This window comes from Neoarius graeffei, chromosome 11 (assembly GCF_027579695.1).
Source record: "Neoarius graeffei isolate fNeoGra1 chromosome 11, fNeoGra1.pri, whole genome shotgun sequence".
NCBI classification, from domain to species: Eukaryota; Metazoa; Chordata; class Actinopteri; order Siluriformes; family Ariidae; genus Neoarius; species Neoarius graeffei.
The window spans coordinates 67,368,143-67,440,231 of NC_083579.1; the positions used below are offsets into that span (position 1 = coordinate 67,368,143).

General features: G+C 41.0%; 2 protein-coding genes across 2 annotated transcripts; both read left to right on the forward strand.

Annotated features, from left to right (window-relative positions):
• Window positions 1-985: 985 nt before the first annotated feature.
• On the forward strand, window positions 986-35,492 carry ndc80 (NDC80 kinetochore complex component). The gene is made up of 17 exons (XM_060934629.1): window positions 986-1,064; window positions 9,023-9,116; window positions 9,277-9,354; window positions 14,985-15,117; window positions 15,331-15,503; window positions 15,633-15,735; window positions 16,033-16,122; window positions 22,345-22,438; window positions 22,630-22,730; window positions 22,819-22,963; window positions 26,420-26,625; window positions 27,360-27,512; window positions 29,206-29,295; window positions 29,496-29,588; window positions 33,652-33,782; window positions 34,275-34,377; window positions 35,093-35,492. The coding sequence occupies exons 2-17, from the start codon at window positions 9,028-9,030 to the stop codon at window positions 35,216-35,218; spliced, it is 1,908 nt and encodes a 635-aa protein (XP_060790612.1). The 5' UTR covers window positions 986-1,064; window positions 9,023-9,027; the 3' UTR covers window positions 35,219-35,492.
• Window positions 35,493-44,634: 9,142 nt separating this feature from the next.
• On the forward strand, window positions 44,635-70,084 carry LOC132894591 (serine/threonine-protein kinase Nek9). Its single transcript, XM_060934630.1, has 25 exons — window positions 44,635-44,732; window positions 45,181-45,383; window positions 55,034-55,211; window positions 55,327-55,382; window positions 55,469-55,539; window positions 55,639-55,744; window positions 55,933-56,064; window positions 56,837-56,947; window positions 57,166-57,230; window positions 61,174-61,224; window positions 61,321-61,513; window positions 63,478-63,622; window positions 63,779-63,979; window positions 64,064-64,110; window positions 64,498-64,659; window positions 64,771-64,879; window positions 65,045-65,206; window positions 65,323-65,490; window positions 65,641-65,700; window positions 65,874-66,061; window positions 66,158-66,319; window positions 66,455-66,577; window positions 67,710-67,763; window positions 68,190-68,305; window positions 69,173-70,084. The coding sequence occupies exons 1-25, from the start codon at window positions 44,666-44,668 to the stop codon at window positions 69,177-69,179; spliced, it is 2,937 nt and encodes a 978-aa protein (XP_060790613.1). The 5' UTR covers window positions 44,635-44,665; the 3' UTR covers window positions 69,180-70,084.
• Window positions 70,085-72,089: the final 2,005 nt, after the last annotated feature.

The window sequence follows — 72,089 nt, forward strand, 5'->3', positions numbered from 1 at the left end:
CTGTGGCTAGATCTCAAAAGAGCAGTGCATGCAAGACAGCCCAATAAACTTGAAAAACTGGAAGCCTTTTGCATGGACAAATGTGTGAAAATCCCCCAGGTAAGAACTGAAAGATTATTAGCTGGCTACAAAAGTGTTCACAAGCTGTGATACTTGCCAAAGGGGGTGTTACTAGGTACTAACCATGCAGGGTGCCCAAACTTTTGCTTCGGGCCCTTTTCCTTTTTTGTCATTTTGAAAACGTCTCATCTCATCTCATTATCTCTAGCCGCTTTATCCTTCTACAGGGTCGCAGGCAAGCTGGAGCCTATCCCAGCTGACTATGGGCGAAAGGCGGGGTACACCCTGGACAAGTCGCCAGGTCATCACAGGGCTGACACATAGACACAGACAACCATTCACACTCACATTCACACCTACGGTCAATTTAGAGTCACCAGTTAACCTAACCTGCATGTCTTTGGACTGTGGGGGAAACCGGAGCACCCGGAGGAAACCCACGTGGACACGGGGAGAACATGCAAACTCCGCACAGAAAGGCCCTCGCCGGCCCCGGGGCTCGAACCCAGGACCTTCTTGCTGTGAGGTGACAGCGCTAACCACTACACCACCGTGCCGCCCATTTTGAAAACGTAAAAGATGAACAAATTTTTTGCTTAAAATATAAAGGGAATGAGTCATCTTTAACTTTATGCCTTTTGGAGATCATTTCATCTTCAACTTGCTTAACTGTTCACAGTAACAGCAATTTTGACCGGGGTGCCCAAACTTTTGCATACCACTGTAGCTCTTTAATATTCAGTAATAATATAAAATAATCCAGACAGAAAATAAATGTTCATATTTTGTTTATTTTCAAAAAGAGAATCAAACACTGAGTTGGATATTGCATGATGCGTTTTGAGAAAACACGTAAAATATTCCAGTGCAAAAACACTGAGAAACACATGAACGCCTCGAGCATTTGAATGTCGCGTGTATTTGACGTCATCCGTGTGGTCCGTTGAAGCTGTTGGCGGAAATTTTTGAAAAACAGCAAAGTCGAAATAGGATCCATATCTCAGGTATGTTGTTTTTAATCGTGCCGATAAACCGCATTTAATCGTTTTACACAGAGTTATATGTACAATTAAATCTTTTAATCCATGCAGTTAGTTAATGTTTGTCTTTTTTTTTCTATTCAGCTAATTATTGATAGTTAGCTCAGAATGCTAATCTGCCCTCCTGTTATGTTATGTATGGGTACAGTATGATACTGTTAGCGCTAGCGTGGCTAGCTACTATTAAAGCTTTTGTTTTTGTTCAGAAAGTCTTCATTTTGGTTTCTACATTTATTTAGTTTCTTCAGTACTGTGCACATTTAATTTAGCTAGATAGTAATGTCCTCATTTGGGTCATTCCATATCAAATGTCCGAATGTTCCCACTCGACCATCTCAGATTTGGCTGAAGGGTTGGTTTACAATCAGGGTACGCAAGCTAAAAATCACATTTAACACTTATTATCTTCAATATCAAAAGGCTTAACTAAATAAACTTGGTTGTTTATTGTAGCCCTGTGATAGCTCTATTTACCATGCAAAAAAAAAATTGGTGATTAACGTTATTTTTGGTGAATGTATGGCAATATATGTCATATTTAGCAAAATTACTCGTGTCATTTAGAAAAAGTGCTTTTTTGACCACAGGTAGCTCCAAAAGGGATGCACTTAAATCATTCTTTATACCATAAAACAAATATTTGGTTCCATATCATTGGAAACATAGTTAAGTTTTAATGTTGAATGCCAGTAAGTTTTCAGACTCATCTCATTATCTCTAGCCGCTTTATCCTGTTCTACAGGGTCGCAGGCAAGCTGGAGCCTATCCCAGCTGACTACGGGCGAAAGGCGGGGTACACCCTGGACAAGTCGCCAGGTCATCACAGGGCTGACACGTAGACACAGACAACCATTCACACTCACATTCACACCTACGGTCAATTTAGAGTCACCAGTTAACCTAACCTGCATGTCTTTGGACTGTGGGGGAAACCGGAGCACCCGGAGGAAACCCATGCGGACACGGGGAGAACATGCAAACTCCGCACAGAAAGGCCCTCGCTGGCCACGTGGCTCGAACCCGGACCTTCTTGCTGTGAGGCGACAGTGCTAACCACTACACCACCATGCCGCCCCGTGGTCAAGATATTGGGACATAAATATTAGAGACAACTAACACAAAGCTTACAGTACAGCCTTGTATTTAAAAGCACTATGGAAGTAGCTTCAGAGTGTGAGCAATCATCTTGCAATCTTCATGCACCGAGCTGCCATTTTCAAAATCGACATCTCATCTCTCTCTGCTACACCATCACTTATAATCTGTCCCTGAATGCTTTCAGCTCGTAGTTTTTCCAGCTTGAGGTCCTTCTCTTCGAGTAACGTCATGGTGCGCGCCCTCTGCTTGTGCAGCTCTTCCTCAAGATGCAAGAAGTTCTCTCTGTGCTGAGCCTGTATCTTCTCTAGGTCGTGCTTATGAGCCTGATGAAGGGCTGCCAGTGCTTGTTGGTGCTCCTTAATCTGCTGTTTGTGTATCACTTTGGCTTCGTCTGACTGGACACGCAAGTTGATGTACTTTTCTTTCAGTTCATCCAGCTGATCCCGAGCTTCCTCAAGCTCCTTGGTCTGAGCAGTGTCTTTGCCATTCTTGTTCTTTAGGACCACCTGTGCTCGCACTTTGTAGCGTTCAAACTCCTCCTTTAGCTGCCGCAGCTCTTGCTGATAGTACTGTACTGAAGCCTTCTCCACGTCCTGGCCTCCTGCTTCCTCCAGTATTTTCTCAATTTCCAAACTTTGTTCTGGAGATTTCTGTGCAACCAGCTAAGGACTTTTTTTTTGACACAATTACATACTAATTTGATCAAAACTGTCTGAAAAAAAAAATTATTTTTATAGTGGATTCTGAATTGTCAAAAAAAAGTCCTCTCCGAGAATCACTTCATTTGTTTCTCCCAGCCCTGCTTAAAGCTACACTTAATCTTGTTATAATACAAACTATTACACGTGTATTAATTTCCAAAAGTGCAGATTTGGTAGTTTTTTTTTTTAAACCAGTTTGAATCAATTTGAATTTTGGACCCCTGTGACACAAACTTTGTACCCTGATTGTAAAACAACCCTGAAACAATTCCAGGAGGTTCACACACTTCCCAATAGGAAAAGTCCCACATTTTAGCTCCCAACTCCTTATAGTTTTGTCATAAAAAAATATTTTTGCAACTAACCTCGGACCCGTTTTGAGCAGAGTTTTTTTTTTTTTTTTTCTTTCACAAAATGCCCTGAATTTATGACACACAGCTTAAACTCAACAAAATGCTTCATTTGGTTCATGGTAAACTAATCATAAATTCAATAAATGTCATAAATAATAAATTCTACTGGACTGTCAAAGACTTTTTATCATGGATAAATACTAACTGAAGCATACAGGTTGCTTTTTCTTCTAAATTATGGTCCAACAGGAATGTTGTAATGAAAACAAGTTTCAGTGTTCACCCATATTGGAGCTCCAATATTTCAGTATCTAAAGGTTGCATATAGGTTATCCTTCAGGTATAGTTTACCATGAACCAAATGAAGCATTTTGTTGAGTTTAAGCTGTGTGTCATAAATTCAGGGCATTTTGTTAGCATTTGAAAATGCTTTCATAGGCCATGAATGCTGTACGTGTATGCGAACACAACGTTTTCAAAAAATTATTTTGCAAAAATAAGGCAGAACACCATCACAAATTTTGGTTAAAAACAGACGTCTAATCTTTCTAAAACAGTCAATTTTATGTTGGTGGATCGATGCTGTCATTTTTTTGCTATAACATGCCAAAAACGTCACCAAATTAATTTTTTCCATTTTTAAACTTGAATATCTTCCAAACCGCTCATCACAGAGGGGCAGTTTTAGAATACAAAGTACACAGTATATATGGGAAGGTGTATGTGCAATATCAAGCCTCTGTCTTTGAAATTGCACTTTCCACAGTCCTTCAGATATGCTGCCACAGAGCGTAGTGTAGAATTTCCGAGCAAATTCAAGCCCCCAGAATTCTATGATAAACTAAAAGCACACATGTAAAAGTCCATATTCTACAAGTACTGGTGCCAGATTTTGACCCTTGAAAATTTGAAGGACCTGGCTTAAATACTTTTCTAGATACAGCAATCTCAAAGTGGCTCCCCAATAAACTCTGCTCAAAACGGGTCCGAGGTTAGTTGCAAAAATATTTTTTTTATGACAAAACTATAAGGAGTTGGGAGTTAAAATGTGGGACTTTTCCTATTGGGAAGTGTGTGAACCTCCTGGAATTTTTTTCAGCCAAATCTGAGATGGTCGAGTGGGAGCATTCGGAGATTTGACATGGAATGACCCAACTGCTAGTTGGAGAACTTGGCTAGTCCTGCAGATGGAGTTGGACTGGGACAAAGCAGCTGGGCTAAAGTACTGAGTTTAAAAGCTAATATTCTATTTCCGCACAGTAATATTAGTCTTTTGGAAATTTGACAACACTGAAAGGATTATAGGATATCGTGCTAACCTGCATTAAAGCAAATACATTTGACAGGGTTTCCCATACATAGACCATTGTGTGGTGCAGCGCCACACAATGGATTCCTATCGCCACACAATCAGACTCACGATTTTGGGGAAAAAAAAATTCCGTTGCGTATCGTTCCGTTCATTCATAGTGCTCTTTCTTCTCGTTCACGCGCTTGCACAGACAGAGAGAGAGACGGAGAGGCGTGTACACAGGCCTGCTGGTAGGCCTGTTAGGCTAATTAAAAATAATGCAGCCTTCCTGATTCGCCTTCCGACCCCTTATTTTAAAAGGTAGCCTACGTCGTGCTCGTGATGAGCTTTATCATAGCCTTCTTGGCTTACATGAAACGGACATCCCTGAGTCAGGCTATAAACCAATTTTGATGCATACAGTAGCAGCTTGACGCGAGGAACCGGCCTTATTGCATTATCCCGTTTATCCCGCTTAAGTTATTAATAATGGCTTGACATTCACAATAAATAAGGATTTCCCACTAGCCTAAATAGTGTTATACTCGTGGGGATGCCTAGTTGATGCTATCTGAAGCATAAAATCTGAATCAGAGATGCACCGATTGACCGGCTGCCGATCGGAATCGGCCGATTTTCACGTGATCGGCCATGACTGGCGACCGGCCGGGCAAATTTAAAATATGCCGATTTTCTGCTGATCAAAACTTGTGTATCGCAGAGAGATGAAAGTGGAAATACTTGCAATTCGCAACTAAAAAGACCGCAGCTACACTGGCAGCTTGAACATGCTTTCTAGTGCGATTGTGTTGCGCTTGCGCAGAACAGTGTCAGTCCTGCGCGCCTAACGAGCTCTGGCGCGCGCGCCATTAACAACAACAACAAAAAAAATTCACTATATTTGGATATCCAAATATAGTAATTTTTTTTTTTGTGTGCCAGATATTAGATGTGAAAAGAAGAAAATGTTTGTGGTTGTGTGAATTTCCCATTATGGAATTAATACTATTAGATTTGTACAAAGAGAGAGAAAAATGTCTTTTTGTTTGTTTTACAACCTTGGTTACACTTGATTCCATTGGAAATTACTCTACAAATACACATTTGACAAAGATGATAGAATGGCTATGGTATAAGTACGACTGGAAATTATTTTTGTATTTTGATACTGAATGGAGAAATGGGTTGTTCCATAAGGCATAAGTTTTCAGATCTAAATAGGCTTATGAAAGTGTGTTCCATAGCAGTAGGCAAATAATATATGAGGGGGAAGTTGTTTTTGTGCCAGATATTGGATGGGAAAAGAAAAAATGTTTGTGTGAATTTCCTATTTCAGGAATTAATATGTTAATACCAAACATGAAGAAAGATTTTACAAAGAACAATGTCTTTTTGTTTGCTTTCAACCTTTGAGGTGTTTGAAAATTTATTACTGAAAATCTGGCAGAATGTTCTATTAAAGAAAAGATAAAAAGAAAATAGTCTTTGTGTGTGCTGTGAAGTGGTTTGAAAAAATGAAATCGGAATCGGCCGAAATCGGTATCGGCAGGTCACACTCCGTGGAAAATCGGAATCGGCCCAAAAAATTGCAATCGGTGCAGCTCTAATCTGAATATGTTAAGAAACATCTTTATTAACTTTATTGGGAAAGTAGATAAACCATCACTGATACGCACACACACTGGCAGCTGAATTAAATGTTCTGATAGGGCATGCAGGCTTTGCACCAATTAGGGTAATGCTTTTTCATTATTGTTAGTTGCCTTGGTGTTACCTTAAGTGGTTTCTTACATCTAATTATGATATTTTATTATTATCTTGTTACATTATACTATTTATTTCATTTTAGTATTGGTTGAGGTAAGTGTTAAGTTCAATATTTAAAATAAAAACCCTGTTTTTTGCAATTTATTCCTTGAATGTCAACTAAAGAATGATTGAAAGATTGCCACCAAAAAGGCAAAAAACTAAGGTAAAAACTAAACTTCAATTTTGGTGAGTAATTTTCATAAATTTAAAAGACAGGCTTTCCACCAACATCAAGCCCAGCAAACTACCTAATGGCCTGCCCTGTAATGTAAAGTTGGGTCGAGGAATGAAACCAGGCAGGGTTCTGGTAAAAATTGTTTTAGCTGTCTTCTCTTAAAGAACTTAAAAGAATTTAGATTATTCAGTTCAATCTCAAATGCTTCTTGTAGCTTTAAAATAGTCCCAGCAGGTGACTCTGAAGAAAAATACTGTGTATTTGAACACCGCCCGCTGTAAACACTTTGCATACACCCCAATGACCGACTGCCACGACACCACCGCGCACGATTCCCTCATCGGCACAGTGGAGCACCACAAATAGAGGACAACATGCAAACTCCGCACAGAAAAGCCCTCGCCGGCCACGGGGCTCAAACCCAGACCTTCTTATTGTGAGGCGACAGCGCTAACCACTACACCACCGTGCCACCCCTAGATATAAACATCTCATGCCAAATTATTATGGCATGTTACAAAAAATAAAGGAAAAATTCAAGTCCTTGTTTCCAATTTATGAGTCCGAATGCAGTTAATACACAAGTCCGAGTCATCAGCGCTCAAGTCTAAGTCAAGTCACAAGTCGGACTCGAGTACTACAAGCCTGCTTCCAACTTATGGTGTTTTTCCTGCTCGAACACACCGTCTGCTTCATCAGGTGTTTAACAGCTCTTATGCAAAGTCAGTTTTAGGAAAACGCCAAAATGTTCAGGGCAGGTTCGAAATAAATATTTACGAACATAACAGGTCATTGCTTTCCAAAAGAAATAGCATGAACAACAACAACAAAAAAAAGTAATGCGTGTAGATTCTGGATTTCCACATAGGTTTTTAATGCTGGAGCAAATGAGACAGGGTTTGTTAGCTGCAGAAATCGTGTCATTTTAATCTGTCATGTATGCAAATATTTCTTGCAGGTCTGTGTTTATATATTGATGCTCTGAATCACACTCACTTCAGCGGTCTCAAAAGTAGCCGGTCACCGGCGGCAAATCGCCGGCTATGGCTTGTTATGCCGCTGGCTATTGTCAGTCGAGTCACAAAATTTAATATTAAATATTTCTGACAGCAAAAAAAGTTGTGAACGTAAATTACATCCACTATGTCATGTATGTCCGTTGCCGCGTCAACTGTGTTTACATCCTCGACACGAGTGCAGCCATTACTGCCGCCTGTGTTGCCAGATTGCGTGTTTTCCCGCCCAATTTGGGCGGTTTTAAGTGCATTTTGGCGGGTTTTGAACATATTTTGGGCTGTAAAACGTCAGCAGTATCTGGCAACATATTTTTTTTACTTAATACAAGAAATTAATGGATGCCAACGTTTTTGCCAAAATGGTATTTTATTTTCCATTGTTTAGGCAGCTTCAGCATCATACTCTGAGATTCTGTTCAAATTGTTTGTTTTTTTTTCTTCTATGAAGCCTGAGCCATTTATTTTATTAGTTTATAATTATTGTTTAATTTAGTCTTCAGGAGAGACTGCCTGCACACAGCACTAGTATTAATAGTTTTTTTTTTTTCTTACATGAAAGCTGAGGCATTTATATTATATTTGAAGGTAACTTCATGTTGTGCTGTGAGGTTCTCTGCACTTTAACTTTTGAACCAACAGGTGCATTTTGGATAAGTAAAGCCTATTTTTCTGCATTTTTGTAGTCCTGGTAATCTTTTATATTGGTAAAGTTGTTTATAGGACCATTTCTCAGTGTCTGTTTTTTTAATCAATATTTTTTCAGTAATAACTTAATATTTAACATATCACTCAATTTTAAACAACCCCGCGCCTCCCCCATGGCTTGCCCCCATAGTCTCCAAAATTTCTGTGGGAAACACTGGCGTGCGTAACAACGCTAATCAAGCTTAAGCTAGACGACCCGCCTCAAATGCCCGTCCCGGGTAAATGTTATCCCAATTTTAGATGGCCTGTTCCAAACCATCCCGCCCCATGAAAAATTCGTACTTGCACATCCATCCATCCATCCATCCATCCATCCATGCTTTGCGTGCATTGTCTGCCACTGGCAGACATTTTACCATTTTGCACCCTGCTGTAAATTATTTGTACCCTGCTGTTCTCCCAAACTTTGAAGCCCCTGTCACTTGTTTGATTTTGATTTAACTGCGGTCCATATTGGAGTTGTAATACTGAATTCAGGTCGTATAATTTGGAAATGCTCATGTTAATATGATAAATGTGGCGCATAACTGGATCATGACTCTCTGGGGCTGGATTTGGAGCACTTACACTTTATATTAAAAGTGTATAGCTTCTAAATTATTAAAAGGCACAATGTTTCTGTTCTGATTAAAAAGACTGCTCCGTTGAAGCTTCTTGAGCTTTATTGATGGGCATGCTGAGAGTGTTGCGTTAATACTGTGTCATGTTTGTAGCTTGATATGCTGTGATTTTAATAAATATATGCTCAAATGAGTTCTCGCTTTTGCATTAAAGTCAACATGAGCCGAAGACCAAGCAGCAGACATTCCGAGATGCAGCTGCGCGTGGCTGATGGCAGGATGAGTATGGCGAATGCCACACCACAGAGGTATACATACTCGTGTGTTGGGGACTTTACTACTGTATTTAGAACATATTGCTTTTCACGTACTTACACTGCAACACCCCAGTGGTGGTTGACGGTTGATAGACTATAAATACGATGTGTATATGTGCTTATGTGACACTTTTTTTTGCTCTTTTGATAGCAACAATGTATTTGGGAAGCTGAACATCCCAAAGCCTCTGTCTTGCACATCAGAGAGGAAGACTAGCTTTTTTGGAAAGTAAGTACTGTATGGTGATGCATTGTGCAACATTAAATGTAACTATAAATGGATAAAAATAATGACTTCCTTGTAAATTCAATAATAAATTAATAATTGTAATCATTGACCAATTGCTGTGGTAGAAGAGGAATAAACCACTTTGGTATGTGCTGTTATAAGAAAACTCCAGGATGGGAACAGTAACTCCTATTTATTCCTTACCTCCTTATAATCCTGAAGCCAAATTGTTATAATCCTTTTATAAATGCATCCTAAGTATTATCCTAAGTCAGTTGTTTTTCGTTGCTGTTAAAAGGATAGTTCTGGATTTTTGACATGAATCTGTATGGCATCCCCATCAACAGTGTCGTGCAAACACACTGACTTACCCCTGACAGCATCCTGTGAGTCCAGTTCTTGTCCAGTTTTGGTCCAGACGAAAGTAGTCCAGCAAGTTTGTTGGGGTCACGAAAGTAAAACGTTTTTCGTCTCAAAACAGTATGTGTTCAAAAGAGTGATATATTTGCATCACAAAACCGTTGCCAAATAAAAAGTCAGACCTCGAAATCGCTTGGCACTATTTTCTCTCCCTTCTTATCACTGCGCGCTGCCACCAGGTGACAGCCACGGCTGTTTCATTCATTGTTTTATGGCCCTTTTCCACTACCCTTTTTCAGCTCGCTTCAGCTCACTTCAGCCCGACACGGCTCGCGTTTCGACTACCAAAGAACAGCACGACTCAGCTCGCTTCAGCCCTGCTTAGCCCCTAAAACTCGCACGGTTTTGGAGTGGGGCTGAAGCGAGCTGAGTGAGGCTGGGGGCGTGAGCAGACACTCCCCTGTGCACTGATTGGTGAGGAGGAGTGTCCTCACATGCCCACACACGCCCCGCGAGCACGCTGAGATCTGTAAACACCGTAAACCCGGAAGAAGGAGAATTACGAATTACGAGAATTTCTGAAGCCTTATGCGCCTCGCCTCATCTATACGCTCTTGCCAGTATCTGTTGGCGTTGTCGGTGACAACAAGCCACAGCACCAAGACCAGCAACACTAACGACTCCATGTCCTCCATGTTTATTGTTTACTATTCGCGTCGTGAGACTACCACTTAAAAGGTCACTGATGTCACTGTTTGCGCCGCTTAACGACATCACGTGACGTCCACCCGCTTTTGCTAACTCCACCCAATGTGTCCACCCACTTCCAGCCAGCACGGTTCAGCGCAGTTGTAGTCGAAATGCAACTTCAATAGCCCCGCTCAGCTCGACTCAGCCCAACTCGGCACGGCACGGCTCAGCCCGACTCAGCCGCGTTTGTAGTGGAAAAGCGGCATTAGTGATGGGAATTTTGGCTCTTTTTCGGGAGCCGGCTCTTTTGGCTCTTCTTACTATAAGGAGCCGGCTCTTTCGGCTCCCAAACGGCTCCTGAGATTTTATTTTTGATTTAATTGCTGCAATTAACTAGTTAATTAATTACATTATTATTTATATTTTATCAATAGGATGTTTTCCATTTTATTTTTTAGTTTTTGTAGCCATTGTAAAGCTTTGTAAAGTATAGCAGTGTAACAATGTTCTAGCTATAGAAATAAAACTTGCTTACCAATTAATAAATTATTTTCTCACAAACATAATGCAAAACTGTGTTATATTACCAATATAAAATACACAGAAGACATCAACTGTTTATCCTTTATGGCTTTATTTCACACTTGACCTTGAACAAAATGCCACAAAATAAATTATGAAGTATAAATCAGGCCTAAGAAACTATGAAGCAAAGTTGGAAATTATTTTAACAAACACAGAACAATGTGCAACAAAATATGTGGCACCTTGAGCGCATGTAAAAAGAGAAAAAAGTGCCGCACTCTGCTCCACCAGTAATGAGAAGCCGCTGGAACAGCAAATATGCTCCTGTTATAATGACTGCTGTCTCGTTGTATACCGCAGATTAATCTGGCCATGCCAAGGCGGTTGCCGACCGAACCTGTCAATTTATGAGCGACAATTTATATCATGAGCTTTAAGAATTCACAGCAACAAAACAATGATCATGGTTGTCAAATAGACAATCATCCTTCAGCTGAGCTGAACTCTCTCTTTTGCCGCTTTTCCACTACAAACGCGGCTGAGCCGTGCCGTGCCGAGTCGAGCTGAGTCGGGCTGAGCGGGGCTGTTGGAGTTGCATTTCGACTACAACCGCGCTGAACCGTGCTGGCTGGAAGTGGGTGGACACATTGGGTGGAGTTAGCGAAAGTGGGTGGACGTCACGTGATGTCGTTAAGCAGCGCAAACAGTGACATCAGTGACAGTGGCGGAACAAGTCAGAGCCGGGCCGGGGGCGGGGCAAATGACCGGGCCCTTTATTAAAGCTCATCATAACATCATTTTAGGCTACAAAATGTCTGCAACTGCGGTGTTTACCAATTTCAACACTACCGGGTGCAACTATGTTATTTAGTACATCAAGTCCTTCAAACGAACATGTAACTCAGAAACAAAAAACATTAGGATACTGTACATGGCTCATAATAAAACATCAATAGCCTATACTGCGCACATTATTTGAAGGGCATACGAATGAGCGCTCAGAGGTTGCAACGGTGACAGGAAGAGTCAGAAATAAAAGGAGGGCGGTGCAAACCTCACTGAATGCACTGTGTTTACCAATTTCAACACTACGGGGTGCAACTATGTTATTTTGTACATTAAGTCCTTCAAACGAACATGTAACTCAGAAACAAAAAAACATTAGGCGACATACTGTACATGGCTCATAATAAAACATCAATAGCCTACTGAGCGCATTATTTGAAGGGCATACGACGAGCCTTGCGCTCCGCGAACTCGTCCACGATGCTCTGTATGTCACTGATTCAGTGAGCTTTTAAGCGGTAGTCTCACGACCCGGAGAGTAAACAATAAACATGGAGGACATGGAGTCGTTAGTGTTGCTGGTCTTGGTGCTGTGGCTTGTTGTCACCGACAACGCCAACAGATACTGGCAAGAGCGTATAGATGAGGCGAGGCGCATAAGGCTTCAGAAATTCTCGTAATTCGTAATTATTCTCCTTCCGGGTTTGCGGTGTTTACAGATCCCAGCGCGCTCGCGGGGCGTGTGTGGGCATGTGAGGACACTCCTCCTCACCAATCAGTGCACAGGGGAGTGTCTGCTCACGCCCCCAACCTCACTCGGCACGGCTTGGCTCGCTTCAGCCCCACTCCAAAACCGTGCGAGTTTTAGGGGCTAAGCAGGGCTGAAACGAGCTGAGTCGTGCTGGGTTTTGGTAGTCGAAACGCGAGCCGTGTCGGGCTGAAGCGAGCTGAAGTGAGCTGAAAAAGGGTAGTGGAAAAGGGCCATTTGTCTCTCTCTCTCTCTCTCTCTCTCTCTCTCTCTCTCTCTGAGGCACCTAAGGACAAAAAACTAATTCGGCTCCCCAACTCGGCTCCCACTGAAGAGCCGGCTCCCGTCGTTCACTTCAAAGAGCCGGCTCTTTGAACCGGATCGTTCGCGACCGACACATCACTACATTGTTTACTGCTAGCAAAGTTAGCGACAACATGTCTGACTACGACGGTGAAATGTGTGCGGAGATTCAGCCACATCTTTGTTGCTACAGCCTGGATAGTCGCAAGTGCGCACCATTTTCACAAATATATTATTGTATAGGTTATCAGGGTTCCTACAGATATTTTATGTTGAATTTACTACCTTTTTACTACCTTCACAATTTTTTTTACTACCACAGCGACAATTTGGATTTGGACATTTTCTCACAATTTAACAAGGTAATCTTTGAGTGTATGTGTTAGTCCAAGTGAATGTGCTACATACAAGTTAGTGACAACTCTACCCAAAGAGTTGGATTGATGAGACAAGATAGAAAGAAAATCTGAACGTACCGGTAGTGTAACTCTTTCCCTTTGGACGCATAATAGAACCTCCCATTGCTAGGGCTACACATGGAGTCATGCATATTTGCATAAAAGAAAACAAACTTCCACATATAAGTTATAATTTTATTGAACTGTGAAACTGTGGCCCATAACCTCTTAACGGGTACACAGATTTGCACTAAACCTTGTGTCAACACTTCACATTAGGTACAAGATCTGATTACATTTTGTCGGCCAACACTTTCAAGATGGCCAACCTTTTGTTTGTGGAATAATCTTTTGAACAGGTGAACAGATTTGCACAAAAAATCTTATGTGCTTAGGTACATCAACTCATTACATTTAAATCAGATCAAATGGCAAACACGAACCCACACACACACACAAAGCGCACGCACACATGGGTGCACACACACATGACAAAGACAAGACACACACCCTAAAGATACAAAACACACATAACCCAAGCCCTATTTTGGCAGTCTCTCAACACATTGCCAAGTTTGCTTAAGATTGTCATTTGCACCAGTCCTGTAGTCGTGAAGGCCCGTGGGCAGAGTCAACACCTTCCTCCCAGAGATCAGTGTTTTAGAGGGTTAATCTTAATCATTTGAACAGTTCAACAGATTTGCTCATCACATTTTGGATGCCTCAAATGGCGCGCGCGCACAACGCACCAGGCGCGCGCGCACACACAACGCACCAGGCACACACACAGACACACACAACGCATTACATGTGCCTCAGTTGTTTGACCTTTTCTTCGATCAACTTTTCAATGAACGCCTCTCGCCGATTGCCATCTACCGCCTTTAGCCAGTCTTTAAAATCAGGTTCCTCCAGCCAGAGGTCTGAAAATTTGCATTTCCCCATTGTTTAATTCTCGTGCAGATGTTGCCAGTCGGGTTAACAGATAGATTCGACTAGAGCCGTATAAACAAAGTCAGTCTCGTACTAAACAATCTCTGGTATAAATTTATACTGGATTCGACCGTTATTGGAATTCAATGCGCATGCGCCACCAACTCCTCACTGCGGTCCTCCTCGATACATAAAAATAAATTCGCCCAAATGTAGTAATTTATGGATATTATGGCATGCAGGTTAATTAAACGAATTAGAAAACACACAGGCCCAGTTGGATGGGGGTCAAAAAAAATTTACTACCACGTCAGATTACGTTTACTACTTTTTACTGGCCATAATTTAGCCTATTTTAATTAACTACCTTTTACTACCTTTTAAAACCCCGCGGGAACCCTGGTTATAGAAGGTGATAAATTTGTCGCTGTTCTTGCTCTCAAATTAGCTTGTTAGTGCCGCTGATCTGAACTCCTAATCACTGCCAAACAATGGGAAAGGTGTTGATTCCTGCGCAGATGTCAACATGACAGCGCGCAGTGATACCGAGGGAGAGAAAATAGTGCCAAGCGATTTCGAGGTCTGACTTTTTATATTTGGCAATGGTTTTGTGATGCAAATATATCACTCTTTTGAACACATACTGTTTTAAGACGAAAAATGTTTTACTTTCGTGACCCCAACAAACTTGCGGGACTACTTTCGTCTGGACCAAAACTGGACAAGAACTGGACTCACAGGATGCTGTCAGGGGTAAGTCAGTGTGTTTGCACGACACTATTGATGGGGATGCCATACAGATTCATGTCAAAAATCCCGAACTATCCCTTTAATTTCCCCCACATTTTCAGTCCCAGTGACAACGGGTCACTCTTATTTATCCACAGAGGAGCTGGTGCAGGTGTGGGTGGACAGAGAAACAGCATGTTCGGGAATTATGGCGGTCCAGAGAAGATGAAAGACCCCCGACCTCTTCATGACAAATCATTTGTTCAGCAGTGTATCAAACAGCTTTGTGAGGTTTGCTCCTTTTTTTTTTAAATTCAACACCTTCATTCTAATAAAGTGGGTATTATTGGGCCGTTGTCTCTAAACAGTCATTGTTTCTCCTTATTGTTGTTAATTCAACAACGTTTAGACACTGTCCTCCAATAATGCAAGGATTTAGTCATAAATGTCTCATAACTCGTATTTTATTCAATAGGCTCACTGGATTTTTCTGTTTCTTCACAGTTCCTTGGAGATAATGGCTTCCCGGCTACAATCACAGTCAAATCTCTCCAGTCACCTTCCACTAAAGAGTTCGTGAAGATCTTTGAATTTATCTACAGTTTGTTGGACCCCACCATTCAAATGCCCACAGCTAAGGGTGAAGAGGAAATCCCTAGGATGTTGAGAGATTTGGGGTAGAGTGAAAACTTGTGGTTTCAAAACGATGGCCAAGATAATCTTCTCCAAAGAAATATTCTTTTCCAGAGATAATTTAGCTGTTACCAGTGAATCTCTTTGCTGAAACGTGTGCATTTGTTTATCAGGTACCCATTTCCAATATCAAAAACCTCCATGTCCTCTATTGGGGCACCACATACGTGGCCTCAGGCTCTGGGAGCGCTCATCTGGCTCACTGACACAGTCAGGGTAAGTTTGGTCTGTGGATGGATCTTTTTCAGATGAATAAGTCAAAATTTGGGAGTCAGGTGCATGTATTATACCCAGTGACGATAATTTTAAAGAATAAGACTTTGTGCAGAAGGGATGATTACGATATGTGATTTTTCACACGTTTATGAATATCGTACAGTACTTATAAATATCAAAAACTTTCATTATCTTCATTAACAGAACACTGGTGAGAATGGTAAAATAATACCATTAGTTTTGAGAATGAGTGTGTTCAGTGCCACAGAATACCAACTATGGTAAGTGTCATTGCAGAGCTTTAACAGCATGAAAGGTCAGGACATGCTGTTTGGGGACTTTTCAGATGGCTTCACTGAGTTGGAGGATGGAATGGAGTACAATAAGGTACCATGCAGACTCCTTCAGTAAATACCCTTAAAGCAGCACCGCATGCCAAATTCTTAGCCAAAAGATTTCATCTTCTAGTAATTCTCAACAGCAAAATTATCCTCTTTTAAAGTATTAAAGTAGACGTGAACTTCAAGCAGATACGCAGAGCCTTTATTTTTAAATACATTTCTGAGTGGATAGTATCTCCATCCTTGACTCTTGTATGCTGCATAAATGGGAATAAAAAATGTATATTTTTGAGAGTTAAAATCGACCACAAAGTTGGCATTCGAGCTGCCCCGCTGAGCCAGCCAGCCCTGAGCGCGTGACGTCACTGCGGTAACCGGTTTTAAGGCCGAGGCCTTTGACAGCTACAGACCAAAGTCATATAAATAAAAATTTATGGTGAAAGTAAGAAATACCGTTACCGACTTGCTCAACTAAGACGGATTTGACTTCATGGATTGTGGGTTGACTCTCATTAAAACAGGATAGGTGTTATAACTTATGCAACATACATGTGAATGCATGCATTTTCACTGATAAAACGTAAAAGGCTAATTAAATAATCAGATGAACTGAGACAATCACATTCTGAAGCAAATTAAATAATCTTATACCAGTAACTTAAACACACAATACAAGTTACATGTATTAATCTAAACGCGGGTAAACAATTTTTTTTTTTTTTTTAATCCAAATGAGAGTCGGAGCTTACCCGTGTGTGTTCTCGCTTCTTGAAGGCCGATCTTGTGGCCGATCGTTTGGAAACAATCTGACTTTCAGTTGTTCGTTCAGTTCTCCGTTCATTCACTTCTTCCACGTAAGGGCGAGATGGCAGCAATATCCAGTTTAGAAATAAGACGGCTGGTCCATTCATTCTCTCCATACTGTGTACTCCGCCATTACTGCTTGGCTCAGGCAATTACTAAAACCCAGGATGGAACGGGATATCACTGGTTGTAGCAACAACCGCAAGGAGGTCACTGCCCGAACGATGATGTTCCGTCCCGGGTTTTATCAACAACCCTCGGCTCACACTCCAGGAGGACTGGTGCAACTGAACTCACTTAAAAAATAAATAAATACTTTCCTTTTCTTGTTTTCTTTTTCTTTAATTGTTGATACTGCACCCTCTTTCAATTAGGGTTGGGCGGTATCCAAATTTTGATACCTTTAAACCGTCTCTGTGTTTTCCCGGGGTATACGGTATTACCGAGAAAAAAATAATATTTTGTTTCGGCCTACTGTGTAACGTGCGCCTATACCGGCGGACCTTGTCCAGACCTGCGCCTATGCCTCAAATGTACTATTTAAAAGCAGCATAGCGAATTGTGTGCATTGTGGTATGGATTAAGCAGCAAAGCGAATTTTGTGCATTGATGAATGGATTAAGAGATATTTCAAAGCATCACGCAACTCTTCCTTCATCTTGAAAATAGCATTCAACTGTCGTTTACACACGTCTGCGTTGAAACGCCATTTGCAGCACTATTTCACCTACTCCATCAAAAAAAAGTACACGATGAGCAGGATCATACCCTTTCAAGCATGGGAAATAAAAAAAAGAAAAAGAATCAACCAACACCCAAGTCCGTTTAGACTGCGCGATAAACCATATTCTTCAGCGCAAATGAGGCGAACCTAATTCAAATGCGTGATAGCTGCACAAGGCAAAATCATATGGGCCCACGTCATGCCATGGCGGGGAAATTAATAATCAAATGGCCTTACCTTGCTTAAAACGTTGTCTTGATCACATAACTCCTTACAATTATTCCACTTAAATCCATACGGTTTAACACACCCAACAAAGATAGCAAGCGCATTGCTAATTCCCACCAGAAACCGAACAGTTTACGCTACGATGTTTTCTTCCGTTTCTTCAGTAGATGACATTTCAAACGTTTATTACCCACATCCCAAATGTCATACGTTATATTATTTTACCTTGTTGTTACTCATGTAACCTACTCAAAACACAACTCATTGGAGAGATCTCGTGGAAGTGGAGTACCCCAGGCTATGGTGTGCCTTAGGGGACATTAGATTTTTCGTTTGGTTTGAAACCAAAATACTGCCACACTGCCGATGTTGTATTTTTTTTTTTGCCACTAACTCGTTATCTTGACTTGCCATCTTTCAACCGCGGTCTCAGTCTCTTTTTTTTTTTTTTTTTTTTTTAGATAGGACAGTATAGAGAGACAGGAAATGAGCGGGGGAGAGAGAGACGGGATCGGGAAATAACCTCGGGTCGGAATCGAACCCGGGTCCCCGGATTTATGGTACGGTGCCTTAGCCATCTGAGCCATGACACCCCCGGTCTCAGTCTCTTGCGAAGCTTTCTGTCAGACTCCAAATGTCACGCAGGGTTGCCATGGTAACGACATAAACAACCCTGCACGCGATGAGAACTTCTTTATGAAATTGATAGAATTAGTGAAAATACGATCACACAGTTATTCGGGATGATCTTCAATTTATTATTTTATATTATGACCTCATGTACTCCATATTTATTTAGATATTATATATTTTTTTAAAATGACGGTAATGAGACCGATACCGTTGGTACTTTTGGATACCTCGGGATACCTTCTTACCGTAATACCGCCCAACCCTACTTTCAATACGGGCTTATCGCCAACACTCCTCAACAGATCAGAGGTTTCGTACGAGTCTTCAGTAAAATGAACAGAGCAGAGGAGAGACCACTTCATAGCCGCCCAATGTATCTGTGAATTTCTCGCAAAATGCGTCCAAGTCTTTGCAGTTTGAACATTCTTGGGCCGTGAATGCAACGTAAATCCACCTTCTGTCGTTTTGCTGCATTGGCCAAAAACGCATCTACAGTGCCTTGCAAAAGTATTCATACCCCTTGAACTTTTTCACATTACAACCACGAGCTTAAAAGTTTTTTTTTTTTTAATTGAGATTTTATGTGATAGACCAACACAGAGTAGCACATAATTGTGAAGTGAAACGAAAATGATAAATGGTCTTCAAAATTTTAAACAAATAAAAATCTGAAAAATGTGATGTGCATTAGTATTCAGCCCCCCTGCGTCAATACTTTGTAGAGCCACCTTTTGCTGCAATTACAGCTGCGAGTCTTTTGTGGTATGTCTCTACCAGCTTTGCACATCTAGACACTGAAATTTTTGCCCATTTTTCTTTGCAAAATGGCTCAAGCTCAGCCAGATTGGATGGAGAGCGTTTGTGAACAGCAATTTTCAAGTCTTGCCACAGATGCTCAATGGGATTTAGGTCTGGACTTTGACTGGGCCATTTTAACACATGAATATTCTTTGATCTAAACTATTCCATTGTAGCTCTGGCTGTATGTTTAGGGTCATTGTCTTGCTGGAAGGTGAATCTCCTTCCCAGTCTCGAGTCTTTTACAGCCTCCAACAGGTTTTCTTCCAGGATTGCCCTGTATTTACAGTAGCTCCATCCATCTTCCCATCAACTCTGACCAGCTTCCCTGTCCCTGCTGAAGAAAAGCATCCCCATAGCACGATGCTGCCACCACCATGTTTCACAGTGGGGATGGTGTGTGCAGGGTGATGAGCAGTGTTAGTTTTCCGCCACACATAGGCCTTTGCATTTAGGCCAAAAAGTTCAACTTTGGTCTCATCTGACCAAAGCACCTTCTTCCAACATGTTTTCTGTGTCCCCTACATGGCTTCTTATGCCTGTCTTTCAACAATGGCTTTCTTCTTGCCACTCTTCCAAAAAGGCCAGATTTGTGGAGTGTACGACTTATAGTTGTCCTGTGCACAGATTCTTCCACCTGAGCTGTGGATTTCTGCAGCTCCTCCAGAGTGATCATGGGCCTCTTGGCTGCTTCTCTGACCAGTGCTCTCCTTGCTTGCTCTGTCAGTTTAGGTGGACGGCCATGTCTTGGTAGGTCTGCAGTTGTGCCATACTTTTTCCATTTTTGAATGATGGATTGAACAGTGCTTCTTGAGATGTTCAGAGCTTGGGATATTTTTTTATAACCTAACCCTGCTTTAAACTTCTCCAGAACTTTATCCCTGACCTGTCTGGTGAGTTCTTTGGTCTTCATGATGCTGTTTGTTCTTCAGTGTTCTCTAACAAACCACTGAGGCCTTTACAGAACAAGTGTATTTATGCTGAGAGTAAATTACACACAGTAGGACTCTAGCTAATTAGATGACTTCTGAAGGCAATTGATTGCACTGGATTGTATTTGGAGGTATCGGAGTACAGGGGGCTGAATACTAATGCACACCACATTTTTCAGATTTTTATTTGTTTAAAATTCAGTGATTCATTTTGCTCCTAATGACTGAGTCAAACTGATTCACCACATATTAAATCAGTGAGTCAAAAATTTCCAAAGTGAGTCAAAATTACAATACACACTTTGAAAACAAAAAACACAATAGTTATCACTGTTCACACTTAAATCATTTAATTCCAACATGTGAACAATTGTGTGAGCTATTCATCTAAGCAAACAATAACAATTTTCAGAATAAAAAAAAGAAAAAAGTATGGAATTAAACAGAATAGTTATTATGGCTGTTTTGACTAGAATTCAAATAAAACATAAAAAAAACCTGTCAATATCTTTGGCACTTGACTTTTGTGACATCAGACAAGATTAACTTTTTCACAGTAATGACATTTATCATGTTTATGGTTTAGCTACTGTAACATTTCTTCACTGAGAAAATTCTTCTTTGCTTGTTTTTTTTCAAGTGGTCCAGACTCATCTCAATCATGTGCCACGTGTAGGTTGCCATCCATTTCCTGTTGAATTTACGTTTTATTTTCAACTTTGTTACCCCAGGTTTCCCAGCATCACTTTGAGTCTCACTCTCTGTTTCAGTCTTGTCCGCTGTATCATCGTCAATCGTACTCGAGTCTGTGCTTGACGTACTTGCTCCCGGACCCCACAAAGAAATCAATTTGCTTTGCACTTTCATGCGTTTATTTGGCATGATTTTCACATTAAATGCGTTTTCAAATGTACTGCAGTAGCGTTGTTAATGTAAACACTCCTTATCGTTGACCGATGCTACTTCCGCCTAGTGTTTCTGTTAACTCGATCTCGATTGGTCAGTCTTTTTATATCATCCAATGAAAAATTTTCTACTATTAATTCATATTTCCTAAATTTCTAAACCTTTTTACTGAATACCATAGCAAAACTTTAACTGAATTTCCCATTTGATAGGCGCTATTCATATGTTTGGTAAGTAGAAACAAATTTAGATCGATCTTTTATTACCGCAAAGAAATGCTTTGGCAAACATATAAATTTTATCGATTAGTACGAGAGAGCTATTTTCACTTGCTTCAAATCGAGGCTGGAAAGGATTTGCATATGCCGAAGCTTTCCAGCCAATGAAATTGCCGACACGTTGCTGACGGAATTAAACGAAGCTAAATATAGGCCCGCCAAGTAAAAAAGACTATAGTAGTCGATAAATGAAGCATTATAACAACAGGTCAGTCATGTTGAACGAGAAAAATATAGCGTCGTTAGGACCTTGCCACTCGGAACAACCTCGAGCTACATCCCTTCGCTCTATATCCTGAATGAAGAGAAGTAACTCGAGGATGTTCCGAGTGCGACCTTGCGTCAAAAATACGCACCACAAGCAAAACATCTGCGTCATTTATTTTAAAATTGCGTAAAATACGCATGACGCAGGACAAAATGAATCACTGAAAATTTTGAAGACCATTTATCATTTTCGTTTCACTTCACAATTATGTGCTACTCTGTGTTGGTCTATCACATAAAATCTCAATTAAAAAAAAACTTTTAAGCTCGTGGTTGTAAGGTGGAAAAATGTGAAAAAGTTCAAGGGGTATGAATACTTTTGCAAGGCACTGTATGTGGCATGGCGATTAAATTAAATTAGCTCAAAATGGAGGATCGGAGTTGCAGTCAGCTCTGTGTTTTAGTATAGCGGAAATGGCGATGAGACTGATGGACTTCCTGCTGTGACGTTACGGACGTCAAGGTCGTTCACTCAGACCGCTATCTATATGAATCACTTCAATCGTAAAAATTACTATATTAGATATATTGTTAGCGCTTAAAACTATTCCTGTGCCATTCTTGAGGTCTCAAGGCATTTATAAACGAAAGGGAGGCCATGGCTCTGCGTATCTGCTTTAAACGGCTCTTAATAAATTCTCTAATTTATATGATTAAAGTACTGTATTTTGAGGTGCGTATCATGCCTGTCTGTCCAGCTTTTTACAGAATACTGCTCTAAGACTTACAATAAGTTCATGCAAGGAGCAGATACCTTTGAGGACGAGGATGCAGACTACCTCGGTCATCTGAGTAAGTTGAACCTACGAACCTACTTAACAGTATGAGTGGGACAGGGTCATGATTAATGTCAAAGTAAGACATTTGGGATAAAATCAAAAAGAATATAAATGTTTACATCTTCAAATTTTAATAGTTTGACCAAAAAAATAACTCTGAAACAGCAGTTCAGAAAATATAATCTGTCAAATGTCTTCCCACAGAGAGGCTGTATAATGTCGATGAGGCTCTACTGGAGTCACAGCAGGAGAAATACAGTGTGTTGATGTCTGAGGTGGAAAGACTGGAGAAAGAAAGCCATGCTGTAAGTGTACGCGTTTATTTACATCGAAGCGCTGATCAGGATTCACGCAGTATATCCGCTCACGTAACTGGTTTGTATGTTTGTGTAGGATCGTTTGATGGGACAGAGGACTGAGAAACTGAAGTTACAGACTGACCTCCAGAAGCTGCAGAGCTACCGTACTTCAATGGAGTCTTTTAAAGCCCACCAGGAGAATAAGGCTACAGTGCTGTCTGAGGAGCTGGAAGCAGCAAGTATGTCTCATGCCAAGGTTTGAGATTACAAGTCTTGTTCTGTTCCCCCCCCCTTCAGGGAACATTTATTAGTTAGGGTGGATGAGTATGTAAGGAATAAAATGACATCATATTGATCCATTTATAGTTTTGTACAATGTTGTGGAACATTCAGGAATAATCCAGGTTCCCATTATCACTTGGCATTATAGCAGCTATTAACAGTGGTTCCCTCACTTTCTCTTGAGCTTATAAAGGCTTTCCTTTGGCAGAAAACAAACGATTTTATTAAAGAGCCTCACCCCTAATTGTTACAAAGGACTGACACTGAAGACTCCTTCCACAAATGCTACAGTGGTGCTTGAAAGTTTGCGAACCCTTTAGAATTTTCTATATTTCTGCATAAATATGACCTAAAACATCATCAGATTTTCACACAAGTCCTAAAAGTAGATAAAGAGAACCCAGTTAAACAAATTAAACAAATATATTATACTTGGTCGTTTTATTTATTGAGGAAAATGATCCAATATTACATATCTGTGAGTGGCAAAAGTATGTGAACCTTTGCTTTCAGTATCTGGTGTGACCCCCTTGTGCAGCAATAACTGCAACTAAACGTTTCCGGTAACCGTTGATCAGTCCTGCACACCGGCTTGGAGGAATTTTAGCCCGTTCCTCCGTACAGAACAGCTTCAACTCTGGGATGTTGGTGGGTTTCCTCAGATGAACTGAAGCGAGCAGTTCCTTCCACGACATTTCGATTGGATTAAGGTCAGGACTTTGACTTGGCCATTCCAAAACATTAACTTTACTCTTCTTTAACCATTCTTTGGTAGAACGACTTGTGTGCTTAGGGTCGTTGCCTTGCTGCATGACCCACCTTCTCTTGAGATTCAGTTCATGGACAGATGTCCTGACATTTACCTGTAGAATTCGCTGGTATAATTCAGAATTCATTGTTCCATCAATGATGGCAAGCCGTCCTGGCCCAGATGCAGCAAAACAGGCCCAGACCATGATACTACCACCACCATGTTTCACAGATGGGATAAGGTTCTTCTGCTGGAATGCAGTGTTTTCCTTTCTCCAAACATAACGCTTCTCATTTAAACCAAAAAGTTCTATTTTGGTCTCATCTGTCCACAAAACATTTTTCCAATAGCCCTCTGGCTTGTCCACGTGATCTTTAGCAAACTGCAGACGAGCAGCAATCTCATCTCATTATCTGTAGCCGCTTTATCCTGTTCTACAGGGTCGCAGGCAAGCTGGAGCCTATCCCAGCTGACTACGGGTGAAAGGCGGGGTACACCCTGGACAAGTCGCCAGGTCATCACAGGGCTGACACATAGACACAGACAACCATTCACACTCACATTCACACCTACGCTCAATTTAGAGTCACCAGTTAACCTAACCTGCATGTCTTTGGACTGTGGGGGAAACCGGAGCACCCGGAGGAAACCCACGCGGACACGGGGAGAACATGCAAACTCCACACAGAAAGGCCCTCGCCGGCCCCGGGGCTCGAACCCAGGACCTTCTTGCTGTGAGGCGACAGCGCTAACCACTACACCACCGTGCTGCCACGAGCAGCAATGTTGGGAAAAAAAAAAAAAAAGCAGTGGCTTTCTCCTTGCAACCCTGCCATGCACACCATTGTTGTTCAGTGTTCTCCTGAAAATGGACTCATGAACATTAGCCAATGTGAGAGAGGCCTTCAGTTGCTTAGAAGTTACCCTGGGGTCCTTTGTGACCTCGCCGACTATTACACGCCTTGCTCTTGGAGTGTTCTTTGTTGGTCGACCACTCCTGGGGTCGGTAACAATGGTCTTGAATTTCCTCCATTTGTATACAATCTGTCTGGCTGTGGATTGGTGGAGTCCAAACTCTTTAGAGATGGTTTTGTAACCTTTTCCAGCCTGATGAGCATCAACAACGCTTTTTCTGAGATCCTCAGAAATCTCCTTTGTTCGTGCCATGATACACTTCCACAAACATGTGTTGTGAAGATCAGACTTTGATAGATCCCTGTTCTTTAAATAAAACAGGGTGCCCACTCACACCTGATTGTCATCCCACTGATTGAAAAACACCTGACTCTAATTTCACCTTCAAATTAACTGCTAATCCTAGAGGTTCACATACTTTTGCCACTCACAGATATGTAATATTGGATCATTTTCCTCAATAAATAGCATGTTGAATAAAGTATGTCACAAAGAAAAGGAGGGAACATGAAATGACTGGTTCAAAAATAGTTTTAATGTCCATTGAGTAGGGCTGCTCGATTATGGAAAAAAATAATAATCACGATTATTTCAGTCAATATTGAAATCATGATTATTCAAACGATTTTTTGAAACAATGCATTTATTCAGCATTTCTCTTTAAAACAAAAAAAACCTCTTTGTTATTGATCATTTACGTTCACCTTTCTTTCAAACTGAAAATAAATATAGTCTAGAAAAACTTAAGTTTGCGATGTATGTATAAAACAAAATAAAAATATTCTTTTGACATAAGACAGAGAAAAACAAATGTACACAGGCTGCATGTCTTTGGCTAAATAATATCCGATGGATGCTGTGAGTGCGTTGTGCCTCTCCGAACTCGTGGCATTGTAGAGAGTGGCTGAAATGGATGACTGCATTGTCTTGCTGGTTGTGGCGGCATCGGCTTTATCTTTTTGTTTTTTATTGTTTCGTCGTGAATAACTTTTATGGCTCAGTTTCAGGTGGTTGAAGAGGTTTGTAGTGTTGCCAAGAGGCACAGATACTACCTTATTGCAAATCTTACACACGATGCGCTTCTGTTCCACGTCGGATTCTTCGAATCCAAAGTGATCCCATATTACAGACGTTTTTCGTCCCTTTTTGTCGACCAACCGATTCTGCCCTCCTTCTGTCATCTTGCGAGCCTACCTCGTGCCAAACCATTCACAATCTCTCCTCCTTTCAGCTGCGTGAGTGGAGAGCCATAGAGACACACACACTGCTTCCGCCGCGTGAGTGTTGTCGGCAAGTCCGCGCATGGGCCCGCGGGAAGGAAATGTATTGCGTGTGCGCGTCCCCGACAAATGGCAAAATAATCGTTTCAACTCGATTATATGAATTTTGAGATCGTTTAACACAAAAATCGAAATCGTGATCAAAATTCGATTAATTGCACAGCCCTACCATTGAGGAACAAAGAAATTTATAAAAGCTCTGACACTTCATTATAATGACAATTAGATGTATAATATATCAGCGTATCAATATAACATTGGCCAGTCCAGTTTAATTAATCATGGGTATATTAACACGTTTTTGTTAGTCGCAGTAAGCTCAGGTTCCCTCTTATCAAAGACAGTTATGTGTGGAAAAATAAACAAAGCTGAGTAATGTACCCAGTCCCATCTTAGCTCTTTGTCATTGAAATTCTGTAGAAGCTTTTCATTTACCACAAAAAGGATATAACTGTCTGTGTATGTAGACCTTCAACTAGAGAGTCTGAAGAGGGAGCAGGCTAGACTGCAGCACATCCTGGAGAATCAGAAGTTCACTCCAGCTGATATTGAGCGCATCAACAGAGAGAGGAACGAGCTGCAACAGAATGTGAACACCCTGAGCCGCAGTCTTGAGGAGGCCCAGCAGCTTGCCTGGAATGAGGAGCTCACCCTGGTCAAAACCAAAGAGAGGGTGGGTAGCGGATATATGTACACACAGAGACCTAACCTGAAAAACAAATGCTAGTAATTTTGACAAAATGAATGGTTTGGCAGTGTACACTATATGGCCAAAAGTATGTGGACACCTGACCATCATGCCCATATGTGCGTTTGTTAAACATGCCGTTTCAGATTTAGTCCCCCTTTGCCGCCATAACAGCCTCCACTCTGTTGGAAAGGCTTTCTACTAGATTTCGAAGCATGGCTGTGGGAATTTCTTCTCAGTCAGGTACAAGAGCACGAGTGAGGTCGGGCAAAGAGCCCTGGGGTGCAGTCATCGTTCCAGTTCATCTGAAGGTGTTCGGTGGCGTTGAGGTCTTGGCTCCGTGCAGTCCACTGACGTTATTTCACACCAACCTTGGAAAACCATATCTTCATGGATTTTGCTTTGTGTACAGGGACACGCTGTCAAGTTTGGGCCCCTTAGTTCCTGTGAAAGTAAACTTGTAATGCTGTGTCATACAAAGGCATTCTTAGTTTGCAATTGTGTGCTTTTCATGTTTGTGGGAAGGTCTACATATGGCCAAGTACTGAAAGAGATCCAGAAGTTAAACGTACAGAATGCAGAATTTGCTTAATGGCCAACTATGAGCTATTTTGTCTCTGTTGATGAGAAACATCATTTCATTTGTACTTTCTTTACAGACCAGGAATCCACTGTTCTGACTGTTTTTCTTATTAATACGGTTGAATTTTTTCATTTAGACTGAAGTAAAGTTGGCAGAGTACCACAAGCTGGCACGTATGCTCAAGCTCATCCCCCAGTCTGCTGAGAACGCCTGTGGCCATGACTTTGAGATCAAAATAGTCAGTGACTACGGCCCAACCATTGCCACTCAAATCAGGACTCAGATACAGGTACGGCCAAATTCACCACTACAGATAATCCACACTCGGATCACCACATTACAGTGGTGCTTGAAAGTTTGTGAACCCTTTAGAATTTTCTATATTTCTGCACAAGTATGACCTAAAGCATCATCAGATTTTCACACAAGTCCTAAAAGTAGATAAAGAGAACCCAGTTAAACAAATGAGACAAAAATATTATACTTGGTCATTTATTTATTGAGGAAAAGGATCCAATATTACATATTTGTGAGTGGCAAAAGTATGTGAACCTCTAGGATTAGCAGTTAATTTGAAGGTGAAATTAGAGTCAGGTGATTTCAATCAACGGGATGACAATCAGGTGTGAGTGGGCACCCTGTTTTATTTAAAGAACAGGGATCTATCAAAGTCTGATCTTCACAACAAATGTTTGTGGAAGTGGATCATGACACGAACAAAGGAGATTTCTGAGGATCTCAGAAAAAGTGTTGTTGATGCTCATCAGGCTGGAAAAGGTTACAAAACCATCTCTAAAGGGTTTGGACTCCACCAATCCACAGTCAGACAGATTGTGTACAAATGGAGGAAATTCAAGACCATTGTTACCCTCCCCAGGAGTGGTCGACCAACAAAGATCACTCCAAGAGCAAGGTGTGTAATAGTTGGCAAGGTCACAAAGGACCCCAGGGTAACTTCTAAGCAACTGAAGGCCTCTCTCACATTGGCTAATGTTCATGAGTCCACCATCAGGAGAACACTGAACAACAATGGTGTGCATGTCAGGGTTGCAAAGAGAAAGCCACTGCTCTCCAAAAAGAACATTGCTGCTCATCTGCAGTTTGCTAAAGATCATGTGGACAAGCCAGAAGGCTATTGGAAAAATGTTTTGTGGACGGATGAGACCAAAATAGAACTTTTTGGTTTAAATGAGAAGCGTTATGTTTGGAGAAAGGAGAACACTGCATTCCAGCATAAGAACCTTATCCCATCTATGAAACATGGTGGTGGTAGTATCATGGTTTGGGCCTGTTTTGCTGCATCTGGGCCAGGACGGCTTGCCATCGTTGATAGAACAATGAATTCTGAATTATACCAACGAATTCTAAAGGAAAATGTCAGGACATCTGTCCATGAACTGAATCTCAAGAGAAGGTGGGTCATGCAGCAAGACAACGACCCTAAGCACACAAGTTGTTCTACCAAAGAAGTGTTAAAGAAGAATAAAGTTAATGTTTTCTAATGGCCAAGTCAAAGTCCTGACCTTAATCCAATCGAAATGTTGTGGAAGGACCTGAAGTGAGCAGTTCATGTGAGGAAACCCACCAACATCCCAGAGTTGAAGCTGTTCTGTACGGAGGAACGGGCTAAAATTCCTCCAAGCCGGTGTGCAGGACTGATCAACAGTTACCGGAAATGTTTAGTTGCAGTTACTGCTGCACAAGGGGGTCACACCAGATACTGAAAGCAAAGGTTCACATACTTTTGCCACTCACAGATGTGTAATATTGGATCATTTTCCTCAATAAATCAATGACCAAGTATAATATTTTTGTCTCATTTGTTTAACTGGGCTCTCTTTATCTACTTTTAGGACTTGTGTGAAAATCTGATGATGTTTTAGGTCATATTTATGCAGAAATATAGAAAATTCTAAAGGGTTCACAAACTTTCAAGCACCACTGTATGATGTTCTTATTAATGCCCTTCAAACTCCTTCTAGAATCCTCTTAAGAGCATGCTGGTGGATGTAGAGGAGGAATTCAGCAATATGACCAATATGAAGTTGAGCCTGGATGAGACAGTGGAACAGGTAGGAAAGGAAAGTGAACATCTTATCGTTCAAGGTATTCTCATATATTTAAATATCTTAGGTTTTTGTTTCATATGAATAATTTCATTATTATTGCATTCGACACCCATTAGCTGACCTGGAGGCTGATGTTTACAGTATGAAACATGAACGTGCTAGCTGAGTAATAAGCTTGTCCTTGTCCTCTTACTGATTGCTAGATAAAGTCCAACATTTCTGAGAAGTTAAATGATATAAAGCAGCTAAAGGAGCAGATTCGCAGACTGGATGAGCAGTTGGAGCGTGATATGCAGGTACGTGTTATCTAGGCCAGAAAAGTTTTATTGCTGTTCCAACACTCCAATACCTTAAACACTCTAAGAAAGTATAAATATTCTAAACTACTTACTTATCAAGAAGGTGATTGAATTTTCAAACTCATTTTATTCTCTGCAAAACATACTGATTGCGACATAATAAAAGCTTTGGCTTAGAAATAAGTGGAGAAATTGCGTTGCTTAAAGGAGATACGCAGAACCTTTATTTTTAAATAAATTTGAGTGGATAGCATCTCCATCCTTGACTCTTGTATGCTGCATAATTGGGAATAAAAGAAATATATTTCCGAGAGTTAAAATCGACTGCAAATTTGGCATTCGAGCTGCCCCGCTGAGCCAGCCAGACCTGAGTGTGTGATGTCACAGCGGGAACCGGTGCTATAGACCAAAGCCAGACTCGGCAGGCGAGACTGGTTGCAGTGGCCTCTTCATTGGGATTTATTGGAGATTCTTCGGATTCCTCAGATAGTAATAGATCTGACTGTGATGGTCCTGAAATTGGAGTGTTTCGAACCATCGGAAAGTGAATCCTATAGTAACACGTCGGCCACGGAGGCCCCCACCTTACGAAATAAAGCCAGAGAACAAAGCTGTCTAGAGAATTGGATGGAATTGAACTGACCGTCTCATGTGACTCTCATTAAAACAGGATAGGTCTTCTAACTTATGCAACATACATGTACATGCATGCATTTTCACTGATAAAAACATAAAAGGCTCATTAAATAATCAGATGAACTGAGACAATCGCATTCGGAAGCAAATTAAATCATCTTATACCGGTAACTTAAACACACAATACAAGTTACATGTATTAATCTAAATGCAGGTAAACAACGAGTGGTATTTTTTGTTATGTAACCAAATGAGAGTCGGATCTTACCTGTCTGTGGTGTTGCTTCTTGAAGGCCGATCTTGTGGCCGATTTGTTTTGAAAAAATCTGATTTTCAGTTATTCGTTCATTCGCTTCTTCCACGTAAGGGTGAGATATTGCTGCTGAGGCAAGCAAATCCAGCAGAGAAATCTGACAAAATAATATAATAATAATTTCAATTTATATAGCGCCTTTCTCAAAAAATTTTAGACTTTTTTCAAGCTTGTGTCTAGTGTATAAGATGGTCTGGCCCCAGCTTGTCTATTAGGGGTGTGCAAAAATATCGATACAGTGATATATCGCGATACTTTGTCTTCCGATTCAATATCGATACTCAAAATTTGAATATCGATATTTTTTTCAAATAATAAAATCATGTTTCAGACGGGTTGTAAATCCAGTATGACTTCCGCACCTCCGCTCTGCGAGGTGTCGTTGTACCGCTACCTCACTGCAAGGCACTCTTCGTTTTCTCTTTTTTTCCCTGGCGGTTGCAGTGAGGGGAAAAAAAAACAGGCAAGCATGGCTGTTAACATAAGCCTAGAGACGCCGCCGAACTTTAAGGCAGATGTTTGGAGGCACTTTGGATTCCAAAGGAAAGGAGAAAAAAAAAAAACAGTGAGCTGGACAAAGAGAATGCACTTTGCAAAACCTGTTTCGCTCCAAATAAATTAAGATGCTCCAATTAAGATGCCCACTGCACTTTTCAATGTGTTTCAGACAGTGTGTTGTTCCTGCAAAATAAGCACAAGTTAAATGTTATTAGGTATATGTTCTCAAGTTTACAAAGAACAAATTGATATTAGTGTTAGCACTGAAATGTATGTGCAGTCTGCAGTGCAAGTTTTAAGTTTTCATAAAACAATTTGATTCTGCTTGTTAAGCAGCACTGATGTGTCCATGCTTACAGAAAAGTTGAGAATACTAGCACAGAAATGGGAATTTTCTGTATGTTGTAGTGAAGCAACTCTTGGTTTTGCCAGCAGTAGAATAGAGACAAATATATGTCTGGCAAGAGTGTGTAGTTATGTATGTGAAATGTAATTTTACAGTGGTCAATAAATTCTGATTTTCTTCAGTGACACAGATATTGTGATGTGGTTGAAATTTCTTGCAATATATCGATTATCGCAGAATCGCTGTACCGTGATATTATCGTTATCGTGGGCAAAATATCGCCATAGTATCGTATCGTGAGGTATCTGGTGATACCCAGCCCTATTGTCTATTGGAGTTTGTCTGTTATCGTCCTGCTAGTTCCATACGATCCTCCAGAATAGCCTCTGTCCATGACTGTAACATACCTTTCTATCGCACAACTTTTGGACAGTCTTCTTTTTCTTTTAAAGCCACTACACAGTGGAATGCACTATCGGGGGATTTAAAGAGCTGTCTCTCCATCAGGAGCTTCAAATCACAGCTGAAATGTTTCCTAAAAAACAGTCAAAACTGTAATCACCGATTCATGGTGCTGACAGAATGTGTTTATGTTGGATGCGGGTGTTTGCGTGCGTGTGTGTGCGCGCGCGAGTTTGGGGTGTAGGGGGTTTGGACACTCGTGAGTGATTTGTTTACTATATGAGTGGAGTTTGCTATTTGGGTGAGGTAGGGGGTCTGGATATTTATTTTGTATGTTTTTATGTATTGCTGTTTTTATGTCCTGCCTGGGACTGCAAATGTAAATTAGCCTGAGGCTAACTCTGGTACGATGCATGAAATGGCAACATTTGTTTTATTTGTACATGGTCCCTTATAAAATAAACTGAAACCCAAGGTCGCTTTACAATAATAGGCAGAAAAAAGAAAAGAAAAAAGTCCACCAAATAGAGGTCAGGATATCATTCCAGTGGTGTAGCAGCCACAGTCCCACCAAAAAGCGCACAAAAACAAGTCCCACATCTCCAGCACAGCTGCCGCGACGCCGCCAGTAACATCGCTCAAACACCACGCCATGGATCTACAAAGCGAGCACAGAAGCACCGCCATGCAGAGTGCTGGTGTGTCCCAAACCGCCTGCACAGCTGCTGCGACGCCACCGAGCAACATCGCTCGGAACATCACGCCAAGCATTAAAGCACAGAGTGCTGGACAACCATGATGTTAAAATGAGCAACGAGCTCACTGCAGTCCATAGCTGGGAGCACAGACCTCACCCACAGCGAGCCAAGGGAACTGACGCCCAAAACTGGATCCAGAGCTACACCACAACCGGCGGACAAAAACACTCAAACGCAGAAAAAAGGGAAAAAATTAAAATAAAAAAAGGAGAGAAAATAAAATAAAAAAAAAGCTCCTGTGAGAAGTGGCAGCCAGAATGCACACGATGTACTCTCAACCGGAAACCAGAAACGAGAAGAAAAAAAAGTTTCTGACGACTGGTCCACTCATTCTCTGTTTTCTCCATACCGAGTACTCCGCTGTTACTGCTCGGCTCACGCTCCGGGAGAACTGGTGCAACTGAATTTACTTTCCTTTTCTTGTCGTTTTCTTTTCCTTTAATTGTTGGTACTGCAACCTCTTTCAATACGGGCTTGTAGCCAGCGCTCCTCAACAGATCAGAGGTTTCGTACGAGTCTTTAGTAAAATGTGCAGAGCAGAGAAGAGACCACTTCATAGGCGCCCAATCCATGAATTTCTCGCAAAACGCGTCCAAATCTTTGCAGTTTGAACATTCTTGGGCCATGAATGCAACGTAAATCCACCTTCTGTCATGTTGCTGCACCAGCCAGCAACACATCTACGTGGCATGGCGCTAAATTAGCTCAAAATGAAGGATCAGAGTTGCAGTCAGCTCTGTGTTTTAGTATAGCGGAAATGGCGATGAGACCGATAGACTTCCTGCTGTGACGTCATAGATGTCAAGGTCATTCATTCAGACCGCTACCTATATAAAATCACTTGTAAAAATTACTGTATTAGATTTATTAACGCTTAAAACTATTCCTATGCCATTCTTGTGGTCTCAAGGCATTTATCAACAAAAAGTGAGCCCATGGTTCTGTGTATCTCCTTTAAGGTCCAAAAAAGTGTTTTTTTGAGGGGGACAAAACACAAGACTTAAAACACCAATTAACATTCTTTCACTGTGCCAAATTTCTGTCTCATTTATATAATAATTTGATGTACTATAAGCTAAAGTAACATTTAAATCCTTGTTTAAGTAGGATATGGCTCATGAAGAGGAAAAGTGGGCAGCAGATGTGGATTCTGCTGAAAGTCACAAGAAGCTTCTAGAAAAGAAAGTCATGGATGGACATGAGGAGGCAGAAGAGCAGCTGAAAGCAGCCCAGCAACAGTGAGACAAAATGCATAACCTTGTTCGATCACCTTTATAACAATTTCTCATCTCGTTATCTCTAGCCGCTTTATCCTGTTCTACAGGGTCGCAGGCAAGCTGGAGCCTATCCCAGCTGACTACGGGCGAAAGGCAGGGTACACCCTGGACAAGTCGCCAGGTCATCACAGGGCTGACACATAGACACAGACAACCATTCACACTCACATTCACACCTACGGTCAATTTAGAGTCACCAGTTAACCTAACCTGCATGTCTTTGGACTGTGGGGGAAACCGGAGCACCCGGAGGAAACCCACGGGGAGAACATACAAACTCCACACAGAAAGGCCCTCGTCGGCCACGGGGCTCGAACCCGGACCTTCTTGCTGTGAGGCGACAGCGCTAACCACTACACCGCCGTGCCGCCCTTATAACAATTTATTATATTAATTTTTTTGTGACTCACGGGGATAAATCATGATCACTCTTACCATGCTGTCCTCTATTAGGTACCATCTTGTTCTTCAGGAAACCAAAGAAGAAAGCCGGATGGTGGCAAACAATCTGACGCATGTTTTCACTGCTGCAGTTGAACACTTGAATATAGTTGAGGTAAGGAAAAACGTTACTACTACTACTACAGCAAGCCTGCTCTGTTAACTTAGCTTTCATGAACCTAAGGAAACAATTCATACTAATGTATGTACGTGATGAGCCAATTGGAAATCCATGTTTTAGTACGAGTCAAAAGTTTGGACACACCTATTCATTCATAGGGTTTTCTGTATTTTGACTATTTTCTACATTGTAGAACGATACTGAAGACATCAAAACTATGAAATAACATCTGGAATATGTAGAATTATGTGGTAAACAAAAAAGCGCCAAAAAATGTTTCATATTTTGATTCTTCAAACTACCCACTGTTTACCTTGACGACGTTTTGTACATTTGGCATTATCTTAACCAGCTTCATGAGGTAGTCACTTGGAATGCTTTTCAGTTAACAGGTGCCTCGTCAAAAGTTAGTGCAAATTCTTGCCTTCTTCATGCATTTGAGATCAAACAGTAAATAATAAAAATACAGTAAACGGCTCTATTCCACAGCTGTAGTAATCCATATTATGTCAAGAACTGCTCAACTAAGTAAAGAGAAACGACATCTATCATTACTTTAAGACATGAATTGTACCTGTAATTAATAAAAACAAAGAAAAACCATTGGATTAGAAGGTGCGTCCAAACTTTTGACTGGTACTGAATATAAAAACTACATTTTTATGTATAGTTTGAGTGGTTTTCCATATATTGTATATTCAATTTTCAGAAACATTGTAACGACCAACTGAAAAAGATGGACAAGATGAATGACATTATCTGTGAAGACCAAGCAGATCTGCAGCAGCTGAAGGAAATGGTAGAAAACTTTGTTGCTAGAGCAAATAGTTTTTAATAACTGAATGGAAAACCAAATTGTAAATAGTGTTGTACTAATAGTTTTTTGTGCTACTGTTTAAAGGAAAGTATTGTATGTTGACCTTGGAAACCTGCAGTGTACTTTTATGTCCTGTTTTAAAAAAAAAAAAATGTTCATGTAAAATATCATGTTAATGCCAATTAAATATTCTTTGTCTAGCTAGTTAAAAGAGAAAGTACTAAAGCTCCAGAAATACAATAAAGTTATTTTTCCTTATGGATTGAACATAAAGACCATAAGTTTCATACAACTCACAAATTGTAGTCTGTTAATTAAACCCATGGTGATCTATTGTCACCACATCATGTGCATTTTTGGCAGGTTCTTTGAAATAATTATCTCATCTCTCATCTCATTATCTCTAGCCGCTTTATCCTGTTCTACAGGGTCGCAGGCAAGCTGGAGCCTATCCCAGCTGACTACGGGCGAAAGGCGGGGTACACCCTGGACAAGTATCGCAGGGCTGACACAGACAACCATTCACATTCACACCTACGGTCAATTTAGAGTCACCAGTTAACCTAACCTGCATGTCTTTGGACTGTGGGGGAAACCGGAGCACCCGGAGGAAACTCACGCGGACACGGGGAGAACATGCAAACTCCGCACAGAAAGGCCCTCGCCGGCCATGGGGCTCGAACCCGGATCTTCTTGCTGTGAGGCGACAGTGCTAACCACTACACCACCGTGCCGCCCTGAAATAATTGTGTTCATGGAATTATTAACGTAATTTAGTGATTCTGGGCACTACAGAAGATGAAGGAAACTTGAGAACCCAGAGGAAATCCAAGTGGACACGGGCAGATCATGTAAAACACTGCACAGACAGTAATCTAAGATCGGGGTCGAACCAGGGATACTCAAGCTGTGGGAGGCAACACTATCCACTGTTCCTCCCATTATAATACATAGGGCCAAATTACTCAATTCTGATTGGTCAATCAAGGAGGGCTTTTTTTTTTCCTTAACACCAAGCCGTATTTCTGAAATGCTATGGGCTAGTTTGTTGCTTGGTTACGGTTACAAAAATTAGCAAATTTTGTCAAGTTCTAATAAAATTTTGTAAACCACTTTCAAAATCCTCGTGTCGTGTCGCTGCTTTAGAAACTGATTCAAGATGCAAGATAGTCTTGCGCCGTGCAAGATAGTCTTGCGCCCTGATTGGTTCAGAAACCGTGAATGACAAATGTTGTGAACTTGAATGGCTTCCGAAGTATGAATTTGACCCTAGATATTATAAACAAGTAATCGTATGGTTCCTCGTAAAATTAAGGATCAATTTCACTCGTGATTTCAAAGTTTTGAAATTGCCCGAGTCGCGAAATCACTTGTGAAATTAATCCTTAATTTTACTCGGTCCCATACGATTACCTATACAAATAGCCACATGAATATTTTTATTTGCCATTTATACTGTATATTAAATATTTTTCCTGGTTGAGGAAAAATATAATGGGCTAAAAAAAAAAAACCTGCTAAACATTGGGAAAATCAAACTATGCTGGATTCACGCAGTTTGATTTGACTGTGTTTGAACAACTGCCTGGGTGGGAATTTAATTTATGTGGGGGGAACAGAATAATGTTTAGCTGATTACTGCAATCTGCTCTGCAATTTTATTTTATTTTTAAATAGTCAAGTCTGTTTGTATCGCGCTTTTAACAACAGACAGAATCTGAATGACCCAAGACATGAGCCAAGTTTATCCCTAATCTATCCCCAATGAGCAAGCCCGTGGTGACGGTGGCAAGGAAAAACTCCCCCAGACGATATGAGGAAGAAACCTCGAGAGGACCCAGACTCAAAAGGGAACCCATCCTCACCTGGACAACAACATGACTATAACATTAACAGTTTTAACATGAAGTCAGTTCCGTTGATGTTATAACTCTTCATTAATGGAAACTTGAGTGCAAAACTGTTCATGACGACTGCAGTCCTAAAGTTAGCAAGCCAACTGTAGTCTTCAGCCACAAAAGCATTACTGTAAGAGTCCAGAGTGTCTTCGAAGTGTGACTTTCAACTGTCCATATGGGGCCGTCCTCCATCGTCAGTGGTTAACTGACTTGTTACAAAGGTACTTGCAAAAAGTATGCAAAGAATAAAATCTTTACTGTCATTGTACAGATTTACTGAACTTGAATTGCACCTTGATTCTAGATGGGTAAGAGCTTCAGTGAATCAACACGTGAAAATACATTTGGGACTTTTATTTTAAATTGGACGTGAACTCGAAATAATATGAATTCTGTATTCACTGAATCGATTCTTTACTAGGTGTGCTCACTGAGCTCGATATAAATCTGGAGAGCTCATGGCCTTTTCCCTGCTGTAGAGACGAGTGAAGCCATCTGGCCGCCATCTTACCACTCACATCGCGTGTGTTTGGCTTATGTGTTAAACTATCATATCAGATCAAATTTGCCCCAAGAAAAGTATCTCCTGACTTTTTTCCCTTTCATTGCCTCCTCTTATTTTCTCTACATTACTCCCATTCCTTACATGTCTTCATAACACTCCCTTTCGCTGTTAGGTTTTTTTTTTCCTTTTCCAGTCTAGTCTGTGATCATTTTTTTTGAACGTCTCTTTTACTACTATAATTATTTCACCACATATTATTTCAGTTATTATCTTATACGGTGTATCTTTCTCTTTGATATATTTCTTCCCCTCAATTAATTAATGATCCATTCATTCACTCATTCTTATACCAACGCAGAGGCTGTACAATACTTCCTTTCTATTTAGGACAGTTACTGAAACAGCATTATTTTGTCATGTTATTTGCCATTTTCACTTCATTCTCATAGTCATGTCTTATTGGTCGCAAGCTGCATGAATAGTGAGACAGTGACCAATAAATACTGTTAGGCAAATAACATGAGAAAATAATCCTGTTTCAACAACTGTCCTGAACAGAAAGGAAGTATTGTACAGCCTTTGTGTTGGAAGATAGATAGATAGAAGGAAGAACTATATGAAAGAGAAAGATAGATACACTGTATAAAAGAAAAACTGAAATAATTTCCCTAAAAATATAGTCGTAAAAGAGCCATGCAAAAAAAAACAGTGAAGGGGAGTGCTATAAAGATATGTGGGTAAAGTTGAGAAAATAAGAAGAGGTAATGGGGGGGGTGTCAGGAGATCTTTTCATCCAGTCATCCATTATCTGTAGCCGCTTATCCTGTTCTACAGGGTCACAGGTAAGCTGGAGCCTATCCCACCTGACTATGGGCGAGAGGCGGGGTACACCCTGGACAAGTCGCTAGGTCATCGCAGGGCTGACACATAGAGACAAACAACCATTCACATTCACACCTACGGTCAATTTAGAGTCACCAGTTAACCTAACCTGCATGTCTTTGGACTGTGGGGGAAACCGGAGCACCCGGAGGAAACCCATGCAGACGCGGCGTGGAGAACATGGAAACTCCGCACAGAAAGTCCCCCGTCGGCCACTGGGCTCAAACCCAGGACCTTCTTGCTGTGAGGCAACAGTGCTAACCACTACACCACCGTGTCCATCCATCCATTATCTGTAGCTGCTTATCCTGTTCTACAGGGTCGCAGGCAAGCTGGAGCCTATCCCAGCTGACTATGGGCGAGAGGCGGGGTACACCCTGGACAAGTCACCAGGTCATCGCAGGGCTGACACATAGACACAGACAACGATTAACACTCACATTCACACCTACGGTCAATTTAGAGCCACCAATTAGCCTAACCTGCATGTCTTTGGACTGTGGGGGAAACCGGAACACCTGGAGGAAGCCCACACAGACATGGGGAGAACATGCAAACTCCACACAGAGAGGCCCTCGCCAGCCGCGAACCCAGGATCTTCTTGCTGTGAGGCGACAGTGCTAACCACTACACCACCGTGCCGCCCAGGGGATATTTTTCTTGGGGCAAATTTGATCAGAGATGAAGGTTTAACACATAAACTAATACACGCGATGCGAGTGGTAAGATGGCTGGCTTCACTCTGACCAGACTATGAGCTCTCCATATTTTTCTATCCAGCCCAATGGGTGTGCTTTACTGAACTTTAAAAACAAATTTAACTCATGTAATGTAGAGTGCAAAACTATAATAGATACCTGAAACCAGCATACAGAATAAATGCCCTGTATGGAAGAAAATTAAACTACATGTTGCTTAGGTATCGATTCGATTCATTATGAACCAAACGTGTCGGATTGAAGAATCATTTCGGATCCGACTCTCATTGCTTTCCATTAGTGATGCGGCTCTTTTCAGTGAGTCAGGGGAATCGGTTCAGCTCAGCAACAAGAGTCGATTCGACTCTTCGGCTCCCAAATGGCTTCACGTCATTGAAAAGTTGCAGGAATAGTTCAATAATGTCTGATTAACAACATAACATTATACCATGGGCTGTCGTTATTTCAACCAATCAATTAAAAGTCAATAAATTGTCACCATTCTTGTCTTATTATATATAAATAAAAAATTTACCGGCTGGGAGGTCCGTATCGTGAAATACCGTGACCGAAGTCTTGAAAGTACTGACCACAGCCCAGTATTTAAGGCCGAGGTCACGATATTTCACCATATGGACCAACCTTAAGCTGGTAAATAATGTATTAATTTTTTTCTTTACCAAATTCTAACAGAAAACGAGAGCACCCGAAAGGGAAAACCTAGCAGAGCTGAGCCACCATTTTGAATCCTCATTCACGGCTGTAATGCAAATGGCTTCCTCCTCAGTATACAAGTGCACTTCCATGGCAGGAAAAAAAAAAATTTGTACTGGTTTAAAGTTTTTACCTAACGTAATATTACGCATTAGGATAACATGGTTCAAAATGGGCCTCATTAACCAATGAGATCAAACTGTTAGCAAGTTAGAGGTTTTTAGCTTTCTCCTGAAATGTTTTCTTTTATTTTGTCTTCCTCAGGGTAGTAAAACTCGCTTTCGCTGTGAACACTGTCGTTATCGCTATCCATGCTGTAAAATTAATGCTATTTTGACTCCTCATTCACGGCTGTAATGCAAATTGCTTCCTCCTCGGTATACAAGGGACATTCCACCGAATGGGTGCCATTTGCTTGTTGTACCACTCCCAAATTAAACTTAATTTGTTATATCTTTTCAACACTGATTATAATAACACATATTTAACAATTCAAAATGTGTACTGGTCAACCTCAGGCTACGTTATTTATTTTTTTTTACAAGGTTTGGAAGTCAAAGATGGCTGCATACGCTTTATATGGAGTAACAGGACTGAGTTTTTAGCCTAGGATTAGCTAATACACGGAATTAAGCCACATGGCATCATTGCTAATAGCATGACCACACTTAGCACATTCTAGTGATTTACCAAAAATTTGTATTTTTAAAATAAACAAATATCATCTAAGAAATAATTTAAGTAACAGGACAGCATGTTGACATTGGCCTTATCAGTCAAAGTTGAAAAATCATCAAATATACAGAAAAATAAATGAGAGAACTAACTTTTGGTCTTCCCATGGCCTTCAGAAGACACAACTGATGTAACTTCCTGTTGAGCATGTGATTTATGGAATGTTCCAAATTTGTCAGATGGGGTAATATGTTTGGGTAACAGGACTGAGTGAAAACCCAGGGACACGACTAAAATGTGTATTTTAACTAAGCTCTTGTGGATTTCTTATGAAAAAAATATATTTTAACCATGGATAGGATATGGAGTCACACAACAGTGCAAAAGAAATACTGTTTCTGAAGGATTTTAATCATAATATTTCATAATTAAGCATAAAGTTAGAGTGTGGGGACAGGTAACACATGCTATTTTTCAGTGTTTTTGGTCATTTTTATTAATCCTTACAATTATATATCTTAAATTTGAAATCAGATCAATGTGCAGGACATTCTGTGCAATAAGGAAATGTATTTTAAAGTACATTTTTATGTGCATTTATACATATAATTTTCTAGGGACGGAAATGGCACCGATTTGGTGGAATAGCTCACAAGTGCACTTCCATGGCAGGAAAAAAACTACATTTTGCCACCTATGTAGTCCCCTATTTATACAAATAGGAGTCATTCAGGATTCAGCCATGTTTTTGCTCGGCGTTGGCAGCAGGCTAGAGGTTTTTAGCTTTCTCTTGAAATGTTTTCTTTTATTTCTTCTTCCTCAGGGTAGTAAAACTCGCTTTCGCTGTGAACACTGTCGTTATCGCTATCCATGCTGTAAAATTAATGCTATGATGCTGAGAAACGCTGGCAAAAATTTATAGATTTGATAATCTTATAAATAAATCTTATTAAAAAAAAGAAATGTAGAAAAAAAATTGCGACCATGTTTGTTGTTGTGAACGAGCAAGTCGCCGGAGTCCGTAACCGGGGTCCGTACCGTAGGATACTTACCCGCTCACCAGCCAATCAGAGCGCAGGATTTGATGGAAACCGCACCTCGAAAAAGAAATGTTATTTACCAGCTGGGAGGTCCGTATCGTGAAATACCGTGACCGAGGTCTTGAAAGTGAGGGCCCAGGTCACGGTATTTCATGATACGGACCGACTTTAAGCTGGTAAATAATATATTTTTTTTCTTTACCAAATTCTAACAGAAAACGAGAGTGCCCGAAAGGGAAAACCGAGCCGAGCCGCCATTTTGAATCCTCATTCACGGCTGTAATGCAAATTGCTTCCTCCTCGGTATACAAGTGCACTTCCATGGCAGGAAAAAAAAAACTACATTTTGCCGCCTATGTAGTCCCCTATTTATACAAAATTGAGTCATTCAGGATTCAGCCATGTTTTTGCTCGGCATTGGCAGCAGGCTAGAGGTTTTTAGCTTTCTCCTGAAATGTTTTCTTTTATTTCTTCTTCCTCAGGGTAGTAAAACTCGCTTTCGCTGTGAATACTGTCATTATCGCTATCCATGCTGTAAAATTAATGCTATTATGCTGAGAAATGCTGGCAAAAATTTATAAGATTTTTGATAATCTTAAATAAATATTGTTAAAAAAAAAGATAAATGTAGAAAAAAAATTGCGACCATGTTTGTTGTTGTGAACGAGCGAGTCGCCGGAGTCCGTAACCGGGGTCCGTATGGTAGGATACAGACCCGCTCACCAGCCAATCAGAGCGCAGAATTTGATGGAAACCGGACTGCGAAAAAGAAATGTTATTTACCAGCTGGGAGGTCCGTATCGTGAAATACCGTGACCGAGGTCTTGAAAGTGAGGGCCGAGGTCAGTATTCAAGGCCGAGGTCACGGTATTTCACGATACGGACCGACTTTAAGCTGGTAAATAATTTTTTTTTTTCTTTACCAAATTCTAACAGAAAACGAGAACGCCCGAAAGGGAAAACCGAGCCGAGCCACCATTTTGAATCCTCATTCACGGCTGTAATGCAAATGGCTTCCTCCTCGGTATACAAGTGCACTTCCATGGCAGGAAAAAAAAAAAAACTACATTTTGCCGCCTATGTAGTCCCCTATTTATACAAAATTGAGTCATTCAGGATTCAGCCATGTTTTTGCTCGGCGTTAACAGCAGTTAGAGGTTTTTAGCTTTCTCCTGAAATGTTCTCCTTTATTTCTTCTTCCTCAGGGTAGTAAAACTCACTTTCGCTGTGAATACTGTCATTATCGCTATCCATGCTGTAAAATTAATGCTATGATGCTGAGAAACGCTGGCAAAAATTTATAAGATTTGATAATCTTATAAATAAATCTTATTAAAAAAAAGAAATGTAGAAAAAAAATTGCGACCATGTTTGTTGTTGTGAACGAGCAAGTCGCCGGAGTCCGTAACCGGAGTCCGTAACCGGGGTCCGTACCGTAGGATACAGACCCGCTCACCAGCCAATCAGAGCGCAGGATTTGATGGAAACCGCACCTCGAAAAAGAAATGTTATTTACCAGCTGGGAGGTCCGTATCGTGAAATACCGTGACCGAGGTCTTGAAAGTGAGGGCCCAGGTCACGGTATTTCATGATACGGACCGACTTTAAGCTGGTAAATAATATATTTTTTTTCTTTACCAAATTCTAACAGAAAACGAGAGTGCCCGAAAGGGAAAACCGAGCCGAGCCGCCATTTTGAATCCTCATTCACGGCTGTAATGCAAATTGCTTCCTCCTCGGTATACAAGTGCACTTCCATGGCAGGAAAAAAAAAAACTACATTTTGCCGCCTATGTAGTCCCCTATTTATACAAAATTGAGTCATTCAGGATTCAGCCATGTTTTTGCTCGGCGTTAGCAGCAGTTAGAGGTTTTTAGCTTTCTCCTGAAATGTTTTTTTTTATTTCTTCTTTCTCAGGGTAGTAAAACTCACTTTCGCTGTGAATACTGTCATTATCGCTATCCATGCTGTAAAATTAATGCTATGATGCTGAGAAACGCTGGCAAAAATTTATAAGATTTGATAATCTTATAAATAAATCTTATTAAAAAAAAGAAATGTAGAAAAAAAAATTGCGACCATGTTTGTTATGAATGAGCGAGTTGCCTGAGTCCGTAACCGGGGTCCGTACCGTAGGATACAGACCCGCTCGCCAGCCAATCAGAGCGCAGGATTTGATGGAAACCGCACCGCGAGAAAGAAATGTTATTTACCAGCTGGGAGGTCCGTATCGTGAAATACCGTGACCGAGGTCTTGAAAGTGAAGGCCGAGGTCACGGTATTTCACGATACGGACCGACTTTAAGCTGGTAAATAATAATTATTTTTTTTCTTTACCAAATTCTAACAGAAAACGAGAGCGCCCGAAAGGGAAAACCGAGCCGAGCCGCCATTTTGAATCCTCATTCACGGCTGTAATGCAAATTGCTTCCACCTCGGTATACAAGTGCACTTCCATGGCAGGAAAAAAAAAAACTACATTTTGCTGCCTGTGTAGTCCCCTATTTATACAAATAGGAGTCATTCAGGATTCAGCCATGTTTTTTTGCTCGGCGTTAGCAAGTTAGAGGTTTTTAGCTTTCTCCTGAAATGTTTTATTGTCTTCCTCAGGGTAGACAAACTTGCTTTCGCTGTGAAGACTGTCATTATCGCTATCCATGCTGTAAAATTAATGCTATTCTCTTGAGAAATGTGAAAATAAATGTTGACAAAGTAGCAATTTATATGTTTGTTGTTGTGAACGAGTGAGTCGCCAGAGTCCGTAACCGGGTTCCGGAGCTCGCCAGCCAATCAGAGCGCAGGATTTGACAGAACCCGGACCGCAAAAAAAAAACAAAAAAATCATTATCTCTTGTGTCGAATAATTCGGATGTTGGTAAGACTCACTGGATGTATCTCAGAATCAAACACCTCTATTTATTCCCCCCGGTGCTAAACGAAGAACACGAGCGTGTGTTTAGCAAAAAATAAACAAATCTATGCGAGCTGACTCGAACGTTCATCCAAAAGAACCGAATCAAAGAGTCGACTCAGCCGTGAAAGAAGCATTACTATGGACTTGCCACGCCTCTTATCTGCCTCAGATTGGAGTGGGAGAAATGGGACCCGACTCACTAAAAGTGATGAACACAGGGATGTAATTGTGATTTTAGATAGAAACTTTGGTGTTGTAATGTAGTTATGTAAGAGTTATATTGGCTTAGTGTGTTAAATCAGCGACGCACCTATTTACCTACCTAGCTAGCTACCTAGCTTAGCTAACGTCAAACTTTTGAGCCTTTTTTATTTTTATTTTTTAAACGTACTAAGCGGTTCGTTATGAAAAACAAACAAAGAAATGTAATTTATAGCTAGTTGAACGTCTTAAATGTCAAATGTGTGTAGTTTTATATGGACGTCAACTGAGTAAACCTCTTTAGGATACTGAACTAGTTTAGCTAGGTGGCTAATGCTAGTCTGGAGACTGTACTTTCTAAGCAGGAGTAGTATTATTACTAGCTGGGCTGCGCGCGCTGATCATGTAGTATTGTCTCAGTATTGCCATCTTGTTTATGATCAACTAAACAGCGGTCAACAAAATGTCACTGGAAGATTATGAGCGACATTATGCGTCTCTTTCGGACTCGGGCTGTGAGTCAGTGAGCGGCGCCCCGGCCCCAGCCCCGGCCCCTGGCCTGTTCAGCGGCGAGGAGGAGAAGTTACACTACATTCCCATCAGGGTGCTGGGCAAAGGGGCTTTTGGGGAAGCCACCTTATACAGACGCACAGAGGTTGGCATCAACACTATCTTTAACTTTTATAGTCTTGCATTTCATCCTTGTTTTCTTGTCCACTAGTGTGTTACAGTCTTAAACTATTTCCACAGACTGTTATGTGCTTGAGGACTTGATTTACTCTTTGCCTCTGAGTTATTTGGTATCTTCACCTCCACCACCACCTCTGACCACCTTTAGTTTTCTCACACAAGTTACAAATGAGAACGTAGTGGTTAGCACTGTTGCATCACAGCAAGAAGGTTCTGGGTTCGAGCCCAGCAGCCGGCAGGGGATTTTCTGTCTGGAGTTTGCATGTTCTCCTCGTGTCTGTGTGGGTTTCCTCCAGGTGCTCTGGTTTCCAAAGACGTGCAGGTTAGGTTAACTATCTACTTTAAATTGTCTATGGTTGTTTCCCAAACCCAGAAATGGGAGGGTTGTGCCAGGAAGGGCATCTGGGATAAAACTACACTCCATTTAATATGACATGGATCAATAGGATTCACATGAACCCTGACCTGGCAACAGTGCTGGACAAGGGAGATGGTGTTGGTGGATTTAATTAATTTATTAGATGGAAGAAAAAAACTGTTTAGAACCGGTGACGCGGTGGTGTAGTGGTTAGCACTGTTGCCTCACAGCAAGAAGGTTCTAGGTTCGAGCCCAGCAGCCAGCAGGGGCCTTTCTGTATGGAGTTTGCATGTTCTCCTTGTGTCTGTGTGGGTTTCCTCCAGGTGCTCTGGTTTCCAAAGATGTGCAGGTTAGGTTAACAGTCTACTTTAAATTGTCTATGGTTGTTTCCCAAACCCAGAAATGGGAGGGTTGTGCCAGGAAGGGCATCTGGGATAAAACTATACTTCATTTAATATGACATGTGGATCAATAGGATCCACATGAACCCTGACCTGGCAACAGTGCTGGACAAGGGAGAAGATGATGATAATGGTGTTGGTGGATTTAATTAATTTATTAGATGGAAGAAAAAAAATATTTAGAACTGGTGACACGGTGGTGTAGTGGTTGGCACTGTCGCCTCACAGCAAGAAGGTTCTAGGTTCGAGCCCAGCAGCCGGCAGGGGATTTTCTGTATGGAGTTTGCATGTTCTCCTCATGTCTGCGTGGGTTTCCTCCAAGTGCTCTGGTTTCCAAAGACGTGCATTTAGGTTAACTATCTACTTTAAATGGTCTATAGCTGTGAATGAGCTTTTTTTGTTTTGTCTAAAAAAACAAACAAACCCTGCAACTGTCCTTTACTGTAATGTACACAAATATGACAGTATATAGTTCTGCACATTCTTGTTTTCATCACTTCTGGGGGGGGGACTTTTTGATCACTCATCCCATACTATAATGGTGCTTGAAAGTTTGCAAACCCTTTATAATTTTCTATATTTCTGCATAAATATGACCTAAACCATCATCAGATTTTCACACAAGTCATAAAAGTAGATAAAGAGAACCCAGTTAAACAAATGAGACACAAATATTATACTTGGTCATTTTATTTATTGAGGAAAATGATTCAATATTACATATCTGTGAGTAGCAAAAGTATGTGAACCTCTAGAATTAGCAGTTAATTTGAAGGTGAAATTAGAGTCAGGTGTTTTCAATCAGTGGGATGACAATCAGGTGTGAGTGGGCACCCTGTTTTATTTAAAGAACAGGGATCTATCAAAGTCTGATCTTCACAACACATGTTTGTGGAAGTGTATCATGGCACGAGCAAAGGAGATTTCGGAGGACCTCAGAAAAAGCGTTGTTGATGCTCATCAAGGTGGAAAAGGTTACAAAACCATCTCTAAAGAGTTTGGACTCCACCAATCCACAGTCAGACAGATTGTGTATAAATGGAGGAAATTCAAGACCATTGTTACCCTCCCCAGGAGTGGTCGACCAACAAAGCTCACTCCAAGAGCAAGGCGTGTAATAGTCGGCGAGGTTACAAAGGACCCCAGGGTAACTTCTAAGCAACTGAAGGCCTCTCTCACATTTGGCTAATGTTCATGAGTCCACTATCAGGAGAACACTGAACAACAATGGTGTGCATGGCACGGTTGCAAGGAGAAAGCCACTGCTCTCCAAAAAGAACATTGCTGCTCATCTGCAGTTTGCTAAAGATCACGTGGACAAGCCAGAAGGCTATTGGAAAAATGTTTTGTGGGCGGATGAGACCAAAATAGAACTTTTTGGTTTAAATGAGAAGCATTATGTTTGGAGAAAGGAAAACACTGCATTCCAGCATAAGAACCTTATCCCATCTGTGAAACATGGTGGTGGTAGTATCATGGTTTGGGCCTGTTTTGCTGCATCTGGGCCAGGACGGCTTGCCGTCATTGATGGAACAATGAATTCTGAATTATACCAGCGAATTCTACAGGAAAATGTCAGGACATCTGTCCATGAACTGAATCTCAAGAGAAGGTGGGTCATGCAGCAAGACAACGACCCTAAGCACACAAGTCGTTCTACCAAAGAATGGCTAAAGAAGAATAAAGTTAATGTTTTGGAATGGCCAAGTCAAAGTCCTGACCTTAATCCAATCAGAATGTTGTGGAAGGACCTGAAGCGAGCAGTTCATGTGAGGAAACCCACCAACATCCCAGAGCTGAAGCTGTTCTGTACGGAGGAATGGGCTAAAATTCCTCCAAGCCGGTGTGCAGGACTGATCAACAGTTACCGCAAACGTTTAGTTGCAGTTATTGCTGCACAAGGGGGTCACACCAGATACTGAAAGTAAAAGTTCACATACTTTTGCCACTCACAGATATGTAATATTGGATCATTTTCCTCAATAAATAAATGACCAAGTATAATATTTTTGTCTCATTTGTTTAACTGGGTTCTCTTTATCTACTTTTATGACTTGTGTGAAAACCTGATGATGTTTTAAGGTCATTTATGCAGAAATATATAGAAAATTCTAAAGGGTTCACAAAATTTCAAGCACCACTGTAGTTTTGTGTCTCCCCAATTAAATACTCAAAGGACTTAAGCCAAAAAAAACCCATTGATTGGATAATTATTGCAGTGATTTAATTTGTTTCAGCTCGAAGCAATTCTTTTAACCCTACCTGATGCAGTGGCTGTGTGTGAAATCACTCATTCACTACTCTCTTCTCACTGTCTAGGGAATTCTATATAAAGGATTACATAGTGAGCTCATTGGTAAAATGAAAAAAGAGAAAAAACATTTTCGGACACTACTCTGCTGCGCCGTTATTTACGTCGTTACTGTTGCACAATTAAAACGTACCAGATCAGTCGGCTGGTGGATTTTCAAAATAATAAATACATGTATGTATTTTTCTGATAAATACATATATAATAATGAACGTATTTCCCACATTAATAAATACAAAGTACTTTGTGTCTGCTGCATCTTTCAGTTCTTTTAAATCAAGGCTGAATACTTTCTTCTTTGCGCGGCCTTTTATTAAATCAAATTTGAGGCTTTTGATTAATTCCTCGCTCTGCACTGTAACTTTTTTAATACTTGTATTTTTATGTCTAATTCTGTTTTAGCTTTTTTTATTCTCTTTTTTTTTAATTGTACTTGAATATCTGTTTATAATGTGTTTCTTCCTCCGTCCATTCACCGCAATCCCCCCTGTTTCTTTCAGCGCGACTGCAATGCATGATGGTATATATTGCTTGGTTAGTAACCATCGGTTGTACACAATTTTTCACGGTGCATTGTGGGATACTATGAGTACGCTATATAGGGTGTAATAATTCTCACTATACATTTGGGCAGCACTACAAAATGGCGAACTCACTATATAGTCCACTATACAGTGAGTAGTGAGTGATTTTGGACACAGGGTGTAAGTAGCTTCTCATTTCTTGAGCAAACATATCGGAAGATGTATCCTGTGGTCATGGAAAAGCTGTTACCGTGTTACAGAAGGGTCAAATTATTGGCCTACATCAAGCAAAGAAAACAATTAAGGAGATTGCTGAAATTACTGGAGTTGGGTTAAAAACTGTTCAATGCATTTTTAGAACCTGGAACAATAGCAGTGAAAAATCTTGACTGACCATGATCAGAGAGATGCACCAATACCACATTTGTGAAAACCGATACGAGTATGAGTACTATCATTTCAGTACTTGCCGATACCGAGTACTACCGATACCGATACTGTTGATGTTATTAAAATATAATTTTTCAAGAATTGCAGCATTTGAATATTTAATAGGCCTACTTTATCAATTTCCCGTGAATGTTGTTTTCTAACTGGAGTGATCATGCACACGGGTTCACATTGACAATCTCCGCTGCTCCAGAAGCGCAGAGTAGCCTTGAGTCCACGTCACACAGCCAGACAGCGCCTCTTCACGGTAGCACTTATCTTTTGCAACATTGTTACAATAATGTTGCAAAACCTAAGCGCTGCTGCGCTCGGCCTACTAGGCCTACATAATGTTGCAAAAGAAGCGCTACCGTGAAATGAAGAGGCGCTGTCTGCTGGCAGTGTAACGTGGACTACAAGGCTATCTGCGCTTCCGTGTGCAACCTCTCTCGATTGTCGTGCAACATTCACTTTCACAGTCCAACTTTCAAAGTCAAGAAAGACTTGCACTCTTGCAACATGTAAGACCGATTGTTGATGAAGGGAGGAGAGAGCAGTGAGTTACCACATGCAGCGTGATCATTTCACTCTGCTGGTCACTTACCCCCTCTATCATCGGCCTTCCGCAACATTGCGGTCTTGGTTGACTTAAGGGTTGTTCTTGTGGTGCGCTTAAACTACTCCAATTACATTTAGCAACAAGACAAGGGCGTGAAAGGGAGGAGCAGTGACCATCGCAACATCACAGAGAGCGCACAAGATAACAGTGGCGGCCGGCGACGATGTATTATTTAATTTCCATCGCCAGTAATGCAGACTAAAATATGACCCCCCCCCCCCCCCCCCCCTCCTCTCGTGCATGTGCGCACATCCTGCTGTGTGCTGCAGAAGAGTTGAATGCCTCGAGCACGCTCTTGTTCAGTCGCAGAACTTGTTAGGCAGACGCTGTTGCTGTCCATTCGCAACATTGCGTCCCGTGCTCGTGGAGCTCCATACCTGTAGATGGGACGTCAATTTCCTTGGTCTTAGCGTTGCCCTCAACTGAAACAAGTTGGAAAACTCAATCAGCCATTTCTTAAAGCTCTCTCTCTCTCTCTCTCTCTCTCTCTCTCTCTCTCTCTCTCTCTCTCTCACTCTTAAACTCTCCCGGTTGGACTCGTACTTAAAAACTCTGCCGGTTGGATTCACCTATACAAAAATCCGATTTTCATTTGTTTGTTAGTGAGTAGCCTGTCCTACAAAACCCTTACCTAGGCGAATAGCCAACATTAAAAAAGGACAACGTTGGGGATCTTAGCGTAGGCCTATCTGCGTATGGCAGCGAAAGGGAGTGGAGTGTGGAGAGATGTTTAAAATGACAGTGTTGGGGAAAGATATTGTGACGGCACTGTTTCATGACTACGCAAACACATCTTCGTCATGGAAAAATGGGTTTTTGTCGAACAATTTTTTTTTTTGTTTTCTGACGAAATTAGCCTACGCTCAATGCTTGAGATTTACAATTTTTTTCCTGGGAGAGGCTTTTTTTTCCTCGGACGGACGCTGGCAAAAGGTGCTTCACGGAACACTATCGGCGCATGGTATAGCCTATCATATTATGCTCAAGCCTGAGCTCAACAATGCAGTTTTTTTTTTCCTCTCTCGAATGGAACAAAAAGCGCTGCGGGGAACATTGGTATCGGCGCATGGGATTGGCACTGGTATCGGTTCATGGTATCGGCAACTGTTTGACAAGTACGAGTATGAGTATATTAGTGGAGTATCGGGGCCGATGCCGATGCCGGTATCAGTGCATGCTTAGAGATCACTTAAATGCTTAAAGTCAAATCGCAAAACAAATCAACACTAGAACTCATGGCTATGGTGACTAGTGAAAGTACAAACATTTCCACGTGAACAATGTAATGAGAACTCACAGGATTGGGACTAAACAGCTGTGTGGCCAGAAGAAAACCACTTAGTGGTGAGGCTAATCTGAAGAAAAGGCTTCAGTTTGCTAAGGAGAATAAAGATTGGACTCTGGAGCAATGGAAAAAGGTTATATGGTTTGATAAGTCCAGATTTACCCGATTCCAGAAGGGTGGGTGTGTCGGGTAAGAAGGAAAGCGCATGAAGTGATGTAGCTTTTATCTCTTTTCTCGAGGACCGGAGTTTTCAGTTGATGAAATTTTAAGTATGATACCGTGTATAACTCTCCTACTTATTGCTCATTTCATAGGGGGACGGAATTGCTGGCATGTGCCGCGCGGGAGCGTCTGCCCAAACTGTAGGCTGAGATGAACTTAGTTTTTGATTTAAAAAAAAATTCCAATATGTAATGCCCATTGTACATGCCTGTTCTTTAATTCAAAATCACCATCTCGATCTTCAGATTGACCGTATGGTATCTGTATTAGATTACACAGCATCCTGTCCAGATAAAACCGAGTTAGTACACACAACAGTTGAAAGGGAAGTGATGAGTGATGTTGAATGTTGCCTGCTTAATATGCAAGACGACCTGCTACCATGATAACATCAGAAGAAAGCTTAAGAGAATTATATGATAGAACTTTTTTCTGGTTTGCACTTCATTTTAAAGGATTAGAGTATTCAAAGACATGAATAGCTAAAATGCAGAAATATAATACTGTAGAGCTCGTTTATATTAAAAGGTGCATTGATTTTTTTTTTTTTGAAATCATCAAATGTGAATTGATTAAAAACAAGTCTCTTGTACCATATTAATCATTTTCACCTGGGAGTCCACCAAGAAGGGGAATTTATTTCCAAGTTGCAAATTTTTGCTGATAAAATTAATGGCTTTGGGGTAAAAAAAAAAAAAAGCCAAAAATCATTAGCACCCTGGGCCCCGCCCCGGTTTTTTTCAGACTTTTAAGCCTCTGGAGTTGCTTCATTTGGTCAAGTCGAGGCTCAGAAACATTATGGGGCAATAAAATGAAGCCAGCTGATGACCTGAATGACCAGGTTATCCCATCTATGGATTTTTTTTTTTTTCTTCCCTGATGGCACAGACTTAAAATTAGGCCTCAGATTGTGAAAGAGTGGTTCAGGGAGCACAAGGAATTATTTTCACCCATGAATTGGCCACTACAAGATCCGAGTCCCAACCTTAACCCCTTTGAAAGTCTTTGGAGTGTGATGAAGACTTTACGGAGCGGTTCAACTCTCCCATCATCAAGAGAAGATCTTGGCAAAACATGAATGCAACTCTGGACGGAAATAAATGTTGTGATGCTGTTGTTCAAACAATGCCACGGCGAATGTATGCTGTAATCAAAGCTAAACGCAGTCCAGCAAAATATTAGCGTGTGACTTTTTTTTTTGGCCGGGCAGTGCATGTCCTGCCTGAAAGCTTCCTTTTTGCAGGGTGGCAAGAAAAACATAATGAATATTCATGAGGAAAATGCTCCCTAATTGGCTAGTGAATGCCTTTTGGTACACCACATTTTTGTCTTTAAAAAATCGGTATCAAAACTAGATAGATTTTTATTCACCCTGATCGTATTGCCAGATAGGCTTATGTTTTCTGAGACTGGGTTCCCAAACAGTGTGATCATACATTTAAAGGGGCTGACTCACCCTTTCCAGAATCCAGTTTGTTGGTTTTGTTTTGAAATCATGTGACCACTGCTCTATTAGATTTCTGTGCAGCAAAGCCTCTGCAAATTCTCCAACTTTTTTCTTCATCTACATGTCATACCTACATCTCATGCTTGTGAGACAGCCGAGGCCGGTTCTGGTCTATTACAAAGGAGTAACCATGCGAAATGGGATGGATTGATTTGAAAGTTTTTAAAATATAGCTACTTTGACAAAATATCTTCAGTTTCACATTAGTTTATTATCTATGGCTTAGCACAGACCTGGGCATTTTACGGCCCGCGGGCCGCATCCGGCCCTTTGGTTCATTCTGACCGGCCCGCGTAAGATTAATTAGAAATTACAAAATAAACGTATTTTCTAATTTTACCTCATGCATGGACTGAATGTGCATTGCTTTTATTTTGAAGTTGTGTTCAACAAAAACGCAATGCGCGCGACATGAACATGACATGAAATCCCACGAAACCTAATCCCGCGATAACTACTTCCGTAATTTGTCCAGACCAGCCACAAACTTGTACGTCATCCTTCAAACGGTCCAGCCAATCACATAGTGTGACGTCACCAGCAGGCGCCGGAGCCCGAGCCGATCTGTAGATCTGATACCTACACCGAATCAACTGATGATCAGCTGTGTTTCGCATCTCCACCTCAGACATTCAACCTGACTCTGATGCACTCGTTAAAGACCAACAGAGACTAGATTTCTCTCATTGAACAAATAAAAAACTGAAAAACACCAAATGAGGTGATTAGACTACAAATATGGGCATCATTATTATATGATGTGTCTTGCTTGATATTTGGAGTAGAAAGACAATATTGTGATGTCTTTATTGTGTTTTGGGGTGAATGTGACTGAAGAAAAACGGTACAAACGTTCACATTTTGTTAACCATTGTTTTGGGAAATTTGATTGAATAAATGACATTTTTTGTAAGGCAACCTCGTTTCTTCCATACTCTTACCAGTCTTAGCAGCTTGTAAAAACAATGTTATTTATTGCTTTATATAAAGAAATACAATTAATATTATGCAGAATTTAGTTCAGCCTTTTGGTCCGGCCCTCCACAAAATTTTCTGTTTCTCATGTGGCCCCATGGGAAAAATAATTGCCCACCCCTGGCTTAGCATGTCACTGGATTGTTGTTCAAACAGTGGAATATCCATGGATGCGAAAGTGGCGACTTGGCCTAGGGGCTTTTGGGAAGGGTGAGCTGGCCCCCCTTCAGGCATTCACCAACCAATCAGGTAACACTTTTCTCATGAATATTCATGCATTTACCCTGCCACCCTTCAAAAAGGAAATTTGTGTCTTGCCCCAAGGCCAAGTCTTTCTTTACAGTAGCAGCTTGTTAGCAGCAAACATGGTTCGTCAGTGCAATTTTGGTGGTGTGTCTTCCCACACACTATTCTCTTTTCACCCATCTCTTGGCTGCTTAGCATTGTTTGGGGCTCATTCATTTTGAAGAAGGTGGAATTTGTTTACCACTATGTGCCAGGAACAGCACAGGAATGGAGGAGTGTTTTACCAACTTGGGTCTGATCAATCCCAAGTTGGCTTGCTACTTCAGACTGATCGAGCCTCCAATTCTGTATCATGTCAGAGCTTGTCAAGCAAGTAATATTTTTGAAATGATGTAATGCGAGGCGTCGGACACATGACCACGCAGCTTTTCATCAGCATTGCTGACAGTTGACCTCAGTTCAAACTTGTACATCAAAACTCCAAAACCACATGGCATCTCGTAAGGGTCTTTGTTACAGTCAAAAGGAGTAAGTGAAGGTGGTAGTGAAAAATCTTCCACAGTTGACAAAAGGCTCTTGCTCAACTCCTGTTGTTCTCCTTATTTACTAGTTCTGCAAGTTGATGTCATGTTTGTTTTGATTCAGCAGGGGTGTGGCGTATATCAAACATGTATCTGTTGGCTGTTGTGTAAAACCGGTGAAGCACTTCAACATGCCATTACTCTGACTCTCCCTCAGGATAATTCCTTGGTGGTTTGGAAGGAGATTGAGCTGACCGGTCTCTCGGATAAAAAGCGTCGAGATGTCATGAATGAAATCAGCATTCTGTCCATTCTCCAGCATAACAATATCATAGCGTATTACAACCACTTCATGGACAAAAACACCCTGCTGATTGAGCTGGAGTACTGCAACGGTCAGAAAATGCTTTTTATATTGCGTTCCATTTTGCTGGTTGATGAACCTGTAACATTATCGAACGTAAAATCTCTAGGTGTTGAATAAAAACATCTTGCACATTGTTTTTCCAGGTGGAAATCTGTATGACAAAATTAACCAACAGAAAGGACAACTCTTTACACAGGAGGTACTATTTTAAAACAATTCATATTGGAAGATTTTTTTTTTGTTAATTTTGTCTTATTGTGACAGTCATTTTGATTATTTTCTCAGGTTGTTATATGGTATCTTTTCCAAATTGCATCAGCTGTGGCTCATATTCATAAAGCTGGTGTTCTGCATAGGTATGAATTGAATATCTGGTACGTCTAATAAAATATTCCAGCTAAAGAAAATTGAGTTGTGATGGGACCGTACGTTTTGTCTTGTTCACCTTTTTAAAGAGACATAAAAACATTAAATATCTTCCTCACCAAGACGAACTTAATAAAGCTAGGAGACTATGGTTTGGCCAAGAAGCTGGATTCAGAGTATTCGATGGCAGAGACAGTGAGTGAAATAAGCTACAATTTTATTTATTTTTTTCCTTTTGAATCTGATTGAAATAAGACATCACTAATATAATGTATAATTTAATCGATGAGCCTCAGGCATCACATCACTCACTTAATTTGCCTCACTCTTACTCTGCAGAAACTGCTATACCTTATAAAGTGTCCTGTAATTTGTGTTTCCAGTGTGTCGGCACTCCATACTACATGTCACCGGAGCTTTGTCAAGGGGTCAAGTACAACTTTAAATCAGACATCTGGGCCATGGGCTGCGTTTTATTTGAGCTTCTGACTCTCACCAGGACCTTCGATGCAACGGTATTTATCTAAGCCCATGTTTACATTAGACCGTATCAGCGGATCATCAGATTAACGTTTTTAAAACGATTAGCGTGCACACAGCAACACCAATACACGGATACGCTCGGCTCCGCAGGCATCCTGCGCTCCAAATCACTCCGCCCTGAACAGCGAGTGCCCTCTGGAGGGTGCGCACTCCGGCCCTGCGCAGCTCACAGAGCGCGCGAGTGAAGTGCACAAGCTGTGATTCGGGACTGAGCCGCTGTGTGTGTGATCCCAGCGCACATCACTTACCACTTGCAAGTGGAAGGATGGCAAGCCTAAAGACAATCATAACTACACAATGGGCAGTATTTGCATCAGTATTTGCAGTATTTTCATACTTTTATACTCTTTAATGAAAGGTGATACAAGGCGGAAGTCCGCGCCGTTTTTCAGCAGTCGCGTCACATGACCAACGCCAGCGAATCAGGAAGGTGGATGTCACAGTGACGTTGTCCAATGACGACGCCAGCTAGAGCTCAGCACAGCGTATCCGCGTATTCTCAATGTTTACACAGCACCGGACCAGACACGATCTGGATTGAATACGTGGACCCTGGCAGATTCCCGTTTCCAGGCGGTTTAATGTAAACGGACAGTGCATCCGCGAAGAAGACGAGACAGATACGGTCTAATGTAAACTTGGCCTAAAACAGCTGTGTCTTTTAAAGCTGGCTTACAATTTGTTGTTAACCCCATCACTGGCTGTTAGACCCAGCATTGTTTATTGCCCATTTTCAATCTCCAGAATCCTCTGAACCTGTGTGTGAAGATCGTCCAAGGCAACTTTACTATGGAGATGAACTCGGATGTTTATTCACCAGAGCTCAGTGAGATAGTCTATGCATGCTTAGATCAGGTGAGCAGATCTAAAGACATCAAGGTTTTTTTTTTTTTTTTTTTTAAATAAATGAAAAGCTGTGGTCATGTCATCTCATGTTTGTGTATGGAGATCGTTGCCTGTGTAGTAAGACTTACAAATAATGTGGTTTGGACAAGGACAGTACAAAATAATTAAAATGGACAGGCGAACACGAGATTGTAAATCAGCAATAATGAGTGCGTATGTTTATTTAGGATCCAGAGAAGAGACCTACAGCTGATCAGATTCTTGACTGGCCTATCATCTCCTGTGATAAACAGTGAGTATTAAGAAGGCAGTAAGAGCAAAAGCTTGGTTCATAAAGAATGATTAAAAAAAACAACAACAAGCACACAGTTTATTCAGTAGCACAGAAACATTACCTTTGTTTTTAACATTGAGTGTGTGGCACTGTGACATCTAGACGATATTTCTTTGTTGCTGAAGTTTTAGCTTTTGCTTCTGGGTTTCTTAGTCAGGCGACTCATTTTAGATTTTTCGGATCACGGATCCGCCGACGGCAGTTAAATACTACCGCTAGAAAAATAAAAAGTCTGTGCGTATTTTTATTTTAACCGCCGAAACGTACAAAAAGAGATGTTAAAAAAAAAATAGTCACACATTTTTCTTGTAACAGCACTGTATCCCTGGTACTAGGTCGTATTTCTTTTAGTAAAAAGTATTAGAATCGCAAATACAAACGACAATGTGTGTTGCATATATCCACTTCAGCCGAGTCCGAAAACGAAACTATTTACGACGTTGAGTATTCACTTGAATATTTTTATGGTATTTACGACCACTTTACGACAGTGTCAACCTCGTGCTGACCATGGCTGACGCTGACAGCATGGATTCCGAGCTATCGCCTCAACTGTACGTAAGCATAAAGTGTGGTAAAGAAAAGTCTTTTCACTGTCTCACTAACCAAAACGTGGGCGATTTCGTCTCTCAAGCGCAGAGATGCCTACTAGTACGGATTGGCCGTATTTTGTACGGAAAAGTTACGTAAATACGATGTTACGGCAAACAGTGTTATTCTGTACGGAATTATTATAAAGTCTTAAAAAATTCCAGTGAGTTGTTTATAAATGTCCAAGCGACTTTTTCAGTCCATGCGCGATTCACGGCTAGGCTATTTATTTTTACGACAACCGCACATGCTGTGTGTGACATGCGCAGATACCGCACATGCTGTGTGTGACATGCGCAGATACCGCACATGCTGTGTGTGACATGCGCAGATACCGCACATGCTGTGTGTGACATGCGCAGATACCGCACATGCTGTGTGTGACATGCGCAGATACCGCACATGCTGTGTGTGACATGCGCAGATACCGCACATGCTGTGTGTGACATGCGCAGATACCGCACATGCTGTGTGTGACATGCGCAGATACCGCACATGCTGTGTGTGACATGCGCAGATTCCGCACATGCTGTGTGTGACATGCGCAGATTCCGCACATGCTGTGTGTGACATGCGCAGATTCCGCACATGCTGTGTGTGACATGCGCAGATTCCGCACATGCTGTGTGTGACATGCGCAGATTCCGCACATGCTGTGTGTGACATGCGCAGATTCCGCACATGCTGTGTGTGACATGCGCAGATTCCGCACATGCTGTGTGTGACATGCGCAGATTCCGCACATGCTGTGTGTGACATGCGCAGATTCCGCACATGCTGTGTGTGACATGCGCAGATTCCGCACATGCTGTGTGTGACATGCGCAGATTCCGCACATGCTGTGTGTGACATGCGCAGATTCCGCACATGCTGTGTGTGACATGCGCAGATTCCGCACATGCTGTGTGTGACATGCGCAGATTCCGCACATGCTGTGTGTGACATGCGCAGATTCCGCACATGCTGTGTGTGACATGCGCAGATTCCGCACATGCTGTGTGTGACATGCGCAGATACCGCACATGCTGTGTGTGACATGCGCAGATACCGCACATGCTGTGTGTGACATGCGCAGATACCGCACATGCTGTGTGTGACATGCGCAGATACCGCACATGCTGTGTGTGACATGCGCAGATACCGCACATGCTGTGTGTGACATGCGCAGATACCGCACATGCTGTGTGTGACATGCGCAGATACCGCACATGCTGTGTGTGACATGCGCAGATACCGCACATGCTGTGTGTGACATGCGCAGATACCGCACATGCTGTGTGTGACATGCGCAGATACCGCACATGCTGTGTGTGACATGCGCAGATACCGCACATGCTGTGTGTGACATGCGCAGATACCGCACATGCTGTGTGTGACATGCGCAGATACCGCACATTTGTTCGCGCTATTTGATACAGTAGAATGGCCATGCATTACACCCAGTCAAAAGGGCAATGGATACGCGCACTGCAAACTGTGTAGAACTGACATTAACATCACTCGTGGTGGTCGCGATGACTGCACGCGGCATGTCAACTCCAAAAAACATATGGAGTATGCTGAAATGGCGAGTCAGGCGGAAAGTAAATCTGGGGGTATCCAGCAGTTTTTTACGAAATCTGTGGATGAAAAGACACGGAACGTGACACGTGCTGAAGCGGTGATGGTTGACCTATGCTTGGAGTTGAACTTGTCAGTTAGTGCCATGAAATGTGAGTTAAACTTATTCAGTTTCTTTTTACATGTCTGATTTTTATTCACTGAAATATCAAACACTGGCTGTACTTCTTTAATTCAAAGTCTTTTCAGTGTTGCAAGTGCAAATGTACATGTAGTATGATCAAAAACAGAATTTTATGATTAGTGCTGTTGGGATTGTGGCAAAAAATTGATCATTCCACTGTTTTAAATACAATTATAAATGTCATTTTATTCAATGTCTCTTCTGAAGCATTATGCTGAAGTATTTATATATTGGGACATTAAGATAACAATGTCGGACTCTCTTTGGCATGAAATAAGAGATTTTTATTTTATTTTATTAGAATCCGTTAACAGGTAGAACATTTTGCCAGGCAATATAATATAATACTTTTGAGGAGTTACATTCAATACCAATGATTGGTAGTCAACCGTAATGTCTGCAAACAGGGAACACTATTGTATTTATAAAAATGTGATATATTGTATGCTCTAGAAATTTGTTGAGTGGAAATTCAGTTGAGATGGCTGCTCGCGTTTTGTTTATTCAATTCACACAAAACAGTTCTTTTTAATAATTTAAATGTTAAACATATTGGTGTGTGTGTGTGTGTGTGTGTGTGTGTATATATATATATATGTGTGTGTGTGTGTGTGTGTGTATATATATATATATATATATATATATATATATATATATATATATATAATGGAAATGTGCATAAATTAATGTTACTGAAAGTCATTCCAAAATACTGAAAAATGTTTTCAAGAATACTGAAATTCAAAATTTGGGGTAGGCATCTCTGTCTTAATCCGACATTGAAATTTTGCCATGCAAAAAAAAAAAATTGGATGACATTTTTATTTTTATTTTGACCGACATCAAAAATATGTTGAAAAAATCCGTGAACCTAAAGATAAAAAATGGGTGGCCTTACTTTGAATTTATGCAGTACTATGCAAAAGTCTTGGGCACCCCCCTCCTCAATGTTTTATTTTATGACTTTTGCACTGTTGGATCAATAAAAACACTTTACATTTCCAAGCATTGCTTTTCCAAGCAATACTAAATTTTCCAGAAAAATATTTGTGCATCAGTAAACAAAGTAGCATTATGTATTCGTCCACTTTTCTGCAAAACAGAAGCAAAAGCTAAAGTTTCCAGAAGAACTGTGGCTGCTTGTCGAAGATGCTTAGAAAACCTCCCAGCCAAGATTTTTATAAAACTGTCTGAAGTGTCCCTGGGCAAACAAATGCGTTTTTAAAGGCAAAGCGTTGTCATGCCGAATATTGATTTTATTTAATTCAGTGTTTATTTTACTAGAACTTTTGAGAAATTAAATCGTTTTTAAGGTATTTTTGCTTTCCAGCATTAATTCACACGTACCTCAGAGTATTGCACTGTATTGTATGTCCTCCAGATTAACTATTAGTGAAGCAGTTTAACTTAACAGTTATAATAGTTGGAGTTTCAATTTGGGTTTTCTTTCTTTCTATTTACTTTTCCAAGATATAAAGTTTTACTTTCAGGACAAAAGCACAAAACATAATTGTTTTTTTGGAAAGGAAACCTAACAAAAAAAAAAACCCACCTCAATGCTTGCAGGAAGTTTGAGGGGCGTGTGGCTGCACTGAATTCAGCTTCAAAGAAGCCCAGGTATGTGTAACACTTTCTAACAGCCTTTAGCAACGCTATTTCTAATATCTGTTTTTACAAGTTTAGGATTTACTCTGTACATTTATTTTTCTTTAGGCTGAGCACCGTATCAGACACTCCAGTTGCTGTAGTAACCACCCGTTCAAGAGAGGTGCATTTCTGGGGAGGAGGGAAGTTCACCCCTCAGAAACTGGACGTGTTTAAGGGTGGCACTAGTGCTCAGCAAGTGTGTGCAGGGGAGACGCATTTCGCTGTGGTTACTGTGGAGAAAGAGCTTTACACTTGGGCTGTAAGAATCTTATTTCAAACTTTCTGCACATCAGTATAATCTTGTTTTGTCTTTAATAGTACACCTTACAAATTCTTTCATTGGAAAAATTGCTTGACCTAACCTTGCAGTATAAAGCTGCATAATGTTTCTAGTTAGTAGACAGTTGAGAGGATCCTGAATTTCGCTACGTTCACACTGCAAGGCTTAATGCTCAATTCCGATTTTTTTGTGAAATCCGATTTTTTTGTGAGGTCGTTCACATTAACAAATATATGCGACTTGTATGTGATCCTCAGTATGAACGAAAAGCGACCTAAAAGTGTTCCGCATGCGCATTGCAGGATACGACGACGTCACACGCAGTGAGCATGGCCAGTGTTTACGGAAGTAAAACCGCCCGGTTGCGGTATGACCCATCCAATCTAGCTTGAATAGCTGCATCCCCCCAAATGGAAATCAGCTCCCTAACCTCTGCGTCCTTCCATTGAGAAGATTCAGAACCTTCACAGCCCGAAGCGTCCCTCGCATTGATGTCATGCGCAGGGGCGCAGATACGTTTTTTGAACTGGGAGGGACAAAAAACTGGGGGGGGGGACAAAGCTGCCAGCAAACCAACCCCAACCCCGATATGCCTGTCAAACTTGTTGTTAGTAACCATAGCAACCAAGCTCGAGCTCGCAACCTGTGCAGTCTGCGCAGCTCAACCAACCGAATATCAGTCTTTGTTTTATGTGAGTTGTTGCAACTATGTATACACTGCTGTGCACCTCAATAAACAGAATGGTAATTAGTCTTTTGATTTTTCCGTGAGGTTTGCCTTATACAAAGAAAGACAGCATAGACGTTTTTTCCTCCCTATAAGTGGGGGGGACCGAACGAGGTGAATTTAAATCTGGGTGGGACGAGTCCCCCCCTCTATCTGCGCCCGTGATTATGCGCCATGTTGTTGTAACTTTTTTTGAGAGACCCGCCGCCTACTTCAGCACAGAATAGTGACGTTTGTGGCTTGTTGATGACGTGTAAGTCGGATGAATGCGACCTGGCGGTTCAGACTGAAGTCGCATATGAAAAGAGCGGATAGGGATCGGAATTAGGACCACATATCCAAACGGCCTGGGTCGGATTTGAAAAAATCGGATCTGTGTCGTTCATATTGTCAATAAAAGATCGGATACAGGTCACATATGGGCGAAAAGATCGGATTTGAGTCACTTCAGCCTGCAGTGTGAACGTAGCCTTTGAGAATTGTTCTAACAATAGATTTGTGTGTTCTGTTTGTTGACATGGTCATGTAAATGTTCTTTTAAAAAAAAAGTTGCCTCTTGCTTTGAGAGACAACTTAATTTTTTTTTCCAATGGACAGTTTGATCTACACTACCGTTCAAAAGTTTGGGGTCACTTTGAAATGTCCTTATTTTTGAAAGAAAAGCACTGTTCTTTTCAATGAAGATCACTTTAAACTAATCAGAAATCCACTCTATACATTGCTAATGTGGTAAATGACTATTCTAGCTGCAAATGTCTGGTTTTTGGTGCAATATCTCCATAGGTGTATAGAGGCCCATTTCCAGCACTCCAGTGTTCTAATGGTACAATGTGTTTGCTCATTGCCTCAGAAGGCTAATGGATGATTAGAAAACCCTTGTACAATCATGTTAGCACAGCTGAAAACAGTTGAGCTCTTTAGAGAAGCTATAAAACTGACCTTCCTTTGAGCAGATTGAGTTTCTGGAGCATCACATTTGTGGGGTCGATTAAATGCTCAAAATGGCCAGAAAAATGTCTTGACTATATTTTCTATTCATTTTACAACTTATGGTGGTAAATAAAAGTGTGACTTTTCATGGAAAACACACAAAATTGTCTGGGTGACCCCAAACTTTTGAACGGTAGTGTACGTTCTATTGTCCGTGTATTGTGCTGTACTTGACATCAATGCTTCAGTTGTGTTAACTAACAAGTATGATTATTTCCTCTTGTAGAGTGTGCAAGGTGGTGCTAAAATGGTAGGCCAGCTTGGGCATGGGGATCAGGCCTCATACCGACAACCTCGCAAGGTAGAACGTCTGCAGGGAAAAGCCATCAGACAGGTGTCTTGTGGGGCAGACTTTACTGCCTGTATAACTGGTAAGTAAAGTTTAAAGGCTTCTTGATTCTTTTCAAGCTGTATGAGGTTTAAGAAATCGTAATCGTTTGATTACTTCAGTAGGTTTTATTGCTCTATTAATCAAGCCGAATGCGTGTTCAGGTTTGTGACTGTATTTCTTTGATCTTTCCAACCAGACGAGGACCAAATGTACATGTTTGGCTCAGACTATTATGGCTGTATAGGTGTGGAGAATGAGATGGGTATGGAGGTTCTTGAGCCGGTTCTGCTGGAGTTCTTTCAGGAACGACCAGTGCGACAGGTGTCCTGTGGAGACAACCATGTGGTAGTGTTGACGCACGGTGGAAGCATCTATTCCTGGGGCTGCGGAGAACATGGTAAACACTGTATATGTTCCGAGTACCACCAAAGAGTATTGAGTTTAAAGTAACATTTTATTAACAAGAGATTGTTCTGCGCAGGTAGACTTGGCCTGGACTGTGAGGACGACTTTGCCTCGCCTATGCTCGTAAGTATGTAGTGCGTTTGCGTTAGCCTTGCAGGCATTTCTGGTAAATGTTTACATTGCATCCATATAATCTGTGCTGAACTGTTTGTATACAGTTCAATGGTGCAGGTACGTACTGGTACATGTATTATGCGCACTACAGTTGTATTACTAATTATTTAATATTATTGTGATGGTTCTAATACAGTACTGAGCATAGTATTTATAACATATGGAGAGCAGACAAGCTTCAGCTTGAGTTATTGATAGTGGTTTAATTGCGTGATACCGAAATTATTCCTTATATTGTCAGTATTTTTAGGTTTGCATCATCTTCCTAAATGTGCTGTGTGCAAATCAGTGTGTTATTTTCTGTATTCTGCCTCCATCATATGTGCACTAATGCAGGTGGAAGTACCAAAGGGTGCCTGTATTGACTCAGTCTGTTGTGGCAACGATGGAACGTTTTTCCTTACAGAGTCTGGAAAAGTCTTGACCTGTGGAAACAACGAGTTTAACAAGCTAGGTCTCAATCAAGGCATTACTGGTATCAAGAACCACCCTGGGGAGGTATGGACCTCACGGAGGGCGCACACTATTGAAGCAATTTCTTGTCTGTCTTACTGTTTTGTTTGTTGAACCTTCAGAATGTCTAAGAACATCTAAATTTCCAACAATTAGGGTTGTCAGGATATACCGTACACAACAACTCTGACTTTAGTAAAGCTGCTTGCCCGCTTTAAGATCCAAATCATTGCCCCTGGGAAGACCCATACAGCAGCCATCGATGGTAAACATTTATTGCTTCTTTTTTTTTTTTTCCTCAATATGTCTCTTGGATTTACATTGGAGACAAAATTACTAATCACTTTCTATACAGGACAACTTTTAGAATAACTATTGGACCCTGGATACCACATATTCAGTTTCGATTTTCTGGTCTATGTATATGCAGAACGGGGGCGTCTGATGACGTTTGGCTGTAATAAATATGGCCAGCTTGGTGTAAAGGACTTTAAGAAACATCAAGGGGTTCAGCTGCTTTTAGGACCCTTTGGGGGAAAAGTTGTCTCCAAAGTATCCTGCGGAGATGGCTTCACAATTGCTGCCACAGAGGGTGAGCAAAGAAAATATCACTGGAAAAAGGGAATGTACAAGAAGTATACTGAAATTAAGTGAAGGTGCATGAAGTATTGACAGCCGCTATTTTTATTTTTTTTTTCCCCCCTTCAGATAATCAAATCTTTGCCTGGGGAAATGCAGGAAATGGACGTTTAGGCATGCCTGCTGATCGAGGATTTGGCTCTGAGGTTTGCCCTGCTCTTCCCCGCCCCATATTTGGTTCCCTACATCATGTACCTGACTTGTCGTGCAGGGGTTGGCACACAATCATTGTCGTGGGTAATTGGCTTACTTTCTCCCCCACCAAATTTGCTCTTAAAAAAAATCAAAATTGGTTGATGGTAAAATATGATGAGTATGAATAACAAATAGGCTTCAGCGTTCGAACGTGAACCGCCTGATCCCATCCAATTTTTGTGTTTCTCACAGAAAAGCTGCTTAACTCCAAAACAATTCGTTCAAACAGTAGTGGATTGTCCATTGGAAGTGGTAAGAAAGTGTTTGGTATTTCTGTTCATATACTTGCACTTACTCTTATTGAGTGCTTAATTTACGTTGTGTAAATCTGGAGTTTGAGGGGGTTTATTTTTGGAGCATTGACCTGAATTCATTCATTCATTCATTCATTCATTCTTTTGATTTTATTTCTGTATTATTGTTAGGGATAGGTCCGAGCCCTGGCTCCTCTATGGACTTGGATATTGAGTCTGGATCAGACTCTGAGCTGCGAGAGGGCATTATGGGAGGCACTGTGGAGGTTGACCTGGAGGAGAGAGGTCCTGAGACTCCGTCAGTTGTCTTGATGGAGAGCAAGACTAATGAGAGTTCTTGTCCATCTTGGCTCCGTAAAGTATGCACAACCAGTTACCTCAATAAAGAACTACTTCTCTAGAACAGGTAGCCTCCCGTAAGGTTCCTGGATTCACTTCCAGTCTTCCCTGTTCAGGAGCTGCAGGATGCAGAATTCATTCCCATGCCTGATGGCTCTAGAGATTCCATGTCTAGCCCTCTGGCTACGCCCTTCACAGAACGTGCCACGCTCCCATATTCAGAGCTTCAAGAACTAAAGGCAGCTGCTGCAGCTGCTGCTAGTGGGAATGGCTTCATGGTAAAGGCTTTACAAACATTACAACCTTTTTGTTACACTTGGCGGTTTCTTGGGTTGTTTAATTTCAAAGTATTTAAAAAAATATTGTATTTCAGTTTTAATGTTCATGTATGATATGCGTGTGTGTGTTGTAAGCAAACAGTATGGGTAGACTATGAGAGCATAAATGGCTTGGACTCTGGAGCTTGGAAGAAAAGTAACCTGCCACAACAATGTGCACAACAGACCTGCTGCCAAGCGAGCAGTGAGCTTGCACAGGTAAGAGTTTCACTCAAACATGAGCATAAAAATAGACAACTTTGTTTTTACTGTCTCTCCCACTAGGTAATGGAGACATTTATATTTTCAGGTCGTCTGTCTGTCCAAGATTCTTGTTATTGTGATTATCTCAAGTACGAATGGTTGGTTGGTTGGTTGTAGGATTTATATCGAATTATCATGGAAACTAGGAGATCAACTGATTAGATTTTTGAATGCTTGCCATACAGGGATGTTACTTACACGGTTGGCTTCAGGAACTAAAGGCCCATTTTTGGCTAGCGACGATTTTTGCCATTATTCCATCCGTGCATGTGTCTGTCCAGAGATTTTTGCTAGTGTGATATCTGGGGGGGGGGGAGTGAGTGAATGTTTGAAGGATTTATATGGAGTTATCTTGAAAACCAGCAGATTACATGATTAGATTTCAGAATTGATCCTAACAGGGTCAAGGTCAAACGTCTGAGAGAGTTTTTCTTCAGTAGGTTCCTTCCTGGGCGGCACGGTGGTGTAGTGGTTAGCGCTGTCGCCTCACAGCAAGAAGGTCCTGGGTTCGAGCCCCGGGGCCGGCGAGGGCCTTTCTGTGTGGAGTTTGCATGTTCTCCCCGTGTCCGCGTGGGTTTCCTCCGGGTGCTCCAGTTTCCCCCACAGTCCAAAGACATGCAGGTTAGGTTAACTGGTGACTCTAAGTTGACCGTAGGTGTGAATGTGAGTGTGAATGGTTGTCTGTGTCTATGTGTCAGCCCTGTGATGACCTGGCGACTTGTCCAGGGTGTACCCCGCCTTTCGCCCGTAGTCAGCTGGGATAGGCTCCAGCTTGCCTGCGACCCTGTAGAACAGGATAAAGCGGCTAGAGATAATGAGATGAGGTTCCTTCCTGTTTGGAATGTATTTTACGGCTGTTTCTGGGATAAAACTTGGTAACAGAAAGGACAAGACTCGAGGTGGAGGCATCCCCATCAACACTGCTCATGTTGAATTGTTTGTTGTTTTTATTGAAAGAGGTCATATCAGAATAAATCCAAGAAAAGCAGCAGGAATTTGTGTAACGCCTTTAAGTAATTTCAGTTGTTTTCCACATTTATATGCTTTGGTTCACATTTAAGTGTTTTTTTTTTTTTTTCTGTTGTAGCTCAAAGAAATGGTGAAAAAGCAAGACGCAACAATCCAGCAGTTAAAGAAACAGGTGTGTAGCTGTTTGTTTCTGTGTCTGCATGACAACCATTAGGCTGAATCACATCCTCTTGAAGTGTGTTCCATGCCTGGTTTATACTTCTGTCTGTGTATTTCCAAGCACTAGGACCTCATGCCCAGGCTGTCTCGTAGGTGTCTGCTTTCATTTCGTGCATGTAATTTTAATATGTCCACTAGGTGGCAGGAAATGGAAAAATGGAGTAGTAGTAATGCTGGGGATTGCTAGTTATTTGCTTGGGTTGTTTTTTTTTTTTAAAGATTTTCTTCGAAGAAAAAGAAGAGTGTGGGTATCGCACATCAAGATCCTATATAAGGATTTGGGGATGTGCTTGTTAGCCTATCTATGCACTGGAGATTAGGTCCATTAGGATTACAGTGGAATATTGTTTTAAACACTCATCTGTTTCTCGATTTTCAGTATAATGACCAGCTCCAAGAGAACGAGAGACTGCGGAAAGTCATTAATGACCTCAAAGAAGGAGCTGATCATTGTGACAAGAGCAACCACCAAGGGTGCCTACCTGATGATGAGGAGTGAGGGACAGCTGGATAATTTTTATTTTATTTTTTTAAATTTATAACTGAGTACAGCTAAAGATCTTCTCTGAACAGAAACCTCAGTGAGTAGCTGACTGGGGAAGCTGTTTAATAAAAAAAAACGTTAGTCATTTGGACCGGAGTCTTCCTGCTTTCACAGTGTGAGAGGAAGGACTGTGCATCACAAAATCTTTTGCCTCTTGGTAATAATCAAAGATTATTCTCCTCTTGTATCAGTACAAGGATATATTAGTTGGCCACAGCATTCCTGCTGCATCATGTCTGTGTTTATGTGCATGCCAGGCACCAGTGTATACTTTCTTTTATTCTTGAACCACAATATGAATAATTTGGGTTCAGGACTACTCAAGACTTGACGGATCTTTTAATACATCTGTTTGGATTATGGAAGCTATTGCCAAAACAGCACCTGATGAGCTTTAAGCTATTCACATGTGGTGCATTTATCTTCAGTATTGATTTCTACACCAAAATTGTCATGTGTGGTTTTTGTCACAGGAGAAAAAGCATAGACATTTCTTTCAGTTGTGGATTGTGGGGCCTTGCAAAAAAACAATATTTATGTCTCTTAACATACTTTTATTTTGAATAGTTATTGATGCCTGCAACTGAGGAGATGACACTCACTCCAAAATTTTAATGTTATGTGCAAATGTGTATATGAATGGGTTTTCACATATCCAAGAATCTGTGATGATGAATGTACTACTGATTTTTCAGATTATGTATGGTTGTCTCCCTCTTGTGGTTGCAGTGTGTGTTTTTGTATACTCCTGGATGTTTTCTAAATCTTAGGGTGCTTCTTATTTTAATTGTGCCTCCTTGTTGTCACTCCATTTTAAGGAGATGAGGAAGGGGGGAGGACAACAAGAATCAAGGATGAACGTATTTACGAGTTGAGAGATCCACATTTGCTGAAGCATCACATCATGTGTAACATCAATGAATTATGAGGGTATCATAAAGCTGCATATACACAGCCTAGAAGCCAGGTACATTTTACTTGCTTTTTATTCAGAGTTTTTAGTTGTACCTATAAGTTAGTTATAGTGCTTCGTGTTATTGTATCATGTCTTGGACTTTGGTTTTATGGGAGAAGTGGAGCATTTAAAGTGCTGATGACACGAGCATGACTCTATGCAATTTCTTAAATAAACTATACAACATGGCAAACATGTTAGATTTCTGTTATAATTACGTGAAAAGAAGCTGTTGTTACGCGAATATCCAACTTTTAATTGCACAGCGCAAGAAAACTGGGTCTGTGGCTCGCGGCCATGTTGTGACGTCAGCGGAAGAACACGCTGCGGTTCACTGGCTGTTCTACTCTGGTTCTACTCAATGGAAATGGTGCATGAAAACGCCGGTGAACTCTCTAGTGCTAGCTCTTCCTCTTCTGGGAGTCTAGAATTGTGTTGATCTCTTCCGAATAGAATCTATGATAGCCTACCCTCTTTACCCTTTGCCTCTCGTTGCTAGGCGGCGGTTACATGAAAGCCGCAAGCTTTCACAAGCAAATGCATGACTGATATCACGCCGACTTTATGATTACATTTATGATTATCATGTAGAATCTATAGCTCTACGTACCTTTATCTTATGTCGTTTCACAACACATGTTCTGACAGGAGGACTGTCTTTGGATCCGGCATAGCTACTAGTAGACCCCCTCCGGAATACTGGCAGTGTTGCCAGATTAGGAGGTTTCCCGCCCAGTTGGGCGGTTTCAAGTGCATTTTGGTGGGTTTTGAACATATTTTGGGCTGTAAAACTTCAGCAGTATCTGGCAACACATACTGCTGACGTTTTCCAGCCCAAAATATGTTCAAAACCCACCAAAATGCACTTGAAACCGCCCAACTGGGTGGGAAACCTCCCAATCTGGCAACACTGTGTAGGCACTGCTGATGGTAGTAACACACGTTTGTGCTGAACTGAACACCCAAGAGATTCTTTTAAGCTGGGAAGGGTGTCAAAACAATCCAAATCGAAGTGTTCAGAGCACAGGACGGATGTTGGTGAGGGCTCCCACTTGTGAGTGTGACTTGCTTCACCCACTTCGCATGCAGCTCGGGATCTCTGGGAAACTTGAATAAACTTACCCCATCCTTGTGGGTTTTGGAGCAAAAGTCGGCAACACAACGCGAAGGCATAACTATATATATAATAATGTCTAATAAAAATACTAATAATGATAAACTGAACACCTGTCGCATCAACAACAAACTGGTAAGTTAGGAGGAAGATTCTTTCGCTGACGTCATATAGCTCCTCCTCCTCCTTCGTCTCCTGGGTGCTGCAGCCCTGTCAAATTTGCCCAAATAGCCGCGTTTATCATCATAACTTGTAAAATAGGCGCCTTTGTGAATTAATATATGGATCATCGGGAATTACTTTTTATGTTATAAAACATTGCCAAAGATGTCAAAAACGTGTCATCAGCACTTTAAGGGTGCAATAGTTGATTCCCCCTCTTGCAAATAACCTTGACTATATTTAGAACGTGATGATTTAAAAAAAAATGTATTAAGGTGTGTCCTGAGCAAAAGTTTAAGTCACTGAGAAAACCTGCCTGGAAAACTACCTTTCTGGGCTGGGATGCTTGTGTTTGGATACACCTCCCGTTAGCCACCGATCCTGGGTGCAGAGCTTTGTGAACATTTGTGGTCATCATTCAAATGTCATTCACCCACCTAACCATTAGAAACCTAATAAAAAAAAAAATAGTCTTATATTTAATGAACTTTTGAAAGATTGCATGTCACATGGTACAAAAAAAGACTTCCATATAGTAAGTATCTGTATTTCAGAAGCCTCTTATCTCCTTGATTTTCTTTTTAAAGAATTGATGTGTATGTGAAAGTGGCAGGCTTTGATTTGATTTGATTTTTGGGTCACAGGCTGAAGAAAGGTAGGATTGAGGAGTCAGGAGGCTCAATTAAAGTTTTGGGGCATGCCTTTTCCCCCCCATCCTATTTTGTGTGGTTTGCTGCCACCTTGTTACTGTCCGAAGGAAGGCAGAAGCCAAAACCAGTTAGCTGACCTTTTTGTGTGGTGGACTTTTTTTTTTTTTTCATCAGTTTCTTTATATTTAGTTTGATTTTTCTCTCCAGTCCACCTGTTCTGTTGAAATATTTTGTGAGAATTAACGTTTGAGCTCTGCTCATTTTCATTGCATTGGTGTGTGGGGGCGTGTAACTCTCTGTTACAAGCAGGATATAAAAATTATCTTGATTAGATTATTCCGTTTTGTTTTGGTACAACAAAGTCCTGTAAGCAACATTTTAATGAGATGGTTATCAAAATGTTCATGCCAAAACTAGGTGCAAATGTACATCCACACTCTGCGCACACCCAATTCTCTTTTTAAGGTACAGTGAAACCAAAGATGTTTTTGTTTCTGTGTACAGTATGTAATTCTATTTTTGTATTTTTTTTGATTGCCATTTTATATCTGTGGAGCGATTTAAAGTATATTTATAGGCTCCATTTGTTAATGATGGACAGTAAGTTGCCCACATCTTCAGTGCAAATCCTAAGCTGTAGCTAATAATAATAATAATAATAATAATAATAATAATGCCATTAAGTGCCTTGTTAACTTCTAGCAGGTTAATCCTGGCTTTCTTTATTCCTTCATTTTACTGAGCTTTTCATATTTTTCAGATACATATTGAATGCTTTTCTACATTAAGTTTGCTCCAAGGATTTTATGCCCAATGTCTACTGGATGTATTGAAGTGTTTTCCATATGTAAATG

Excerpts from the sequence above, each read along its gene's own strand:
- LOC132894591 (XM_060934630.1), top strand. The coding sequence starts at position 44,666 with ATGGACTTGCCACGCCTCTTATCTGCCTCAGATTGGAGTGGGAGAAAT. Across the intron at positions 64,111-64,497 it reads ACTTTGCCTCGCCTATGCTC|GTGGAAGTACCAAAGGGTGC; the intron begins GTAAGTATGTAG and ends GCACTAATGCAG. Across the intron at positions 65,701-65,873 it reads TGGATTGTCCATTGGAAGTG|GGATAGGTCCGAGCCCTGGC; the intron begins GTAAGAAAGTGT and ends TATTATTGTTAG.
- ndc80 (XM_060934629.1), top strand. The coding sequence starts at position 9,028 with ATGAGCCGAAGACCAAGCAGCAGACATTCCGAGATGCAGCTGCGCGTG. Across the intron at positions 22,731-22,818 it reads TGGAGAAAGAAAGCCATGCT|GATCGTTTGATGGGACAGAG; the intron begins GTAAGTGTACGC and ends ATGTTTGTGTAG. Across the intron at positions 33,783-34,274 it reads CTGAAAGCAGCCCAGCAACA|GTACCATCTTGTTCTTCAGG; the intron begins GTGAGACAAAAT and ends GTCCTCTATTAG.